The sequence below is a fragment of the Macrobrachium rosenbergii genome, chromosome 53, assembly GCF_040412425.1.
Source record: "Macrobrachium rosenbergii isolate ZJJX-2024 chromosome 53, ASM4041242v1, whole genome shotgun sequence".
Classification (NCBI taxonomy): Eukaryota; Metazoa; Arthropoda; class Malacostraca; order Decapoda; family Palaemonidae; genus Macrobrachium; species Macrobrachium rosenbergii.
Window position 1 is genome coordinate 47,513,595 of NC_089793.1, and position 72,089 is coordinate 47,585,683.

Here is a 72,089-nt window from a genome sequence, read left to right on the forward strand (position 1 = left end):
ATGTTAGTAATTTATTTTTGTAGATATTTGTGTGAGACTTACATCATAGAAGAGTCAAACAATTTCATGACTTATTATTAGACCTCAACCAGCAGACACTTTTTCGGTGGAGAGTGGGGCCACGCCTCGGTTCTATGTGCACAAGCTGAGCCGTATCATATTAGTGACGTCATTTACACACTTCGGCAGCACTGGGACTCTTTCTCTCTCTCAGAATTAATTATTTATTATTTAATTAACTTTGAATTTTATACCTCATGAGTATAAACTTGACTGTTCTACTATGAGGTTTTAATCTACTGATTTATTTATTTATTTATCTGACCACATCGCTGTTGCACACCATTGATATAATTATTTCGCTATGATTCTGTTTTTACCGATTTCCAAGATATTGCTTTGCAATGTGAAGAACTCCTCCCTTCCTTCCTTCCTTCCTTCCTTGCACACCAGGTATAATAAGATCCCCCAGACTGAATATCAACAATTTTATTGGAAGCAGAATCTTTCCATTGAAAAAATGAATGGTCTTCCGTTTTCATACAACGAACAGTTAAGGGTTATACACATTCAGTACTCAGGATTATTTAATATATGTTTGATGGGATACACTATTTTGACTTTGCCTCTCTCTCTCTCTCTCTCTCTCTCTCTCTCTCTCTCTCTCTCTCTCTCTAGGCCTACCCCCATGTTAAGGATAAGACTTCTTGGAAAAAATATATTATAAAAGTGAGGATTCACTCGTGGAGGTCCTCCAGGGCATGGCAGGTAAGTTACAGTGGCCGGTAATAAAGTCGCGGGAAAAATTCGCAATATTTCTCGGGTGTCATTATTATCTCTCTTGTGATATTTGCAACCCTTTATTTGTATTTCCGGCCATTCCCAACGGGGGTCATGTAGTAAACATGCCGCAAAGGCACGATAAGAACACCTGCCTAGGCCAAACCTTAGGCGTCACACTCTCTGAGGAGATGAAAGGGGAAAATCCTTCGGAAATTAGCAAATGATTTATAAAAATGACAACTGATTCAACTGTTTTGTAATCAAGTGGTTTGCTCAGATGTCTTTGCTTTCTCTAATCCTGTCCTGAGAGCTTTTCGGTGCTGTAGCCCTGCCTGCCGTGTTCGACCCTTTGCTTTTGTGATGTCAATTTATGCTTATGCTCTCTCTCTCTCTCTCTCTCTCTCTCTCTCTCTCTCTCTCACCCTGAGACAAGGTTTTCACTGAGTGAATGACGATGCCTTAATCTTCGATTCTTGTGAATGCTTCGTTTTTTATTTTAATTACTTTTATTGCTTTGAGGTTTACACACACACACACACAGAGAGAGAGAGAGAGAGAGAGAGAGAGAGAGAGAGAGAGAGAGAGAGAGAGAGAGAGAGAGTGTTTGGGGGCAGGGAGGTCTCTTCTCATCTAGAGTCTAGAGGAAATGGCGCGCAGATATCACCTCAGTGTTCGTGTGCAAAACCTCGATCCAGACTTCAGCTTCATTCAGTATTTGATCGCTGCAATCGTTGTCGGTAGATTGAAGTCGCTTCTGCTCAATTGGAATATGAAAGCCTCTGATAATAATAAACGAAGGAAGCCCCTGTGCTGCATTTCGTGGACGGCAGCTGAGGGCGAAGTTGCAGCCGATCAAGCAATGTGAACGGGAGAAGCGGAAACGTCATGACAGCGTCTGAACGAAAACAGAAGCAGAGAAAGGAAGGACACAACGAACCTTTAAAGACGTGGCTCAGAAACAAGCAACAGCCTCAATACACGAATCATATCCTTGCTAACATCATAATTATATGCACAAGCGAACAGTGAAGGGACGACCAAGGGAAGTGGTGGGAGTACTGTGTGGGTTTGGTTTGGGACCTTCATTCCTTTATTGATTGGTCAAGAAAGCAATTTCCCATTTCAGGATACCTAATTCCGGCGTTCAGTACATATATATAGTACATGTATATATGTATATATATATATATATATATATATATATATATATATATATATATATATATATATATATATATGTATATATATATATGTATATATATATATATATATATATATGTATATATATATGTATATATATATGTATATATATATATGTATATATATATATATATATATGTATATATATATATATATATATATATATATATATATATATATATATATATATATATATATATATATGTATATATATATATATGTATATATATATATATGTATATAAATATATATGTATATAAATATATATGTATATAAATATATATATATATATATATATATATATATATATATATATATATATATATATATATATATATATATATATATATATATATATATATATATATATATATATATATATATATATATATATATATATATATATATATATATATATATATATATATATATATATATATATATATATATTAATGGGGAAAATGATATGGTAATACAAGCCAAGCGAGAGTAAAGCGTCGTCTCCAAATAAGTAGAATGTAAATTTAAAAAGAAATTGCTCAAACTTTTGCCAGCACATGACATAGGTACGTTTCAAAGACATAATTCAAGCCCTTCCAATATATGCAATGCAAAATATGAAAAATATGAGGCAAAACTGCCTAAAAGATCAGGAATTGAAACCATCTCGACATGCATTATCTAGAGAGAGAATGGCGAGGTACAGACGAGGCACTGACTCTACATATTCTCAATGCCAGTAGGACCTTCACACAACTGAATGGGCAGGCTCTGTAGCATAAGTCCCAAGCACCGTGATATCAAGACAAAAGGAGGAAGGGTCTTGAGGAGTGGAAGGACGGAAAGTTAAATATCAGAAACAGTCACTCTTGAGAAAGAAATGAAAAGGAAAGATCGCGTTTGTGGAGTACCTAGACGATTGTCGTTGCAGACGTGAGGTGCCAATGAGCTTATAATAACTAATAACGTACAAAACAGCATCTAAGGAACATGACGAAGACAGACCTACGAGTGAAAACAGCAGAGTGCACCCGCTGAGGGAAACCTACAACGAAGGTGAACAAACGGTAAAAGATGAAATGTATTGTAAGATCACAAATATCAACATCGTGAATATGCAGATCAAGTGAATCAACGTCATATTTTCAGTACATAAACACAAACGCATATCTGAGAATTTCTCAGTATGTGCATAAGCAGGCAATGTGACCGTGGGAAACCACAAACCTAAGGGTCAAATAGGGTCAAACCTTCTGACCTGATTATCTCCTATGAATAAACTTCACCAATCATTCAATCGACCTGAGAGTGCCAAGAGGAAGGAAGGCGCCAGAGGGGTACTACCAGCGAGACTGGCCCCCGGGAAGGAATAATGTTGGGCAAAAACGAGACACTAATTTCTCTCTCAAAATCAGGGCGCCAGACTTCATGCAAAATAGGACGAAGGTTTGATGTTATGCTCATTTTTATTTAATTTTATTCGTAATCTTTTATTTTATTCCTATTTTCTTATTCCTAATATTATCTTTTTTTTATTTTTATTTATTTATTTATCTACTTTATTTCTACACCCATTAAGTTCTATTTTTAAAAGTGCTGACTTCCATACAACATCTGTGTGTGTGTGAGAGAGAGAGAGAGAGAGAGAGAGAGAGAGAGAGAGAGAGAGAGAGAGAGAGAGGATCACAGTTATAAGGACCTCCTCATTTCCCTTATGATATGACTGTGTTCACTTTACCGGATTACTGATCAGTTATCTCTCTCTCTCTCTATCGGCCCCAGTTGCGATCCAGTCAAGTGTGCTAATAATCAGTTCAATAATCCACGGCTGAGATCAACAAACGTATGCCAGATTTTCTTCATAGAAGAAGCCCGTGACCTTAAAGGTTCTCCTCGCCCCGGGCCCATTCGCTTACGAGATGTGCCCCCCACGTCCCCTTGCACGATGAGGCCACAGAAATGGTGGGAGGCAAAGCTCCCCCCCCCCCACCCCAGTTTACACGTCGCAACAGTGACACTGCAAGAGAATGAATCTCCCGTTACCTCAGAATAAGAATTGATTACAAAATAAGTCTTCACGACTGTCAGGACCCTTCTCTAAGGGCTATCATACATATACAAGACTTTGCAGAAGAACAATAAATTCCAACAGGTGTTCTCCAAAGTTAAAGTCACGATAGGTGAGATAACAATCAGTGTGCAAATATTAACAGAGAGGGATACAAATACCAAAAGTAAAAATATTATAATATATTTACAAGCACGATACAGATAGAAATGATTGCCGGAACCACTACAAATACATCAAAATATGAAAAAGATTCACCCAATTACTATGTATACAATAATAATTTCAGCAAAACACCCACACTATTAATTAGAGAAACCAAAAACACACATTCTCAAAATAAGGGGGTCCTGAAAGAAAGGAGAAAATAACGGCCAGAATGAAGCCTAACAATTTACAAAACTAAGTTGCCCTAACAAAAACAAAGTGGCTACTAAGAGTTTTAAGCTCCACAAAAATCCTTATATGAGGAACTGCAGGTTGATGCAAGGAGACGTAACAGAGTAAGGCAAAGCGAGAAGGGGTTCCCCACAACACTCCAATGGCTGAACGTTACTCAAAGAGGTGGGAAGGTATTCCCCACTATTCTTTAAAGGTCTGCAGACCAACAGAACGATCTCCACACGGAAGGTCCACGTCTCTCTTACGAAAATCAGGAAAAACTTATACCTGCTTACAGCGAGGTTCCCCAGACAGATACTGGCCCAAGGCTACAGCAAGATGAGGCAGCAGCAGGATATCACTGCGATGAAAGAGCGAATATATACGCAGAATACAGGTGTGAAATTGCTGTAATCCAAATGTACAAACACGGTGGCCAGAACTAGACTGCTCTACTAGGGCTCAGGGACTTCCGATTACACCTCGGCAGTCCAAGGAAACCAAAAACAGGACTCTGAGAAAAAACAGGCCAAGGATCAAAACAGGAATAGAAACTCAAAATCATGTGGAGGAAGAAAATTCAAAACCCTGATAGGTTTCCTTTGGGAAACTAAAATAAACAGCAAAATAGGGTAAACTAAAGCTAAACAAAAATAACAAAGTTCTAACAATGACTGAGTGGGGGTGTTGGTCCCTGACACCAGAAGACCCAAGTGTCTGTCTTTCAGAGAGAGAGAGAGAGAGAGAGAGAGAGAGAGAGAGAGAGAGAGAGAGAGAGAGAGATCTCAAAACCTAGAAATTTCCTCTTGCCTGCGGATGCAGGAACCGTCATGCGGGGCCTGAGGCTAGACAAAAGAATGAGGAGGAGGAGGATGAGGTGAGGACAAGTGTTGATGCTTCTGACTGGGAAGAGACAATCTCCGAAACTCGCAGCAACCGACATGAAGAATCTGGTGCAAGCAGCACCGGGTCACGAGAGGTCTAGATCCAGCAGTGAAATAGTCACAGTGAATAGAAAGAAGAGAGTCCATGAACGTTCCACCCAGACTCTCGAGAGGACACTTCAAGTGGAGCTTGGGACACAGAGTGCCGCCTACACTTATTTGTCACGAAGCGCTAAGGGACTTCAGCCACAAGTCTTAAAAGCTCGATATTAGTATTCACGAGTTTTTTTGTTATCCTGCAGTCCTACATGTAATAGAGCTCATTGCCATGCATTCGTCCTGAGTAGGATAGAAGGCTGCGAAATTGGAGGGTCAAGAATAAGGTCACAAAGGCCGAGGTTAGAGATCAGATCGTCCGTCGGGAGGGGAAGAAGAAGGGGGCGCCCTTTGCAAAGAAGATCGCGTGCCAGATATCGATAGCAACCGACTCTCGAAGTGTTTGTGATATTTCAGTATTACTATTCCTCATTTTTCCGCCCTCAGGGCGAAGATGAAAAGAAATCAGAATAATTTGTCCATAAGCATCGCTCTTCCGTGAATGAGTTGCCTGTGAAGTGTGGCTCTTATTGTTCCACACCAACCTTTGCATTGTTGCAAAAGGTTGTGCCCTAATTATGACTGAATTCCCACAACATTGATGACATCTATTTCCGCTCTCTTCTCTTCTCTTCTCTTCTCTTCTCTTCTCTTCTCTTCTCTTCTCTTCTCCCATTCCTAGCTTCTGGACTTCGATCGATCTTTCTAACCATAAAATCCCCATTATTCTCCCCTCGACATCTCCAACACCTTCATCACTATCATCATCATCGTCACTATCACCACAGGCCCTTCATCGCCACAAACAGCATCTTCTGTCATCCACTGACTTCCTCCTCTCCTCTCTCTCTCTCTCTCTCTCTCTCTCTCTCTCTCTCTCTCCTCCCGATGCTGAATTAATATACACCTTCCTTCCTTCCTTCCTGCTCGGACTTGTCCAAGGAACCTTCGAAGTCATTTACCCGACCGTGACCAATGTGCCATCGTTCCCCTGTGAGCCATGTCAGGGGAATGACATCGTTTCAAATCGAATGCTGTCCTCTTCTCGTTAACTCATCTTTCGGAAAGACAACAATTAGTCTCAACTTCTGTAAGTGATTCGTTCTTAAACTGACACCAATTAATCTTCAATATCCCTCGGAAGAAGAGGAAAAGGGCTCCATCTCTCCATGTTCCCTCCCCGACCACATTCAGCTCATCTACCTTTGGCGGTGGTCTGATCAGTCTTGCAAGAAAATAATCTCTTCTTATCCTTCCTAAACTCTCTCTCTCTCTCTCTCTCTCTCTCTCTCTCTCTCTCTCTCTCTCCACCTGCTACTCTTACCCACCTGCCACTCTTAATGTTTAAAATTTCATCACAGGCTGCAATATGCCGTTTTGTACCCATAATCTCGCAGCGTCCAAAATATGATTACAAGATTCTCTCTCTCTCTCTCTCTCTCTCTCTCTCTCTCTCTCTCTCTCTCTCTCTCTCTCTCTCTCTCACAGTCAGTCTTCCAGAACACCAGTTTATACAGTCCCCAAGGTGTATCTTTTTCTACACTCTCTTCACAACGTAGCTGATTCATACAGCGACACAGAAAGCTCATCAGCAGCACGTCCGATCCTTACGCAAATTGTGCCATTTCCATCTCTCTTTCATCTCTCCTGTGCTTCTTCTTTCATCCCATCTACACAAAAGTCTAGCCCCACTGAACATATATATATATATATATATATATATATATATATATATATATATATATATATATATATATATATATATATATATATATATATATATATATATATATATATATATATATATATATACATATATATATATGTATATATATGTATGTATATATATATATATATATATATATATATATAATGTCCACTTCCATTCAAGAAACCTAGTGGCTACTCACCCTATTTCGGGGGCAAATCCTCGGAAAGCAGCCATTGTTTCCATACCAACATAACGAGAAACATGAAGAAAAACGCCCCAGAGTTTCCTAACCAGTGGGGTTGGGGTTAGGGATAGGGTGTAAAGGCCAAGGGATGTTGGGGGGCGGGGGGTTGGATGGGGGGAGAGGAGACGCGGAGAGAATAACCAGACTCACGAAAATGAAATCCTCCCTCCAATCAACCGCCACCCCTCCGGCCCCCGACCCCGTGGATTCCGATTCAGTCTCAGCAGTGATGAACTGAGGGGAGGGCTTCATACCGGTCTTGTTCCAGGATCCTGAAATGTTCCTTGGATTGTTAGCAATGTGTCTGCGCGTGTGTGTGTGTATGAGAGAGAGAGAGAGAGAGAGAGAGAGAGAGAGAGAGAGAGAGAGAGAGAGAAGAGAGAGAGAGAGAGAATAGTTGCTGTTGGGACCCAGAGCATTATTGTCTTCATAATTAATCTTCACAAGACACAGAAAATTGTGTGGGTCATTTCTTGAATTAAACGACTCCAAACTCAATCATTAAAACAACAGTCAACATAAAAATATACTGTGGAATATATTGCTGCTCAACATAAACATTTAGATCACTTTAAAAACTCTAATTTTTTTGGCGGGGAGGGGGGCCGGGCTTAAGGGGGGGGGTAATTTCTTTTTCACATCGAAGCGTATCCTCTCTTGGGTCATTAGTGAACACGCAATGACGAGTATTATGAACTCATTCTGCCAGTCTTTGAGAGCAACCATGACGCAGCAACGCAAGGGAAATAGAATAAGTTTTCCGAAAAATCCCGAAAATGAGTTTTCCTCTGCTGAAAGGACACAGGCTCCTCAGGAAGACTTATTCTGCCTTTTAGGGATGTCCTTCGATTTTTACGTCATGTTTTTTTTCTGGTCACCACTCCACAATTTATCGTCCTAAATAACCATGAGATTGGAATTCCAGTTTACAATAATAATAATAATAATAATAATAATAATAATAATAATAATAATAATAATAATAATAATAATAATAATAATAAGAAAATCTCTACTTCATTTAGTCTATAAATACCAAGCAAAATTTGTTACATACACATGACAGAAAAACGCGACTGGAGAGAGCCACAGCATTCACTTGTGGTTTGGATTTCTGTACAAAACCTGGCATTCAGTGACTACATGTTCATCGTCAACAAAATTCATTCATCACCTAATGTACTATATGCCTCAAAAGGTATTTTGCTCCTGACCAAAAAATAAAATAAATAAATAAAATTGTCTTTGGAATCAGTGACGTGGAGGGTGGGTTCTGCGTGGGCTGCGGTGATGGGCATCGTGGACAGATTGGTGGTATCGATGAGGCACCTGTTGGCAACGTCCATCAGCAGTTGGTGGTGTGCCAAGAAATCTGCCCCGATGAGAGGTGCTGAGACGTCTGCGACGATAAACCTCCGTGGTACTTTCTGTTGTCGAGGTTAAGGGCAAGATGCTTCTGACCGAAGGTAAGGATGGGATAGCCGTTGGCAGCTGTGAGTTGGTCTTTGGATGGCTGTGGGCATTTGGTTGGTGGACTGGATACAGGCAGAAGGGAATGACAAGCCCCTGTGTTGATAAAAAAATGAGTACCTGTGGCAGAATCAAGGATAAAAAAGACATAAGTGCTAATAGCACACGTCGGATTGGATAAATCAGAATTATGGTCAGATTTGTGTACAATTAGTATGGCCCTGCTATGGCTACCATGAGTGGTGGTAAAAGCTTCACACATTTTTTGGCCATGGCACCCCGGGAGGCAGTTCTTGGCGGCAGGGCCGAGTGTTCTGTGGTATCAGCAAAGCTGAAACGGCGGAGATTGCTGCTGTGTATGGTCGGCGCCCTTGAGTTTCTGAAGGCCAAATGGGCGGCAGGGGTTTGTCCTGAAAGTTTGTGAAGGTTTGAAGACCATGGAGGCCTCTGTGGCATTAAGAAGGTTGTCTGTCGCTGAAGGGTTGGATGTTCCTTGAAGTGTGGCGAAGGCCTGGGTGTGGCGGGAGTTTGCAGCAGTGTGGGTATCCATCAGATTGTCTGCTAGGGTGTGTCTTCTGTGTCAGTCAGTGCGGCCCTTAATGATGGCGGCAGGCACTGCAGCCAGAGTGCCTTGAGGATGTTAATGAATCTGGGAGAACCATCTGTTGCAGGAGGAAGATGGGCGAGGGCTCTCATCTCGAGAAAGGTAGTGGATGGGCATTGATCATCCAAGGGTTGCTGTGCCGCGTCGAAGATCTGTTGTACACGAACAGCTGGGGATGGTATGAATCTGTCTGGTAGGACCTTCTTCAGGTCTTTGTACTGCAAAACATCGGTGCCCCTAGCATCCAGCCACTCCATCAGTTGGGGAAAGAGGTGGTCCGGCAGGGAGGCGAGGATGTAATCTGCCTTGGACGACAAGAATCGTACGCCCTTAATTTGAAGTGTGACTTCAGCCCAATGGAACCAAGTGTAGTGCTAGTCAGTGTGAAAGTCGGAAGCTTGACTTGGTCAATGGTGTTGGAGGGAGTGGCTTAAGGGGAGGGCAATGTGTCTTTGCCGGACATTTTTTTCTCGGTGTTGGTGCAAAAGGGTCACCACCTTAGCCGGAATGATTAAGATGAGAGATCTCAGGGTAATGATTTATTAACAAACGATAGTGGTATTTATATGGATTGCTGACCAATCAGCGGCCAGGATATTTACATAGTAACTAACAGACCAATAGTGCACATGCATTTGATTTTAGACTTTATGTATTCTGAATATATGAAACGAGGCGTGTCGTGGAAGTGTTGCTATCCTGCTGGCTCGACTTGTTGCTAAGGAGCTAGACGTGGGAAATTGCGGTCCACGAGCAGGTGCGCTGCAGGTGGGGACAGAATGTCGGCAAGGCGTGGTAAACTTCCATGGAACATATATATTCTTGTCTTTTATGACCAGCAAAACACAAGTTTCCTTTAAACCTATTTCTGGAGTGTTATCATATTCCAAACACTGGTTCATTCAGACGTTTTTATCAGTTCCTGCAAACATTTTCTGGCCTATTGCTCTTAATATATCCTCACGTTTTATCCAGTTTCCCCTATTGACTTGTGTTATTTTATCCATGCTCCATTCTTCCTCTCCGTATGAAGGGGTCTCCAGTAATACTTCTGGTTCCCTCTAAATTCAGCTCTTATTTTTATGTAACAAGACCCAGACAGCCAAGAGAAGAAGGCAAAAAGAAAAGATAAACAAATGAAATTGTTAATATCACTGAAAACGTTATTGGACCCTTACTCTAAATTGAGTAATCCTATGTAAAACGAAGTATTAATGAACCCCAGAAAAATAGATATGCCTCAAATAGGAATAAAAAAAAAAAAAACCAGCAGTATGATTTCCATAAACTGGAAGTCATACAAATTCGCGAGCCTCATAAAAAAATGAAACGTCGCAAAAGAAAAACTGACTCCTAAGCCCTCTAATAACGAAAGTGATGGCGCTGGGACTATTAAACTACCACTGGGAAAATTGACATTGGGAAAATTGTCACTTGGAAAATTGCCCATTTAGGAATTTTGCCACCATTGACATACTTAAAAAAACACATCAATTGTGATTGCATTTAATTAATAATCGTTAACAAAAATATGGGCGACAAAAGAAAACAAATAAGAAAACAAAAGCTTATTTCAAAATAAACATGTTAAAAATGGCACTGCAAAGAGCACAGTTACTAGCTACAAGCAATAGATTTTGAAAAATTAGAATGGGACTTGTTCATTAAAAAAAAATATGCATACTATAAGCAATAGAACGTAAATACTTCATTTTATCACAATAGGTACTATAGTTTAGGACAATATTTTCTAGCTTGGCATTCAAATTGAATTCGCTTAACTGTTACTAGGCATTCCTCATCTTTGAGTGTCAATTAATCTCCAGATGTTGGGATTGGAGTTACAGATTTATTTGACATTATGAAATGCTTCCATGTTGTTGTTAGTGCGGGCTGGAGAATTTACAACGCGTCTACAGGCGTTCCAAAAACTGAGTGGAGACGTGGGTGCAGCTCTTCGTCTGTTATAATAATAATAATAATAATAATAATAATAATAATAATAATAATAATAATAATAATAATAATAATAATCTTTATTGCATCTCAGGGCCATATACATGGAATATGCAAATACAATACACACAATCTAGATACATACGGTAACATGACAAAAATAATTATCGGCAGTATCCACATAGTTGCTGAGGAAGTAGAAAAAATAGAATTCATAATAATGGTAATGACAGTAATTATATGGGGAATAACAGAAAAAAAATGATAACAATAAAAAATATAGATTGCAGACGATTAATTTCCATCTGGGGTCCTTAGGTGGTTACAGAGGTCAGGTCCAGAGGGCTAAATACGAATATTGAAAATTGCAAAACTCTACAATGACATTAAACACAGTGATAACAGGAAGTAAGAATATCAAAAACAACAAGGAACGTAGAAATATTATTATAATAATAATAATAATAATAATAATAATAATAATAATAATAATAATAATAATAATAATAATAATAATAATAAAGACAGATTCTGGAGATGACACTTCATAATTGCAAAAAACAGAGAATAAGGCATTTAAGGAACAAACGCCTCATTATTCCATCTTTCCCACAATTTAGATCTTCTTGCCTCACTGCTTAGGATGCTTTGTATGAGTGAACTGCTGCTGTTTCTCAGTCGGGTGATGAGACTGGACATTGTTTGCCTCACAATGATTTTCAAATTATCCAGGCGGTTTTCTATGAACATCTGCGTGGCTGAGTGATAACGAGGAGTGTTTGTGAGTCGTCTCAGAATGTCATTGTGAACAACAGTGATATGTCTCATGGTCTCTCAGGTATAGTTCGTCCAAAGGGAACACTCATATATACAGTAGCAGTAAGAGCAGAAGAGCAGCAGTTTCGTTTCTCAGTGACAGAAGGCAAACCTCCTTGCAATCATGTTGCCAGTTGCACATGGTTTATGATGCCTCTGTTCTATGTCTGTCGTATCTTTTAGGTCGTTCGTGATAATGTGTCCCAAATGCGGAAATTCAGGCACGAATTCCAGATGATGATTTCCGAGGAAAATTAGTGGTTCTGCAATATGCTTAAGTGATCTCGGGAGCAGCGACATACACTGGGTCTTGGTTTCATTGTATAGGATATCAAATTCCTCTGCATATGAAGGCAGGTGTCGATGAGTCGCTGGAGACCTTGCATTGATGGGGAAATCAGAACCATATCATCAGCGTAACAGAGGTTGTTTATTGTTGTTTCGTTGATAGTTTCGTTGATAGTGCATCCGACTGGGAGTGGGTTCAGTTTGACATTCAGGGCATCTGTGTACGTGTTAAACAGGTATGGAGAGAGAATTTCCCCTTGCCGGAGCCCGTTTAGGGAGCCAAAGGTGTATGACAGTACATTACCCCATTTGACACAGAATTGCTGTGTGGAGAACCAACAACATAAATTGCCAATTAAATATAGAAGTGTGCCTCGTTTGTGCAGCTTCAGGAAGAGCTTCAGGTAGTTTACTCTGTCAAATGCTTTTCCCACATCTACAAAACATAGGAAAACAGGAGAAGCTGATGATAGGTAATAGTTCAGCAATTCTTTCAGGATGTAGATGCAGGTGTCAGTTGAGTGGTTTGCTTTAAAGCCGAACTGGTTGTCAGTAGTGTGTAGGAAGGGGAGAAGTCTCACTAGAAGAACAGACTCAAGTATCTTCAACGCAATTGAAGTAATTGCAATTGGGCAATAATTGCCAGGGTCAGCTGCATCCTTTAGCTTGCTTTTTATTAATGGTATTAAGTGAACTAAGAGTAGGGAGTCTGGGAGAAACTGGTGAATTATGCACACACTGAACAGAGCAGCTAGCAAAATGTAAATTATCGGATGGCAGAATTTGAAAGCGTCAGCACGCAGACCATCTCAGCCGGGCGATTTATTATTAGGTAGGTTGTTTATGGCCTCGCTGATGTTACCTGCCATAATACAATCGGCAAAATGAAACTGAATATTATCAGTAAGGACGTTATTTACATCCCTTCAGAAGTCTTGATCGTTTATGTAATTCAGGATAGTGCTGAAGTGATCGCCCCACATTCTTGCGATAGCCTCGTCACCAACGGCTTTTCCTACTCTCTGTGATAGCCTTTTAGTTTTGGGATTTAGGGACTGAATGTCCTTCCAAAGACAGGGATAATCACCAGATTCTAATTTTATAGACATTACATCAGCTCTTAGTTGCTTTTCATTCAGTCTGCAATGCTTAAGGGCATGTTTGAACTGTGCTCTCGCCTGCCTCATTAGCAGTGCAAAGTATCTTTCCCTTGGGCTACCATTTTGCCTCCACAGTAAAAACATTTCTTGTGAATGTGTATAAAGATCTTTAACCAATTCATTCCATCCAGGCACATTACGAGAGTTGCCTTAATGAAAACTAGAGGTATCCGTGCCGAAGGTGAGCATAGCAGAAATTATATTCGAATAGAATTCTTTTAGACTTCTCCTATGAAGATCGTTTTTACATTCTGGGTTGGTGCACAGTAAGGTGTCTGCCGGTTGGGCTATTGACTGCAGCCTGGTTTCCGTGGTTTCCCTAAAGGATCTGGATTTCTGTCGGTTTTTAAAATCCCAGTTAACAGCAGGTGGGTGATCAGTTAGGGGGTTTAAGGTAGGGAGGGATGGGGTAATGAATGACACCTGTAAGGGGGTGTGATCATAGCCCATTGCAAGGTTGTAGCAAATGTTGCAGGTCACAATAGAATCAGGAAGTTGAGGGGAGGTGATGCAGTGGTCCAGCCAGGAGGTTGTAACTGTGTCCGTTCTGTTCTATACATAAGTATAGGAGGAGGGAGGGAGGAGCATCACATCGCTAATTCGGAGAGCGTGATTTTGACAGAAGCAAGTAAGTTCATTATAAAATTGTTTTGTGGGGTGAGAATTAAGGTCCCCAACTACACAAATATGATCAGCAGTAGAGTCGTGAATAATGCTGAGTAACTCACCTAGGGTCATGCATTACTGATCAAAATTATCATTCCTTTCCCAGGGCATATAAACATCAATTATTAGTATTTTAGAGTCCCCTACTGTCACTTGAAGCTCCAGAAATCTATCACTCCTTTAGGTCAGCACATTCACCTTATTGTCTAGCGATTTGTGCCACAGGAAAGAAAGGTCCCCCATCGGGCGACTGGCTATGATGTGATCTGTAACTTGCATCTATGAGGTCGAGAAAGTGTTTCTTGCAATGCAATGATACCTTTGAAGTTTTTGCTTGAGGCCAAAAATATTCCAAGAGATTATACTTAGTGTACCCATGGCAGCTCACAAAGATGGGAAATGAATGAGTTGATCATTTGGGTGGATGGGGGATTGACCATCGAGGATGGGAGGTTGGTCCCAGATTAGGTTGTATCTTGAGACTTTTATGTTAGGACTGAAATTCTCACCTTTAAGAGCATCGAGGTGGTGAAATAGGCAAGTAATCCTGTAGGCCATTTTATGTTTAATTTTGTATGGGAGTTCGTGTGAGATAAGAGGTTCAGAGCCTGTGAGAAACTTGACTCTCTACTATGGCGTCTAGCTTCACTGATGACCATAAATTGTGAATCACAATGTGACATTTCCTTTTGGGTTTCGGGCGAGGTGATTCACGAAAGCTGGGCTTCGGTTCAGCGGATAGTTGAGATGTTCTTTTCTTTTTTCTACTTGTTTGTGTCTGCCAGCCCGCAGTCCCGTCATGATCAATCACACCTTCACCCATGACGGGGGTTGGGGGGGAGAGATAGGGTCGGAAGACTCATAAGGGCTGGTGATTAACGCTGAAGATCTATCTTCCACCGGAGGCACTGGGGAGGGAGGGGGCCTTACCTTACCTTACAGACCTTACAGTTCGTTAGAGTTGCCCCAGGTCCCTCAGTGTGAGGCACCTCTGATGTCTACCAGAGAATTGCTAATGCATCTTCCGGTATATTTTGCATCTTCCAATCTTGGATGGTCTGGGACGCATCTTAAATATTTGTCGAGTTTATTCTTAAACACATCTACGCTCACTCCTGATATGTTTCTCAGATGAGCTGGTAGCGTATTGAATAGATGCTGCATTATCGATGCTGGTGCGTGGTGGATTAATGTCCTGTGTGCTTTCCTTAGTTTTCCTGGTATAGTTTTGAGCACTATTAATCTACCTCTGCTTGCTCTTTCTGATATATTTAGCTCCATGATGTTTTCGGTAATTCCTTCTATTTGTTTCCATGCCTGGATTGTCATGTAGCATTCTCTTCTCCTTTCAAGATTATATAAATTTAAGAATTGTAGTCTTTCCTAGTAGTCAAGGTCCTTAACTTCTTCTATTCAAACTGTAAAGGACCTTTGTACACTCTCTATTTGTGCAATATCCTTTTGGTAGTGTGGGTACCATATTATATTGCAATATTCAAGTGGACTACATATGTACGTTTTATAAAGCATAATCATGTGTTCGGCTTTTCTTGTTTTGAAGTGCCGGAACAACATTCCCATTTTTGCTTTGCATTTTGCCAATAGTATTGCTATTTGATCATTGCATAACATATTCCTATTCAGCATCACACCAAAGTCTTTAACTGCTTCCTTATTTGTGATTGTCTCATTATTAGGTCCTTTATATGCATATAGCATTCCTTCTTTATCACCATAGTTTATTGATTCAAATTTATCAGAGTTAACTACCATCCTATTTACCTCTGCCCATTTATATATTTTGTTTAGGTCTCTTTGTAGCAAGTTCCTATCTTCATCACAAGTAATTTCTCTACTTATTCTTGCGTCATTGGCAAAACTTCTCACTACCGAGTCCTTAACATTACTGTCTATGTCTGCAATCATAATCACAAACAGCAATGCAGCTAACACCGTACCTTGTGGCACACTGGATATTACCGTAGCTTCATCCGATTTCTCGTCGTTTGCAATCACTATCTGTTTTCTGTTTTGCAAAAATTCTTTTATCCACCTTCCTACTTTGTCCACAATGTTATGTTTTCTCATTTTTTTCGCTAATATATTATGGTCTACCTTGTCAAAAGCTTTTGCAAAGTCTAGGTAAACCACATCTATATCTCTTTCGTTTATCATATTTTTATATATGCTTTCATAGTGGACTAACAGTTGGGTTTGTGTACTTTTTCTGAGTACAAAACCATGTTGTCCAATATTAAACAAACTATTTTTTGTTAAATGTTTCATATATATTTTTTCATTACCCTTTCATAAACTTTCATAATATGAGATGTCAGACTCACAGGCCTATAATTACTTGCCTCTAGTCTTGATCCACCTTTGAAAGTAGGGGTAATATACGCTAATTTATGCTCATCATAAATCTTGCCTGTGTCTATACTTTGTCTTAATAATATTGTGAGTGGCTTTGCAATTGAATGAACCACTTTCTTTAACAAAATGGCAGGTACGCTATCTGGTCCTGCTGCTGATCCATTTTTAATCTCATTAATAGCCTGAACAATATCGGCTTCAGTGATATCTATGTCCGATAAATATTCAATATTTTCATCTCTTATTTCTGTATCATTATCTTCATTATCAATTCTAGGTGTAAATTCACTCTTATATCTTTCTGCTAATATGTTACATATTTCCGTTTTTTCATTCGTTAATCACCCTTCAATTCTTAGAGGGCCTACTTCTACTCTTATTTTATTCATCTTTTCGCATATGAGTAAAAATTTTGGGGTTTTGCTTGATATTTTGTAGGGTCCTTTCTTCTAGGTCCTGTTTTTCATTTTCTTTTGACTGTATAATCTTTGGTTCTGCATTTTCTATCTTACTTTTTAGTTCCATCACTTTCCATGCATTCTTTTCTTTTGCAAGACCTTTTTTCCACTTTCTGATTTTCTGGAACAAGATCCTTCTGTCTCTTGGTATGCATGACTGATGTTTACTTTTCTTCTTCAGTATATATTTTTCCACTATTTCCTCTAATATTTTATATAATATATCCATATTTACCTGTATATTATCACTTATGAATATGTTTTCCCAGTTTTTGTTTAATTCTTCATTTATTTTTGACCAATTTATATTTTTATAGAAATTATATTTTTCATATCCTTCCCATTTTTTCTTCTCTTGCTTATCTCTTTTTTCATGTGCTTTGGAACGGACTGTTAATTCTATGACATTATGGTCCGAAATACTTGTATTATACACTATTATTTCTTTAACATAGTTCACCTCATTCACAAATACTAGGTCTACAATATTATCCTTTCTTGTTGGCAGGTGATTTATTTGCTGAATGTTATGTTCTAGTAGCATATCTAATACCTTTTCAAATTGCCTCTTAGCTTCTGCGCTACTATTACTCTCCTTTTTACATGTATAAATACAACCACAGTCTCCTATTCGTTCTTTCCATTCTACGAAAGGAAAGTTAAAGTCTCCGGATAGGAGTATAGTCCAGTCTTTGTGATTTCTACATATATCATCCAATTTGTCAATTATTATGTCAAACTCTTTAGTATTATATTACAATGTTTACTAATTTTTCAGATTCAAATTCCATTGCTATTAATTCACATTCTGTGTTACTATATTTCTCACTGATTTTTCCTTGACTTACGTCTCTTCCATATATCGCGGTTCCCCCTTGATTCCTATTTTTTCTGTCTGATCTATAAATTTGGAAACCCTTTATCTGATCATCATTACCAGTCTCTTGTGAGTACCAGGTTTCACTTATATTCATTATATCTATTTTTTCAGTTTGGGTTAGTTCTTCTAAGAACTCTATTTTTCTTTTTGAGCTATTCGAAACTAAACCCTGTGCATTCATCACTATGATGGTTTGCATTTTACCCCCATTATCTAATATGGGTAATAATAAGGATTTTCCCATGTCTCTTTTCTGCTCTGATATGTTGTTCTTTTCTTCATTTCCATAACTGCAGACTTTAAAAATCCACCTTTTCCAAAATAGTTGATCTTCCATCTTCATAACTATTCATTTTGTGTTTGTATCTGCATTTATCTCCATATCTGCACCATCCATTTGCATCGTAGATACATTGCTTTGTTGCACCGTACCTGGGTGCTGATGCCTCATATCGTGGTGCTAACATTTCATAACGTGGTGCCGGCTTGCTTTTTTTCTTCATCTCATACTCTTTATTCCTTTCTTTATTTGTTTCATTTTTACTTTGATTTTTGATATGTATTTGCTTTTGATTTTCGTTCTTCATGGCTACAGGATGCATATACCTGCACTTTTTGTTGAATTTGCAACCTTTTCCTTCTTTCAGGTTTCTACATATTTTTGGATGTAGATCGCTGCATTCAACCTCATAGATGTCTAGATATGCACATTTGCCATAAATCTCATAGTTGTGACATATCTTGGGATGTTTGTAGTGACATCTTTCACCAAATCTGCAGTTTCCTCTTTTCAAAAGAGTGCAGACTACGTCTTTCTTTTCTTTTTTTTCTTGCTCTTTCCCTTCAATATGTACATCAGGGTACAACCTCTTTGGGATTTTTTTTTGTGTTGCCATTTCATGGTTTCTTTCTTCGTATGTATGCTGTTGTATTGCCTCATATGTAGAATCTATGAGTTTCTCTGCATCCATACTCTTATCCTGTTCTTTATTTTCATTATTGTTTTCTATCTCTTCGGTCGTATTTTCTTCTATTTCGTTTTCCTCTTCTTCGTCATCCTCAGTTTCATCATCCTCGACTATCTGTACATTAAGTCTTGACTTAATAACATTGTCTATCCATATTATACATGTTGAGCAAAATACTTTTGTGTCCCCTTTTTTTTTTTTTGCTGTACTTCTGCGCATGTAGGATGAGTTAGTACGTGGCATGCACAGCATTTCCTTATCAGGTTTTGTGGATTAACAATGCTATACCACACATTACATAGATTGCATGCTTTAGGCATTAATTTTCCTATTGCATCAAACAGTATATTCACCAACCTCACCTTATTCATTTTCTTTGTTGGGATGTGTTGATTGATGTAGATTTTCTTTATAAGTCCCTTGATCACTTGGACTTTCTTTGGTATTCCTTCAATTATTTTAATTATGTTTCCTGATGACTTGTTCCGGCTTGAAGGATCATATCCTTTCACTATGTCTGTGTATGTTTTTGCATCTTTTTGGTTGGAGTTGTTATTGATCTCAATGATAAGAAACCCCAGCTCCCTGCTTGCCAATTCATCATATTGGAAGTCAGCTAGGCAAGCTAAATTTCTCCATTGTCTGCCGCTGTTGTTGCCAGACACTTTTCCGCTGTTGTTGCTAGACGCTTGTATGATGCTTAATTTTTAAATAATTCACTCGAAAAAACACCTTTAGTCGACGCTTTATCGTGCTATTCCGACTTTAATCTAATCACCGACAGTTCACGAACACTTCTAGCTATAGTTCACTCGCTAGTCGTATGTTATATGCGTGAAATCGGGTTGATGGGGGTTTGTCGGTCCTTTCTGATAGGTCTACAGGTGGTGTGGGCGCTTCATCCGAGGGGGAGAGAGAGAGGGCAGTTCCCTCATGGGAGGGTATGGCCATCTCGACTTTGCGCTGCACCCTCACTTCTCTTATGTTGTTGGGAGGTGAGGAAATAATAGATGCCTCATTCAAAGGAGTCTGGTGGTTTGCTGTGCGATTGTCTAGTGATTCCTACACTCCTATGATTGCATCCCAGATCTGTGAAAGATTGTTATTTGTTTCCACAGTTTTAAGACTGTCGAATGATTACTGCAATCCTTTGATCATATCCCAGATCTGTGAAAATTTGTCTTGTGCTTCCTCTATTTTTTCTGAGGTTTTGTCAATTTTTTGAGAGTGAATTTGCTTTTAGGAAGGCATTTTCTGCCGTATGGTACAGTGCAGGTAGGCTTAGATCAGTAGGCCCCTTTGGAGACAGATTGTAAGGGTCATGGCGTAGAGTTTCCACCGAGCAGGTCCTTAGCCACTTAGTGATGTATGATACTTTCTTGTGAGAGGCTAGGCTTTTCGTGGATTGCTCCTGGAGAATGGTATCTGGTATCAGGTCTTTGGATTTTGTAAATGCAGAGTTAATTTCCTCGTCAGATAAGGCTGCACTGACAGATTGTATAGTTGACTCGACATCTGCACGGTTCGATTGGTGTTGGATAAAGTAAAGACAACTGTTCGCGAGTACAGAACTTGTGTGTGGGGCACAGGTATCGTTAGGTGCCAGGGTCACTGGCAAGACGGTTGGAGGTTGGTCAGATGACATTTCTGTGGTAAAGGGAGATCGAAGCACTAACACATACACAGCACTCTATTACCCATTTCCCAGGGCCAACAGGCTTCGAGAAGTTGAAACTTGAAAAGTTCCGAAGACACTGATTGGGGCAGAACGTAGATTAATATATCTGCAATTGCACAACACTAACTGGCTTCTGCGCTGGGTATTACGTAGAGACACTATTAGTACATTGCCTTCTATGAGAGGTATAATCACCAAGCGCCAAAAACCCCTCTTTTGGGTAAAAAACGCGAGAGAGACCTCCAACACGTCCAATGTATGTAGATTCGAAATAAGCTAAAAATTCCTGCGGTATCATATCATCATCTGAGAGTTCTTCAAAAACCTCAGTAACACCCTGGCTTGGCACAAAGGCAATGGCAGAAAAATGGTGCGTTTTCAGAGAAAATTCGCTGTTGTTGTGGTATTCCTGTCTAAACCCAAGGTCAATCATTTTCCTATATAATGATTGTAAAAAACGAAACACCCATTAAGGGAAAGGTTTGGAGAACAACCATTATTCCATTGATAGAAGCCTGTTCAAAATCAGTTGCTATATTTTCAGGTCCTTCTTCACTTACAAGTTCACTAATTCTGTCATAAAATCTTCAGTATGTTAATTCAGTCTTATTTGGTAAAAGAGCAAAGACACGGGGGATGCTCAGTTTATCTTTTTGCACATGAGTGGTAAAAAGCTGATACAAAATTTCTGGAACCACTTCAAAAGTACCATCAATTGCCCAATTTCTGAACCGTTTCAAATCTTGTATACCAGCTTCAGATGCAAATACCAAAATGCGATCTTCATCGTTAATACCCGAATCGTATTGAAGAAAAGCTTTCCCAGAACAATTGGCCGTAAATTCTGGCGGTATTACATGTCCCGTCATTCCAGATGGCACGGATGGAAAACCTGAAATCTTTTGTCTCCACTTCCTAATATTCCTGCTTATGTCACTGGTCCTAGGCATTTGAGAGAGAGCAGCTTCATCGAGAGATGAAGTAGGTTGAGATGCTGTTACCAGGATGTGACTTCATTGTTGAGACGTTTTCACTTTGAATTTTAAAGATTACTTGGCAACTTCTTCATCTACTTGATTTTTCGTTGATGAATGGATATGTTCGTCCACATGTTCCATAGCTTCAAAGTCATCCGTTGACGTTATTGTATGAAGTCTCGCTTTGCAGCTTATTCTTTTCCGTTGACTACACATCCAATATGTCACTGTACCAACCTTATTTGCACCATGTTTATGATCCGTATACTGTAGCTCGTCAACGAGCGTGTCGTTCCCCCATTCACCCTTGATTATAGAAATTATTATGGGCTGAAGTCAGCAGAATTACAATTTTTAAAAATATTTAAAGTTGTTATTAACTCAGTTAAATGAGAGGTGATAGAATAGCAGTTTGTAGATATAAAGAGTTGGTATAACACTCACTAAATGGGAAATTAGCAATTTCATTAATAACAGTGGTTTTAAAAACGCTTTAGCAATTTGTAAAGATAAACAGTTATTATAACAGTCATTAACATAAGAAAATCTGGAGCAATAAACGAATTGGTAAAAGTCAGGAACATGAGGGAATTCATTTTCCTTATGGCAATATTCCGGTGGCAATATTCGTAGGAGAGCAATTTTCCCAGTGGCAATTTTCCCAATGGCAATTTTCCCAGTGGCAATTTTCCCAGTGGCAATTTTTCCAGTGGCAAGTGTCCGCGCACGGTAAGTGATATGGGAATTAGTATGAATGAAAACCTGAGCTGATTACATTCACCTTCCTGCTTCTTAGAACAAGAAGATCAAGCTAAAGCAGCAGAGGGTAAGAAATGGGGAAATAGCACTTCAGCTGGTAAAAGAGAAACGTAAACATTATAAATTAGAAACTCTCGTTTTTTTTCAGCTTCAACAGCAATTTACATAAATACGTGTTTTCAAATGACTGCGGTTCCTTGACGGTAAGGATCTTTATCGTAACAAGTTACTTAGACTGAAGGACGATCCTAATGAATGTAAAAGCCTCCTTAAAGCGATCTACCCAAACAATCCTCCTTAATTATTATTGCAAACGTTTTAGAAAACTGTCATAAAATAACAAAGCACAGAAATATCAAGACCCGCTCATATTGTAATCTTATTATACTAGCATCTAATTATTACGGATGGCTTTCTTGTCATTTTGGAGAAAAAAGAATTTTTCACTTGAAGTCGGGGCAGCCAATGTTCAACTTTTCCTTGTACAACGTGAAGTTTGAAAAAAATAAACAAAAAGAAATTTAATGTGTATAGTTTCACCACACCAGCAAAAGTAACGAGAAAGTTTGATGTTACTAATTACGAAAGTTAATATTAATTTGGTGTAAAATCATGACACCGAGTTATAAAAGCGCACGAAATGCTAACATTACAATGAGCAAAATATAAGGAATACGCATAGTTGACGGACAAACTGGTGCCCTAACTGAGAAATAGAAACGCTTTCACGGTGTAAGATATTTGTAACTTTTTGAAGTTAATCCTAAGTCAATATCGTCAAATTCCGTCAAACTGCCAGAAGAATGCTGGGGACTTGCCTGGTATAAAACCGATATTTGTTTAGGAAGGTAAAAGGAAACTTCACTCCATAACTATTCTATAGCAGCCCAAGGAAAACGGAAGAGTAAAAGATATTCTGTTACAATAAAAATCGCTTAATTTTTTTATTCAGAAATTGTTAAGGTGAGTGAATGTTTGTGAGTACCTGGACACTTATGCCTTAGAAAATATTCGGGGCTCCTTAATTAGAATTACGATTGACATCACGATAGCCTTTATCAATTATTGTCATCATAACACATATCATAGCCTTACTGTTAGCAGCTGGATATATTAGTCGGTTGGTAATTACAATCACTTTATACGTAAAACTCGACAAAAAATGCATCCCTTCAGATTAATAAATGCCCTTTATTTTACCTGTAACATAATGCAGTTAACGAACCATCTATCGAAAACGCTGAATTACCTTTCATTAAAATATCAAATTTAACAAAGGTAACTCATTACTAATTACATACATATCTTACGTATATACATATTCTTTTGGTTACTGGTTACAGATATCTCATGTAAATATTCTTAAGTGGCTAATGATAACATAAATGTCAGGTAAATAAATGGTCTTAAGTAGTTAATGACTACACATCTCTCAATTCAAGTTTTAAATGGTCATATTTTAGAAAAGATCTCATACAATCCAAAACAGTGATGAGATTTTCATTTAAATTGCAGAGGAATATTTTTGCTGTTATATACTCGTCCAAGTGCTTGAATTATATTTTAAAGAAAGACTTGAAGAGTAGAATGTGCTTTACGAGCTTAGACCTCAGATTAATGGATTTCGCCAATTCAATATTTGTAACGAGAAACCATATTTTTTCACACTTCTCACTCATAATAGTTTATTCACGGGGTGTTGGGGGAAAGGCCTAGCGGTTCGTATCCGACCTCTTGTTCCCTTTAAAACTTTGCCACCCTTGCCTAAGGCCGGCTTGCATCTAGACCAGCCACTAACCAAATGGTCTCACAGGTTGCTACCTCTGCCGACTAGTGTTAATCGCAAGAGAATTAAAACCAGAGCTGGCAGGCACGATCTTGCAGATCCCTCTGTACATTTTCTGATCCGACTTCGTTCATAGCATGGTGACCTCGCTCAACCCGGTCGGTGTTCGGCGAGTCGACTCTGTTTTCTTCTTCTTCTTCTTCTTTTCTTTTTTCGAAACTTCGGCACTGCTTCCTCACACTTGAGCCATATTCACTTTCAATAGTTACAACAAGTATCTAAACTCGAAAGAAGCTTTATTCAACAGATATGTAAGCCAGGTGTAGGCATGCGGAAATCATATAAGCGTTAAATGAAAAGCAATTTTGTTTTCGAAAAATACAAATATATCAGTACTGTAGAAAAAGGACGATTGATCCATTTTGCTATATAGATACGAAACAAGGACGATTAATAAGGCAACGAACAATAGATTAGAAGAGGCAGAAATGTGGAAAGGAAGAGGACTTTACGCTGATGAAGAAAAGATTTATGTTATTATTCAAAGCGCACAGACGTTCAGTTTGCAATAAGCGTAAAAGCAAATAACTGGCAGAACTTCCTTAGTATAACCATGATGCTTGTGTGTAAACTACAAAACAGAGCGAGGGGAATAACAAATAAACGAAGAGTAGGAGAAATCAACAGATTAATTTATGCAAACGTACATCACAGGGTATATAAGCAATGAAAAACAAGCAATGTCGAATGGTGCGTTAAGGATTTCTCAAGGACACGACACATCAAAAACTATACCTTTTCATAGCCCCTCCCTCAACCAAAGACATCTTTATTCTCAATTTGTAGTTCTAAGACACCGCAATTAATAGCAACATAACACGAACACCAGACACATACACACACACATACATATATATATATATATATATATATATATATATATATATATATATATATATATATATATATATATATATATATATATATGTTATACCCCTTACAGATTCAACACTTCTTTTGAAGTGTTACGTAACGGACCTTGCAGTCTATCCTAGAGACGTGGTACCCTCAGCTCTCACTCACTCCCCTCTCCCTATCACTCTACCCACAGATCCCCTCTCTCGGACTCCGCTCGCATATTTCCCCTCTCAGCATATCTCTCTCTCTCTCGAACATCATCCTCAAAAAGAATGGATATTCTAAGGAAACACAATCTTTCCTACATAAATAGATTTATTAACAAACAAAACCCAACAAGTAATGAATTAACAAAGAAAAGATTAAAATGCATAATAAATGAATTATCAAGTCAAAATAGTCTAACTCGAGATTTATCCTTACTCTGACCAAAAAGTCTTACTCTGACTAAAAGTCTTACTATGGCTAAAGCCTTTACACCCCAACACTCCCCACACACTCCATCTTAGACATTATACATTTAGTCTTAAAGTCAACCACATGAGAAATAACCACATTGCAAAGATTGCAGTGTCCTTCTCTATAACCACAGCAATTCCACAGACATCTGTCGAAGAATTAAGCAAAATCGTAATCTCCCACAAATATACAAGTGCAAAACATAATAATGAAAAGTTTAAAATGCATGGTTAATAAACGTTAAACAAAACACAATAAAATAGAATATTAAAGTGACATCAATGGTTATGTTCAACTCTCCACACAAATTCATAAGTGTCTTGAAACATGGTAAAATTCACAAGTTCACAGTTCACACAGAAAAACGAAAAGTCTGAGCTTTACCTTATCTGCCAGTTTCTAAGAGATTGGAACACTCAAAGCTACGTCTGGACGATATTGCTCTTGCTTCGCTAATAATCGATCAGACTTACTTTTGGGCAGAATTAGATACACAATCTATATTTTCTAACGCACAAACTTACGTACTCGCATACTAGCTCGGTCGGCTGTTTCACATACCAGAGCCAATATTGTGTGTTCATCAAGCCAAACAGCTGAAGTAACCAAACTATTTACTGAATGCAATGATTTTGCGACTGAGCTCTCGACCTAATTCCATCTTGAAGCGATCTTTCTTTCATCACACCTTATAACATGGTATTTCTAAATTAGACGTATTTCCTTATTTAGTGCTCGGCCACCCCATAAGAGCGTCTCGCTCTCTTAATGGCAAACTAAAGTAAAAGCATACGTATAAAACATAACAAATAGAGCTATGCTTAATTAGCAATGTCTACTGAACTGCAGTTTTAAGTACTGCTCTCATGAAGTACTTGCAAAGTCACTGGGGTCGTTTTCTTAGAGCCCTTGCATTACAAGCACAAATAAGCTTTACTACCCCCACAATAAGAATTATCAGTAAAATAGCCACTAAGATTATCAATATAGACGGCAAGACGTATTTCTGATACTCGATCATCAACGGATCATCTTCTTCTAACGGTGGAATAGTTATTGGTACTACTGTTGTAGGCACTGGAACTACATCATGATTGTTACGCATATGACGCATAAATATGTTCTCGGAACTGTTGAACACAGCACGGCTAATTACGAGGAAGTCTGTTGATACCACATGGCATTAAGCATCAAACAGCTTAGATCCTTGAAGAATGAATGACGTCGACTTGTTACCCTGGCACATCGTCGTAACAGGTCATTCTTTGCAGTATACGGCAGTAAGAGTTCTGGTGGAGATTATGTGGTATTCAAGTGGAAACTGTACAAAGTCACATTCTGTCGGTGTCTGTCTATGAAGTAATGATAATTCACAACCACCCACAGATACAACTCGCAACTGGAAAACATTACTGTCACACACCTAACTAAGGTACAACCTGTCTTATAGTCAACTCCCGAACCTTGATACTGATCCCCTAAAATGACCATGGTCTCTAATCCATCCCATGTCACTATTAAGTCTCCAAAAGCACTCGGAGAAGGTCTAATAACAAAACTAAGAAACGGTTTCATGGTACTGACAGGAACGTATACTATTAATCCCCGATCAGACAATTTCACCCTTAAAACATTATAATATAAATACAAATCTCCCCCCGTGAATAATACTTTCGCCCCATGTAGATAAGCTGAATTCCTTAGAACATTTTCTAGGTATCCTAAAGGTAATACATCACCATACACACGACCATCTGCTGCAGCAATAATTGCTTTTATTTGCATTTGCACTTCTATCCTTAGAGAATCAGTTTCTTTCTCAATATTAAGAAAAGTATGTTGGATCGTAAGAAGTGCTATTGTCACATCAAGATCTTCTTTCAAACCTTCTACTGTAACTGACAACTCATTCAAAGAATGTCTAATTGTTTCAAAACCACTTCTCAATTTCTCATTACTTTCTTGCAACTGATTTAACTGTTTCCCCTGAGCTATTAGGTCTCTTTGAACTTCTGCTACTTTGACTAAGCTTCCAATGGACATAGCTCCAACCGCAGCAATCACACCAACACCTAGAAGAACTAAAGGTGCTGCTCTTTTACTTCTCCTTTTTTCTACTGAAGGTGAATTTCCTGGAGTAACGTCAGGAATCCATTCTAACGTTTTATCTATCCCTTTATCAACTCTATCTAATGTTATTCTTACTTCTTTCATTAATCTAGTTAAAGAGACTGGCAAAGTTCTCTTATTCTCTACTTCATCTAGAATGAACACGAGACAAAAAAACAATAAAAAACAATAAATATCATATATATACAAATATCAACCCATTTATCCCTCTAACTATATACAAATATTCCATTGCATCCCAACTTTCTTCAACATCGAAATATGGGTCAACTTCGTCGTACCAGTATTTACATCCTTTATTACAAATCTATTCCCTTTTTTGATCTCTACAATCTCAAAAGGTCCATGGAACTTTGGACTTAATTTATAATTCGGATCATTCCGAACATTCACTTTAACAAACATTCTATCACCCATGGAAATAGCTACTCCCCGCGATTTAGCGTTACTCTTCTCTACCATTGCTTGATTTAACTATGTTCAAGTTCTTTACTGATACGCGCAAATCTTTCTCTCGCTGTATTTGTCAACGAAGTAACCGTAACATCGCCCTTAACTTGCTCTGGTAACAAATCAAAAGGTCCTTTCAACTTGTACCCATACAAAGCTTCTGCTGGAGATATCTTAATTGTGTCATTCGCCATAGTGTTGATACTATATCAAACTTCATCCAAAGATCTGTCCCAATGTGTATCGGAACCGCCCACTGTCATGCGTAAGGCTTCAATTATTTTCCGATTCGCCCTCTCACATAACCCGTTCGCTTCTGGCCTATACGGGATTATAGATACTTTCTTTATTCCCAGTAAATTGGCAAGACCCTCTAAAGTCTTATTAATAAATTCCCTACCATTGCCTGTGAGTAGACATTCAGGAACACCATATCTACAAATTATCCCCTTAAAGAACGCTATAGCTACTTCCTCAGCTGACTTGAATTTCAGCAGGAAAATCTCGACAAAACGAGTCAACTCGTCAACAACCACCAATAAATGTCTATACCCATAAGCAAATTCTGAGAAGTTACCCAGAATATCCATATGCACTCTCTGAAATGGTCTATTTGGTATGGGATATGAACCCAAACGACACGACACCGTCGTCGCCGGCTTAATTGCATTGCAAATAGCGCAATTCTTCACAAAGACCTCTACTGCGGAAAACATATTTTTCCAAAAGAACTTTGACCTGACGTTTTCATACGTCTTGTCAACACCTAAATGAGGAGAACGATAATAATCACATTCAGTCTGCCCTGATTACGTGGAATAGTAATGCCTATGATGATGTTCCAGGATGGAGGAAATACTTCATGAGAATAGTTGGCCACAACGGGAATTTCTCTAACTACGACCAGGAAATGTGGTGGCAGGCGGGTATGGAGCGCATGGAATTTTTCGATCGTACCACGTGTCTCGTGTCTCCTCCTGAAAGAGACGTTTTGCGTTAGCCCTGCTCAAACTAAGGGAAATGGAGTCTCCCGGTGTAAGATTATGGGAGACACGTTCTTAAATCCAACACAACATATCCTAGAAGGTGCTTTTGATGAAAGCACGTAAATATGATCTGAGAATCGGAGCCGCGTGCGCGCTAACAATGGACACGTAATTATACGCACCCAAAGTTAACTAACGCTTCTGCCACTTAACTTAAATAACTTAAATAGCCCTTGGATTGCAGTGGTGGAGGGATAAATGATTGTTATATCGGGATCTTTACTCGAATTCCAAGTACGTAAATGGCAAAGCAGGGAATACAGGCAAGATTTTGACAAAGGGAAGATTGTTTCGTGGAGGAAGAGGTTAAAAGTTTAAAAGAAATGGAAATTAAGGAGTTAAGGGACAGGGCTGGCAATTTGACTACTCGCAAACGTACGAACCTTTTACGATTGTTATAGGCTCCTACAATTGGATTGGCTGTCCGTCGGCGATCGCCACACCAGCGGAGCAGAGAAGTATCGCATGTCCAGGGCGGAGGAGGTCAGAAAGCAAGTCTCTCTCCTGCTTTTGAAAAGCAGGTTGCATTTGGCTGTACCTGCAAGTATGTCAAAAGGCCAGCAAAATCACAGAAAAAATGAGACCTTAGGACTAAGGCCTTACAGACTAAAATCCTACTGCATCCCCTAATCTCGATACGCCTATTGGGCTCTCTGAACACTAATTGCTACCCCATCTCAGGCGATGGGGGGGAAACGGGGGTTGGGTGTTGTTCCACATCGTACGATTGTTAAGGGGGAATCTAGGTGTGTTCTGGTAGCAGGGGTTTTTAAGAGGGAGACCCATTGTCTACCCTGTTTGGGGCATTTCCTGTAGGCCCGGGAAGCGTGCGTTCTCTGTCTCTATGAGTGAAAACAACTGAGTTCCACCATATTGGCGCCAGCTATAAGCTAACTGAAACTAAACTTCTCCCTATAAGTTACCTAGATAGCAGCTAAGTAGGAGGGAGGAATGTATATCTAATAATATATATATATATATATATATATATATATATATATATATATATGTATATATATATATATATATATATTATATATATATATATATATATATATATATATATATATATATATATATATATATATATATATATATATATATATATATATATATATATATATATATATATATATATATATATATATATATATATATATATATATATATATATATATATATATATATATATATATATATATATATATATATATATATATATATATATGTGTGTGTGTGTGTGTGTGTGTGTGTGTGTGTGTGTGTTAACGACCCTATCCCCAGGTCAAATAGGGTCATATTCTATTGCTGTACCTATTTTAAGAACAGCATCAATCATCTTACTTTACTAAGATTCTCTGGTAGTGGTGGCGCATCCTGGGCCAGCAAATTCTTTCCCCTGGTCGACTTCTCTCACTGAATCTATCCTTAAACAAAGGACTACTGGAATTAAACACTGAGATACAAAATTTGACTTCATTTGCAAATTTAACGAGAGCAATTCAGCGAATGCTACTATCATGAAATGGAGTGAATTTCACCTCCAATAAATGGAAATCATCCCTAGAGGAAATTCTGATTCACAAAGATTCAGATTTATGATTCTAGACCAACCAATACTAGTGACTAACACCCTGGTCACCAAACACAGTAAAAAGCTCATTATTATTCTAGACCACAATAAATGTCATATAGTATGTAAAAGAATAAACACCACTTCCAAAATATTCATTCTCATGGGACGAACCCAGAATCCCTGTTAAAAGAAACATATCATGTATTGAAACCTGAAATTGTGTTACATGACATCAATATTCAGAACAGAAAAATGTACAATGGAGAACAAAACAGGAAAATGCATAATGGAGACACAGGAATTTCACTGCAGCACAACTGGGTATTTCCACATAATGTCTGGTAAAGATATGTGTTCATGAGTTATGGTACTCACTTTTCTATGGCTGCAGATAAGGTACTGTCACGGTGGTGGTTCTTAAACACTGCACCACAAACAAATCAGATCCAATCACAAAATGAAGTCCCCCCGTGAGTGTCTGTTCCTCTGATATTATACCATTAGAGAGTGCAACACGCATACGCACTCACTTAATTACTTCTTCTAGGAAATGTGACGACCCCGGTTCAGTGTTTGAAGATTATGCTGTCTCCACGCACTTAAATCCTGATCATGGTCAGGAAAGCACAAATGCATGCATCAGATACCTCGCTGTATCTAACCATGTAAATCTCCAACCACGACACAACTGCACCTGCAGCGGATGTATTTCTGACAAGCTAGCACATAGTTCGTCACTGACTTAACAGGAGCTCGGTCCACCTACCTCTGAGTGCTCCCGCTCAGGTACGATAACTGTCCAATCAAAAGTTCAGTAAGGGCCAGTTCCAAAATCATAGCAAACCATATGCACTAGATACGAAAATTATTTGTCTCGTATGCACGATTGTTATTCCAATACACAGTTCATTATAGAACACATCACTTCACATCTTGCATTCTTGCTGGTCTAAATATTCTGGACAGCTTGCAACTGGTGATCCAACTATGTTAAATGGCTTGCGACTGCACAAGCCCATGTTGAATGTGGCGCCTATGAACCCTTTGTGCCAAACAGATGTCTCCCAGTGATGACGGTGATTTGTAGACGTCCTGCCCGACATCTCTCCAAAAAACTCTGGATCCTCTCATGAAGGTGCAGGCGTAGAAACTTGCAGGCGTAATGTACACGGCCCCCATATCTAACTTGTATCAGATGAGGCTCATAGAAGTCATTCATAAGGCACTGCTGCAAGGGAGTGGTGTATAGCGTAAGTTGGATTATTATTATTATTATTATTATTATTATCATTATTCAGAACATAAACCCCTCTTCATAATAAACACGCCCACCAAAGGAGCCATTGACTTGAAATTCCAGAAGCTTCGTCATGTCGACAGTCAACCCAAAAGGTACAAAGTCTCACTATGCCATACTATTACTGAACCGTTAAACCGACTAGGGAAAGGTCGTATGATAAAACTGTGAAATGGTTCCAAGTGGAATTTCCACAATCAACCCCCTGTCAGGTACACTAACTTTAAGGTACTACCCATGCCAATTCTTCCCAGTAAAAACTACTTGAGAGCCATACTAATATGCTGAATTCATCAAAAGCAATTCTAAACGTCAAGGCAGTTTGACAGGACGACAAAATTACCGTAACACCTATAACCTCCCCACCATTCTATCAGCAAATTCACAATTGACAATTGATATACTAGCAATCGCTCCTATGATCATACGAACTACATTTACCAATGGCTCAGCCCTCTTGCTCCTTCTAGAAGAGAACTGAAAAATGTAAATTTTGAAGTCATATTAAAGTCTTCCCAATCCTATCCTGAACCCTAACTGATTTGTCCCAAACCCGTAACAGATCAGACAGATTCTGTCCGATATAAAAATTAACCCGACCCCCCCCAAAAAAAAAATCCTAAGTAACAGAACTTTATTCTGTAACTCTTTAATCAAAGATATTGCGTCAGATGACAGCCACACATCATAACATTCTTACACAATAACACACGGTTCTAACCTCGCCACGAAATTAGCCCATGCCGCGACTCCCAAAGTCATGTGAATACGAGACTTTAGCATAAAAACGAAAGAATCTCTAAGATACCCTATCTCGAAATGGGAAAGAAAAAAAAAAACAAACAAAAACAAAAAAACCATATATCTATAAAACCTTATGGTACTTTGCACTTTCAACTAAGTACTGCAACACACAAGAGCAAAAAAACCTGAACTCGGACAATCAAAGATTTGTATAACTCTACGGACTAACATCCTCCCCGGTTAAAAAAAACTACAAGTTACGCCCATTTAAAATCCATCAAAGCAAAACAAAGAGAGAGAGAGAAAAGAAAGAGAAAGAGAGAAAAAAATTATCATAACCACAGTACAGCCCAGGAATTAACCCATAAGACTCCCATTAACCTGTCTTTTTAATTTTAAATATATTTGTCAACAGAGACACACCCGTGTTCTCATCTAGAACAACAAATCTATTCCCCTTCTTTACTTGTACAACACGAAAAGGATCTTCAAATTTAGGACCTAGTTTATAGTTCAAATGATTCCTGACATTTATTTTCACAAATACCTTATCTCCCACAGCAACTTTAACTCTATCCTGCTTTTGCTGACTCCTATATACCATGTCCCGCATTTTCATTTCAAGATTCCTAGTAAGACGCGCATATCTCTCTTTTGCCGTTGACACGAGCACTTTAAAGGTCTCATCCCCCGATGGAATAGGCAACAAATTGAATGCACCCCACGCTGGGTAACTAAACAGCGCTTCATTGGGAGATATACCAATGGTATCACTAACCATGGAACTAATGCTATGCTGCACCTGTGGAATATATCGGTCCCAATTTACATCGTTCCCACCTAGGTTATCGGAAGAGCTTCAATGACCTTCCTGTTTACCTGTTCACACAGCCCATTAGCTTCTGGTCTGTAGGGAATAATAGTGACCTTCCAAATGCCTATTACATCCGCAAGACTCTCTAACATCTTGTTCACAAATTCCCTCCCATTATCTGTAATCAGAACCTTAGGAACCCCATAACAACAAATATACCCATTAAAGAATGCGACTTCCACCTCTTCCGCTTTTTTATGCTTCAACAGAAAAATCTCTATGAACCTAGTTAACTCGTCAACAACCACCAAAAGGTGCCTATGGCCATAACTAGATTCACAGAAATTGCTTAACAGATCCATATAGACCTTGGCCAAGGCCTGCTAGGAATCAGGAATGAGCTCAATTTACAAGAAACGACCCTCGATGGCTTAAACATATTACAAACTGAACAACCCCTTACAAAGTCTTCCACTGACATGAGCATATTCTTCCAAAAGAATTGTCCCCGTATGTTCTGATACGTTTTCTCAACACCCAAATGTGGACTGCTAGACCTGCAGTGAACAATATTCAGAACCATAGGTACTAAACTTCTAGGAACAACTATCTGCTTCGTATCGCCCTTATCCTTACTATTCCTTATTCTGCATTTAATCTTCCTAACTAACAAATTACCCTCTAATTCAAGAATTGCAAAAGGCAGCTTATACCCCTTCCTAACTAATTCTTCTCTAGGAAATGCTTTTGCATCTGCCCAAATCTCATCCTCATCTTGCTAAACCAATATCCCAGCCTATGCAATCTCCCGATACATAAAATACATGAGTACCATCTGCATCAGAAAAACTTCTACTAAGGGTGTCCGCTACAACATTATTCCTACCTTCTATATACCTAAGCTTAACATCAAAATCCCTGATTGTCCGATACCACCTAGCTCTTTTTGGGGAAAGATCTGGCTTATTTAAGAGACCCAACAATGGCTTATGATCTGTCAGAACCTCTACTTGATTGCCCAAAAGCAACATTTTAAAATATACTAAACTAGACACTACGGCAAAGGCCTCTTTGACCACTACTGACCATAACCGTTCATTACTGTCCCGTGTCTTAAACTTCCTACGGTAAAATGCAATTGGATGGAGTCTTCCATCAAACTTCTGCATAAGACATGCCCCTATACCATCATAACTAGCCCCCGTTACCAACGTGCAAGGACATTCCAAATCCGGAAACTTCAACACTGGGGGATTTACCAAGGCATCCTTAATTTTCTGACAAGCTACTTGCTGTCCATCTCCCCATACAACTGCACATCATCCCTCAGGACATCTGTCAAAGGAGGTGCTAGAACAGAAAAACCTTCACAATCCTACGGAAAAATCCTACCATGCCTAAGAATGACCAAATCTGCTTCTTATTCTTGGGAGTACTAAAATCCACAATTCCCCTAACTTTATTATCATTCACTTTAACACCCTCTTTAGAGATGACATGACCCAAATATACTATCTACCTCTTCGAAAAATTACACTTAGCTAACTTTGTCTTCAACCCCGCTAACCTAAACCTCCTAAAAACCTCCCTAAGAACATCTAAATGTTTCTCTACTGAATCATTGGCAACTAATATGTCATCCATATGCAGGAAGACGTGTTTCCCCAACAAGCCATGCAAAACTGTGTTCATTAGCCTAGTAAATGTCATCAGACTGCCTGATAGACCAAACGGCGTCCACATGAACTCATAATGCCCCTTCGGCAAAGAGAAAGCCGTGTACTCTGGACTCTCCTCGCTAAGCGGTACTTGCAAATACCCTTGCATCAGATCAATTGAAGAATAAATATTCTTGCCCCCAATCTCAACAAATAAATCCGGCAAACACACCACAGGGTAGCGATCAGGAATGGTTTTCTCGTTCAACTTCCTAAAGTCCACACAACCTCGGACTGAACCATCCTTCTTAGGCACTGCCAACAAAGGGAAATTAAAAGGCCAGGAACTGGGCCTAAAAGTGCCTTCTTCCTTCTACTTATTAACCTCTTGCTCTACCTGATCTCTAATCTTAAAAGGAATCCGATATGAAGGAACAAAAATAGGCTTAGTTTTGTCCTTCAACTGAATGTTGTGTTCTAACACATTTGTTAACCATAACTTTTCCCCTCTGAGTGTGACTATGTCCGCAAACTCAGCCAGAACACCCCCAGCATATTCTTTATAATCAGCATTGGCTAAGTGATCCCTAAAAACCTGCCTCCTAGCCTGTAACTCTGCTTCTGAAAAACTACAAAAATCCCCGACAATAGCCACTGAATTATCTTCATCGACCCGGTCAACAAAGTCGATTGCAGGAGTACCCTTCTGGTAATTCCGAACTGAATCATTACAGTTCAGCAATTCCACCCAAGTATCCCTGGAACTCGATACCTTGTTTATAGAACCCGTTCACACTACACCGCTCAGCTTTTCGCTACACTCATCCACACACAAATGCCTGGATTTATGCACTCCTTTCACTCGAACTTTCACCATAGCAACCATACCAGAACCAAGAACCACATCATTCGACGAAACCCCCTTATAACACTTCTTACCCACTGACACATGTTCAGCAGCCACCGGCAGATTCTCATGTACATCCGATCCATTACCCTCATCCATCACACTCACATCCGTCCCCTCATAAGGCACAAACACACCAGGTACTCCCACAGTTATACCACATACCCCTGTATGAACCAAGATTTTTTTGTCTCCGACATGCTGGATGACCCAGTAACAAAGTATTCCCCAAAGCAGCCCCTCGTATAACCAAAAACAGTTCTGTAAAAGTTCTACCCCAAGAGATAAATCTACATCTACGTATCCCAAAACCCATAACCTATTTGCTTGAACATCACATTCAGTCTCTTTAGCAGGTCTCAAAGCACGATCGGAAAACATTGATCGGAACAAATCATCATTCATCAAATTAATAGAGGCACCTGTATCTATAAAAATCCTTACATTTATCTCATGCAAAGACCTATTTGCCACTGCTTTGACCCTTAGGGTTCCCCCAGAACTCCCATATTCCAAGAAACACCCATCCAGTTTTCCCTTGCAATTGATCGGTCTTTAACCAATGCCCGCCGATCATAAGATCCCCTCGAAAAATCCGCGTGAGGAACTTTCTTACCTGAGCTACCAAAATTCTGAAATGCAGGCCAACCATTATACTGTCTCCGAGATGGACAACACTGCCAAGGATGACCATAACTCTTACAAGTACCTCAATATTTAACATGGCAAAATCTCTTAATGTGTCCCTGCATATTACAATTAAAACAACGAAGCCGTGAGGCCCGTGAACTCAAGCCAACCATCGACCTTTGGCTGTTCCGAATTTCAACAAAACCCTTCTAACCGCGGACTGAATCTCTGCACCCCCACAACCATAGGCTGACCTAAGGAACCTCTGATCACTATTTCCTCTCCTCATTTTTGCAACTTTCCTCTTCATGATTAAATCCGTTAACTTATTCTTGGCTGATCACAAATGCAAAATTTCCCAAGTCCTGCAAAAGGACACCCCTTAAAGAAAAAACACAAGAAAAAACAATTTCCCCTGAAAGAATTCCCACACAGTAAGAGACCCAGAATATTAAGTCCCGTTACTCTAACAATTAATTCCCAAAAATCAAAAGAAAGAACTAATTAAACCCACAATTAAATCCAAAGTTAATTAAACCTGCAATTAAATCCCATGGGAAAAAATGGGCGGGCTGAGTGCACAGCTGACTGCAAAGTAGGTCAAGATGAACTTCACATCTTCAAGGGCAAACGAATAAAGACACTCAGTCTCCCCTCAAGTAAAGAGAATGGGAGTCAACCCCCTCATATGTACATAAAGCAAACGGGACTCGAGCAAACAGATGCGACAGAGAGAGAGAGAGAGAGAGAGAGAGAGAGAGAGAGAGAGAGAGAGAGAAAGGAAAAGAATTCGTTCCCTTTCCCCTCAGTGCAGTACATCACCCCCTATCACCCCATCCAAGATCTGCCGAACCACACTGAAAAAATGCTGAGCGCAAAACTTCGGAGACACGTCTGCCTCTCCTGTCGTCAAGGCAAAAAATTGCTGAGTAAGTTTACAGCTTCCCTCTTCACATACACACATGTATGCACCCAAAATATAACATGTACATGTGTAATTATAAAAAAAAGGTTTTAAAAATCTAAGAAATGTATACACACTTGTGTAAGAAATGTTTACTCACAGTAACTCAACAAATGTCAAATACATTATTACCCAATTATCACAGTCTCCAGAGATAATACAATAATAAAATGCTCCCTTTATTAAACCCTAAATGCCGATGCAAACTGCCAATTGCTATATATAAAAAACACAAAACATATAAGGCACACCCAAAATTCAAGTGCGCTGCCTACAGGATGGCGCAAAATGCGAGATGCTCCGCCCAAGCTAATGACCTCACTGACATGTCACTGACAACCACCTCCCGAAAATTAGTTGTGGTGCCATCAAAAAAACCTGTACTCAATCTCATACCAAAATTAACAATAAAAAAATTATAACACTTATGTACACCTCTGCTTGACAGTGCGAGAATCTTCTCACCAAAGAAAGAGAGAGAGAGAGAGAGAGAGAGAGAGAGAGAGAGAGAGAGAGAGAGAGAGAGAGAGAAAGGAACAATTGCCCACTTTCACGTGTTTTACCACACACAAGTGGTCAAAATACTGCAATTACACACACTGTGCACGCTGTACATACCTAAACATTCCCCAATATGAACTAAAGCCCAGAAATTCCTATCAACACACTAAAACCTTGCGCCCCGTGACGCATCATTAAACATACACAGAGACTCGCGCTCGAGAAACACTGACTCGAGTGCGTCCCACAACAACTTCCTAAGCTGAATAGCTGAAGCATCAAAGTCCTATTCTGAGATGCCAGTACCAGTATTAATAAGTTATGTCTCTTCGGAAGCATAACCTAACCCTAACAATTCATCTACTCAACTATCTATTCATGTCTAACACTGTTGCCACCACCGTTAATGACCCTATCCCCAGGTCAAATAGTGTCATATTCTATTGCTGTACCTATTTTAAGAACAGCATCAATCAGATTCTCTGGTATCGGTTACCCATCCTGGGTCAGCAAATTCCTTCTCCCTCGTCGACTTCTCTCACTGAATCTATCCTTAAACAAAGGACTACTGGAGTTAAACACTGAGGTACAAAACTAGACTTTATTTGCAAATTTAACTAAAGTAATTCAGCAAAAGCTACGACCATGAAATGGAGTGAATTCCACCCCCTATAAATAGAAATCATCACTAGAGGAAATTCCGATTCACAAACATTCAGATTAATGATTCTAGACCAACCAATACTAGTGACTAACACCCTGGTCACCAAACACAGTAAAAAGGTCATAATTATCCTAGCCTAGACTACAATAAATGTCATATAGTGTGTAAAAGAATAAACACCACTTCCAAAATATTCATCTTCACGGGACAAACCCAGAATTCCTGTTAAAAGAAGCATATCACATATTGAAACCTGAAATGGTTTTACATGACATCAATATTCAAAACAGAAAATGTACAGTGAAGAACAGAACAGGAAAATGCATAATGGAGACACAGAGGAATTTCACTGCATCACAATTGGGTATTTCCACATAATGTTTGGAAAAGATTAAAGTGTTCATGAGTTATGGTACTCACTTTTCTATGGCTGCAGATAAGGTATCGTCACGGTGGTGGTTCTTAAACACTGCACCACAAACAAATCAGACCCAGTCACAAAATGAAGTCCTCCCGTGAGTGTCTGTTCCTCCGATAATATACCATTAGAGAGTGCAACACACATACACACTCACTTAATTACTTCTTCTAGGAAATGTGAGGACCCTGGTTCAATGTTTGAAGATTATGCTGTCTCCACGCACTTAAATCCTGATCATGGTCAGGAAAGCACAAATGCATGCGTCAGATACCTCGCTGTATCTAACCATGTAAACCTCCAACTTCGACACAACTGCACCTGAAGTGGATGTTTTTAAAAAGACAAGTACAGAGTGAGGACAATTTAACTGTCTTTGAATCTATAGTGATTACACTATTTGTTCCTACATTAACAACTAATCTTCCAGCACAGTTGTTCAATGCCTACAGTTTACTTCTTTCTCGCCTTTATTTACCTCTGCTCTTAGTCAAACTTTTACCTCCAATATGGGTAGTGTTGTGTTTTAGCGGTGTCATTTGTTGTTTTTATATATTTTTTAAAATTGTACATTTTTCATCTTATTTGTGACAACATATATATGATTACATATCAATTTACCCAGTATATGCAAATGTTGTCAAACAGTTTTTAGAATTGCAAAACCTAGTTGTATATATGAAAATAGTTGTATATATATACATACTATACACACACACACACACACACACACACACACATATATATATATATATATATATATATATATATATATATATATATATATATATATATATATATATATATATATATATACATATACACACACACACACACACACACACACATATATATATATATATATATATATATATATATATATATATATATATATATATATATATATATATATATATATATATATCACTAAACAGCACATGCCAGTATATTCAGCTAAGGTCACAGGAAAAATAAAAGGAGTACCAGGCAATTTCGGTTTATTCAACACATTTTCGAGGTACAAACACACGCACACATATATATTATAAGTTACAAGAAGCCACTGCACAGCTGACCCTTAGTTTTGCCCTTAGTTTATCGAAAGTAGAATCTTTGCTGCATAGCCGATCCCAGTTGACCTAAATATCAACACACTAAAAGTTATCAACATTTCGATCTGTCCCCTTCCTTTACCTGAAACAGAGATTTAGATGGCATGGTCAAAAAGGGCAAAGATAAGAGTCTGAGTGTCACTCCCTTGAGCAGTTTAGCCCAACTAAGCTGCTTAAAACAACCATTCTAAAGGCAGATTGAGTTGGCTGAATTGTTTTTCCACAGGACACCTGGGAAGATTCAAGCAGATGGTCAAGGCACCTGGAAGATGACACATCTTGGGCAACGATCACTTTACGGGCCCAACATCGGGGCCCCTACCCTCGGCAGATGCCTTAAAAGGGGCCAGGACAGGGAGATCTTGGCAGTCGGCAGTCAGCAATGGGAGTTAGCAGTTAGCCAGAGCAATCGTACGTGCGCGAGAGGTGCTGAGAGGCCCCTTCCCCTCTTTCCCCTCTGTCCACACCTGACTCCAGACTCGTTACCATCTCTACAGTCATCCTCGAGTGGATCGTCCAAGTGATAGTGTGCCGTGCCATACGTGTGATTGTCCCTCGTCATTCTTCGCCAGAGACCCGCTTCCCCTAAGGTAAAGTACGAGTGAAGACTTTTCAGTCACGATAGTTTGCCAATAGAAGTGTTTATTGAGTGCCAGTATTCTACCTTTATCCTTGTGCCATTTTATCCAGTGCCATTGCCAATGTTCTGTGTTCCAGTGCAAAGTGTTCATTCATTCCTCGAGTCCTTGGCACCATCAGTGCAGCCTCGAGTCATATTCCGTGTTATATTTTCCTTTTACTGGCGTGTAATGTTTACCTCTCTATTGCAGAGGGCCTTTGCAGTGGACTCATTTTGGACTGTGCCTTGCCACCAGTCAAGACTTCAGTAGAAAGGTCTTCAGGAGTTGCAAGCCTCCTAATAATTCATTTAACCATTTTCCTTTTGATTCCTTTTGTAAATATAATTACTTAATTCAACCAAAGTGTTTACATAACATTCCCATATGAAGTAGAGCCCTAAGCTGATTAAATCACCCCCATTTTTCTTTTCTTTTTATGATTTTCCTTAACGTAAAGTCAGATCTCCAAGGTCAACTTGAAGAAAAATCCGTTGCTGGCCTGTAAACCATTCTATGAATCTAGAAATCCAGGGATATATATATATATATATATATATATATATATATATATATATATATATATACATATATATATATATATACATACATATATATATATATATATATATATATATATATATATATATATATATATATATATATATATATATATATATATATATATATATATATATATATATACATATATATATATATATATATATATATATATATATATATATATATATATATATATATATATATATATATATATATATATATATATATATATATATATATATATATATATATATATTTAAACATTATACCATGTTTTATATATATATCTATACATATAGTGAACACACAGTGCCCGAAATATATGGTTTATATATATATATATATATATATATATATATATATATATATATATATATATATATATATATATATATATATATATATACATATATATATATATATATATATATATATATATATATATATATATATATATATATATATATATATATATATATATATATATATATATATATATATTATATATATATATATATATATATATATATATATATAAATAATATATATATAAATATATATATATATATATATATATATATATATATATATATATATATACATAAATACATATATATATATATATATATATATATATATATATATATATATATATATATATATATATATATATATATATATATATATATATATATATATATATATATATGAGTGTGTGTGTATAACTAAATCACTAAAATATGGAACATGATGAATATATAAATAAAGACAAAATCCACGAAGGAAAGAGAAACACTGGAGTGCTGAGAGGCCTTTCGACAGTCGTCCTTTACTTAGCAGATTGAGGAAATATAAAAGTAAGTTTACAAAGAAAGCTCGTATAAATTACAGGTGGGGATTACAAAAGAAAAATATGTGCCTGAAGTCCACCACAATTGAAGAATTAGTAGAACTGCCAAAACAGGGTTAAATATTTAAGAGGTTTTACAAAGGATTAGGATCAACCATTCAGAAGCAGGGACAGGACAATTAAAAGATCATATAAGGAGGTGACTAACAACCAAAAAATGTTAGTGCAACAAAATAATTCTCTTTTTTTGTAAACAATAAGAATTTTTGCAAGATGAACATTTTTACAATATAAAATATATATTAAATATATGAATACATAGAAAATATATATAAGTTAACTAATTTGTAATTAAGTCAGTGATTTTATCTTTTAGGTCATTCTTGAACATTTTTCTAATACAGGGGTCCATATAATACATGTCAGAGCTAAGGTTAAAATTACTACTGGAAGTAAGCTGTATAATAGCAAACTCCAAAAGGTTTCTTGAAGAGAAATCTTTCGATCTGGCAATCACTGAACTTTCAGTCCAGTTCATGCTGTGAGAGTTTTCACTTAAATGAATGAATATAGCATTCGATGTTTGTCCAGTTTTGACTGAATACTTATGTTGCTTAATATGTACACTCAGCAAGGAAAATGAGGATACAGTTTTCATTAGATTTCACTCATCGAATTTTTATTTTTTTCAAAACACATAATCTCGGTAAATTTACTCTAGAATATGAAAATACAATGCAAATTATATCATATATGTTAAATCTGCAAAACAAAAATGTTCAGATACTTAAAAACACCATGCATGTCAGAAGTAATCAGAATTTTTCAGATCACTTCGTTCATGGAGATCTAAAAGATAGTGTGTGGATATCTTAGTGTAGTACTGTTTATCAGAACAGCAATATTTACTCGTTTTCCGTTAAGAACAGGCTTATTATTGCATCATCATACAAGGTAATGATAATTTCTTTAATTTTTACACATTCATATCTGTATTTCACGGTGTTAAAAGTCAGCTGGAATTAATGGCAGTGAATGTTGTGACACCTAGGGTAGGTTGACCAAATCTATTTAAATCTGCAAGAGATTTCTCTATGATGTGAGGAGTAGCGCGAGAAAACACAAGTAATTGGATGTTGCTTGACGTTGCCATAGTTTCTCTCTCTCTCTCTCTCTCTCTCTCTCTCTCTCCATTGCTAAAACATAACATACTATACAAATATGGCATCGCTCAATCTCTAAAAGAAAAAAAAATAATGAAATGATTAGCTCTACATATAGGCCTAGGCTTACACAACAGCAGACTCTCTCTCTCTCTCTCTCTCTCTCTCTCTCTCTCTCTCTCTCTCTCTCTCTCTCTCTAACTCTCTGTAACATTGCATTCGTTCCTTTATTGTTCCCCACGTTTTTCGTTGGACATTGCTCAAATTTAACTCTTGATTTCATTATGGAAGATCGCATTTCCGATTATGCAAGCGTTCTGTTCATTGTGGTCATAAATTCATTTGTGTAAGGTTACTTAGTAAGTTATGTAGAAAAATGTTTATTTTGCTCAGAACTGTCACTGCAAATTACAACTTGAACGAACACTGTAAAGCTTACTACTGCATTTAAGTGTCAATGATTTCAGAATCGTAGACTATGATTGAAGGTTATAGGAGGTCAAGCAAAAAATAATAACAATGAGACGGAAGCTCCTCCCCTTTCTAAAGTTGCCAGATGTCGCATTATTGAGCAATATATGTCCGAAGATTTCAGAAAAACTGTATCCTAACTTTCCTTGCCTAGTGTACATCTAAATCTCTGCTAGATTGGGCAGTGTAAAAAGAGGGGCAGTACAAACATGGAATTTTATGTATTATGTTGCTGTTTTCTTTAGGGCTGCTTTTTTTTATAAACATTCCTTTTAGTGTATTATTATAGGAAAAAACGAGGCTGACATTGAAAGATTTTAACAATGATTTTATGTTTTCAAAACCACTAAAATAAGGCAAGCTAAGAATGTTCTTAGGGGTTTCTTTGGCCATGCTATTTTCACTTTAAAACTTTTTGTGGGCTTTATTATAACAAATATCTAGTATATGTGAAGGATAACATATATCTGTCCCTATTTTTCTTATGTATTAAATTTTATTATTCAAATACTGGGGACTGACAATGAGCAATGCTCATAAAAACATAGAAGAAAAAATTGATATTTTGATATTAAGGTGATGGCCTGGATAAAATTGGACATAAGTTAAGTTGGTGGTTGGTTTCCTGTAAATACTAAATTTGCATTGAAATGGTTTTGTATGTATTAAAACATCTAACCAAGGGAGTTAATTTCTTTTTGTAATTCTATTGTAAACTTAATGGATGGTACCTGGTTATTCATATTAGAGAGTAAATATTTACATTAATACAACAGGCAAACAGCTAAAGTATCGTCATCATCTCTATACCACTGGAGTATAAATGATATTAGGTAAATATCGTTTTTCAAAGAGTTCCATACACAAGTTTGAGAGGAGTGGGAATAAAGGGTTGCCCATTGGCATACCATATATTTGTTGGTAAAATTCACCACTGAATATAAACTTACAATCACCAATACACATCCTAGTGAGTGAAACAATATGGCTTACAGGTAGAGGTAATTCACGATGGATTAGTTCATTACTAACATACTCTAAGATAGAATCTATAGGGACTTTAGTAAAAAGAGAACAAACATCAAAATTAACGAATCTATCAGCGGGGCAAAAAGTGATTTTGTTTAATTTATCACCTGTATCTAGACAATTATATACGTGAGAATCGGAGATAGTTCCAAGTAATGGGGACAAGAGCTTGGTAATACATTTCGAAAGTTTATATGATATTGAGCCAACAGTACGATAATAGGCCGCATAGGATTATTTTCTTTGTGTGTTTTTACTAATCCGTACAAGTAAGGTAACGAGGGAAATTTTACTGACAACTGACCTATTACTTCTTTTTTTAACTTTAAGGATTTTTTTCACTGTGTTATTGAATTTTTTTTTTTATGACTTGATCAAGGGGATTTTTTGTTAGTTTTTGTAAGTCGTATCATCATCCAGCAGGGCTTATACGTGATATGAAGTCAGCTTTATCTAAAATTACAATACTATTCGACTTATCAGCTTTGGTGGTGTGGATTTTTAAGATCGGTCCAACTTTTCTTATAGCGAGCAGGAAATTACTTTCATGCCTAAAATTGGCAGCTCCATAAACAATACCTGGATTTTGTCTTTCTTTCTTTATATATATATATATATATATATATATATATATATATATATATATATATATATATATATATATATATATATATATATATATATATATATATATATATATATATATATATATATATATATATATATATATATATATATATATATATATATATATATATATGCATATTCATTTATATATATTGGCTGCCTTTCTGTGTGTGCATGTGTGTCCTTTCCCATTCCTCCTACCTTTGCCTCCCCTCCCACATCCCCTCCAACCTCCCCCTCCTTCCCCTTCCACATCCCTCTCCCTTCCCTTCCCCTCCCTCTTCCCCACCCCCTTCCCCTCCCCTCTCCATCCCATCCCCTCCCTCTCCCCCTTTTATTCCCTTCCCATCTCCTTCCCTTGACCCTTCCCCTCCCATCCCCTGCCTCCATCCCTCCCACAGTCCCCTCACACTCCCCTCTCCATCCCCATCCCTTCAATTCCCCTCCCTCCCCTTCCCCCTTACCCCTCCCTATCCCCTTGCAGTATATGAGGAGAAAAATGTTGATTTAGAGATTAAAGTATGAAAGTAAAAGAAAGCAGTTGCTATTTAGTTTTCCTGTACCCAAATCCAGTTGGAGAAAAAAATTTCATATGCATACACACACACACACACACACACACACATACACACATATATATATATATATATATATATATATATATATATATATATATATATATATATATATTGTATATGTATACACATGTATGTGTTTGTATAAATAATGCATGCATACATATATATATATATATATATATATATATATATATATATATATATATATATATATATATATATTATCAAGTTATCAAGTACCTGGTTATGACACAAATGACAAGACCAAAACGTTACCTCACTTCAGCCACACACTTGAAACCTCATAACAAATATATTAAGATTGAATACTCTAAGGGTACAGTGATCCCATAAAACTTGCTTATCACTTTGAAAAATCAATCTAACTTTATTAGGTTATGGGTGAGGTAACAACTAATAAGCTATAAACAGACTTGTGGAAAATGGGTATCACTTCATCAAACACTATAACAGTTTCCCTGGTTCATTTCACTTTGATAAAGGAGAACTAGACAGATATATCACTTACCTTGTACACATTCATTAATTTCTCTGATCACTGGTATTCAAAATGAAACACTGAGCTTCTAAAACTTTAAACAGACAAATTTATTTCTATCTTCAAAAGTTATAGCAGAGTTCACAATCTCAAAAAGATTTACTATTACGTGACAAGATTAATTCACAAAACTTTAATTTATCAAGAAAGCAATTTGGTTAAGTAAAATTCAAAACATCAACTTTTACTCAAGCTTTAAACATATACCTGATTAATTAAACCCAACACAAGTGTTCACTAAAACATCAATAAATGGGAGTCAATACAGGTATTCACTGAAATCTCAATAATAAGTATGCAATGACAAAATGCTAAGGAATCACCAACACAAAAGTTTGGAAAACACTAATTATAAAATTAGAGTAATATGATAACCCAGACATATAAGAATGAAATATGAAAAAATGGAAATATATCAACAGCAATTTCACTAAGAGAAAAATATGTTTAAAGATTATATCAATCTTTCAAAAGATTACCTTCACTTTTGAAAAAAAGGCTAAACTCACGTCTTTCTAAGACTTTCTCAAAGACAACACTGCTAAGTCACAGTTATATGCATAGTAAAATATACTTAGCAGCAAGACACATTAGAACTCACTATAAGAGATTGTACCCACCTCTTATCAAAATAATAATTCATCTTTTACCTAGAACATCACTTTAACTCTTAACATAATATAAAACCAGTAAATATCATATTACCTTTTACAAGTGGTACACCATTATACACTTTTCACAATGCTTGTATAATACCAACACCTTCAGTAACTCACAAAATTATTAACATTAATGGGAGAATGACCAAAATTTACACCCCATTATGAGCAGAGAGAGAGAGAGAGAGAGAGAGAGAGAGAGAGAGAGAGAGAGAATCTTATGCCAGCAGCCCCTTTTGCCTAACTAACTGTTTTTCATTCAGTACTCCTCTTTTATCTTCAAGCCCTCCCAGAATACTCAAAGAATACACATAAGGAATACACAGAACACATTATTCTACAAAACAGAATACTGAATACACACAGTATTCCAAGGCTCAGAAGAAACATACCAGGGCTCTTATCTGTATGATGGACATCATTCGCTCACTCAAAACACCTGGGTAAACAGAAAAAGTATTTTGGACCAACTCCTGGGCCGGCTGTCAATGTGTCAACTTCATCTCTCTCACTTCCTCATCCTTTTCCACTCAGATTATAGAAACATAATAGGCATAGACAAAGTTGATAACTTCAGAATAGGCACACAGAACAAATGTGTAACAAGCATTTGGCCGATAACTGTCATCTCATCAAGATAAGCAAAGTGGCCTCTTTGAATACGACTTCCCTTTGGTCAAAAACAGATGGGTACACAGGAAACGGTTAAGTGATAAGAATCTAACCTTTCTCTCCACTCGGCATGTTACAAATTCAGTTTCATAACACTCAGTATTCATTTTAATATACTGCACAATATATTAAACAAATGGAAAAAAAAAACATATCAAAACTTATTTCAGAAACCATGATACACAATTTATCTGTAAGAAAAAGACATTTTACGATCATATTATCATATCTCACAACAAATGACGAATCTGCAAGCAAAACATCAAAATTTTTACAGAGACACATTTCATATTTGTAGAATGGTTTTATATATTATAACACATTATAATATATATATATATATATATATATATATATATATATATATATATATATATATATATATATATATATATATATATATATATATATATATTTTTATTTATTTGCATTGCATATATGCAGTATACAATACAAGTAAAATATTGTAAATAATAATATATAAACAATTCAATAGAGCTTTTTATCAGAAATTGTTCAAGTTTATTTGTCACAGATTTGCAATCTGGTCATTTTAGTGGAATCTCAATATATAAGTACATCATTGAAGCAAGATACATGACAGCAGCATAAAATTTACAGTATGCTACTTAGGCTTGGGTACCTTTATAGACTTGCTAGATTCTGCAAAAAAAAAAAAACTCTTGAATCGAAATTCAAATGACAAGTACTGATTAGTTCAGGGTAGGAACGATATGGTAGTATTATTAGCTGTGGGATATATTGAACGTTCAGGTGTGGGCTATGCCACAGGTTTTGTCACTTTTCAGAGTTTGTTGTTTATCAAAAGTCCTCAACCCCAAAGCATGTGATAGAATGAGGGGCTTCTATACTGTTTTTAGGCTCATATAAGTGCTATAACATTGAGAATATATCCGAGAGTGACACCTTGACCTTGGATGGTCAAACTTGATAAGTTACATTATTAGGGAACTACTGCTATAACTGACATGAAAACAAAAAAATCCCTCAAATGTATAGCAGGTTATAATGCATTTAAACAATCTAAAATCTTTGACCCTGACCTTTAACCATCAAACTGCCGAACGTAATAGACCAAATTACTAGTCCATAACCCTTACCATTTAACAGCATTGAAGATACCACAGCAAGCAGGTAGCTGTGAAACAGTGAAACCACCAAATATATGTGAAATGTAAAGGTATAATTAAGCAATATGAAAACTAGACAAAATATGTGTCTATTAATGGTGCCTTTACCACCATCTGTGAAACAGATCAGCGCCTGCCCTATGAGCCTACAAAGGCCCAGGAGGAGTTTAACTTTAACTTTACTTTTTCTGACTACTTATGATAGTTTGCTTTGATTTTTAATGTTTTTTTAGAGATAAATGTTTATGCTCATGTATGGTGGAAGTATAATCAACAGCAGAAAATTTTATAAACTTAACAGTTTTAACACTTTTGTTGAATCTAGGTGATTCTAGAAAGCATTTCTGCTCAAGGCAAGTTGAGGATGGTGGCTACCTTCAACTCAGGGTTGCAAAGCAGACTTTTTTTCGTCCATTTATCGAGGAGGCTCATTATCTTCACATTTGTCGTATGCAAGCTTTAAGTATGATCTATACTTTTATAATTATCAAGCACTTAATTGACCATTATTTAATTAAAGTTCTATCTTTCAAAATTTTATTTTCACTTGAATATATGAACTGTTTCTAACTACTTGTTGAGAAAATTATCGAAACAAAAAACCTAAGTTTATAAACTGAGTCAGAATTCAGATATAAGAACTGAAGCAGCAGTTTCAGAAGCCGTGTTCACCCCTGATATTTGCGGGAAAAAATTACATACACATTTTGATTGTTCAGCTCAAGAGTCAAAGCTCAAAAATTTGTATTTAAACCCAAAGAAAAAATTGTCTCTGGATCGAGATTGAGTGAAGGTCCTTAGATCTCTTCCTATCCAATAAGCATTTTTACTTTATTTTTTAATTCCTGGGTTATTTATGCTTTGGCATTCCAACTCTCTTAACGTAAAGACGGTCAGGGTTTTATATGTACCTGTCGATTATCAATATATTGTCTAATTTATTCATTCAACCTCAAATGAAATGAAAAACATTCAAGAATTACCACCTCTTCCAAAATAGAGGCAAGTGGAAGATGGTAATAAAGTTAGCATATGTGTATTAATAAGATAATCTGCTAAGGTGGTGTTATAACTAAATATACTGAAGAAAATGAGAAATCTTTGATAACTGTTTAATTGTAAAATTTACTTTTATCAAATAGAAACTTGGGGAATATTGTTCATTACAACAAATGCCTTTTGAATTCTTATTGTATAGGACAATAAGCATTGTCCTCCACAAATTGAGTAATAATAGAAGCAATATTAGGATCAATAGTACCGTCTTCATGTCTACTCTGTAGAAAAATAGAACTAATGAAGGTAAGGGAAGAAAGCTCTGGTAACGGTCATTTTTAGCAAAAGGCAAGATCTTGGCTGTTTCTTTCTTCTTCATCTAATTTTCTTGTTGTTACTACGATGACTGCTCATAATACAAATATCTGAAGCAGTGAGGCAAGTAAAAAGTTGTGATGTTCCCCAACAATACTTTTGTTCTTCTGAGTGATTTTAAATTTTAATTCTAGGTGTCCTATGCATATTTAATTTTTTGAATGTCAAATGTACATGCTTTATTCATATTACTGCACGTAGTATGCATTAAGAATCATCTCTGAATACGTTATTCATCAATGTTATAATATTATGCACTAAACGTTGGTAAGCATCTTTGAGCACCTGTACATATGAGTAATAAATTACACCACACGCAACAGCATCGTATGGCAGGCTAATTTTGTTCTCAAGAGGTGGAGTGTTGCATGACTTTTATTGGCACACAACCTTCCAGAAATTCCGGTTGCTGTTTGAAGGTAAGCTGTTTCCAGTTTGTTCTTGTGTTTTTATTTTCAAGAAGCATAAATCTGTTGAAGGAAAGTAAAAAAAAAAAAAAACACTCATAAGAGAAATATGAAACAAGTTAAAAGCTGCAAGTGAAGGTTAATCATTTTGTACTTAGATTAATTAAACGCGAAAAAAATATTGTTTACCAAAGTATTAATGCTTTCAAACAAATATATAATAAACCACGCATTTCTATTTTAAGATATGTTACTTAAGGTTAACATTAAGTCGAATAAATAATTATCAACTATTTCATTATAACGATCCCATATTAGACAATAATAATTTAACCGGGACTTACTGTAGGCTCCATCGCAAACCAACCCCACACAGTCGTTGATGAGGCAGTGTCTAAATGCTTCATGATAAGGGCTGGTGATTCCAGAGTAGTTAGGAGCATCATATCCGTTGAAATCCTTTTGATTGTACAAAACCATATGGCAGCCTAAAGAAAAAAAATCTTGCTGATGAACTACATAGTAATTACAGATTCAAGATTTAAGAACTGTTATGTTACGAAACGGAATGAGCTAATTAGCTTGCATGGAGTACAATTGGAAAACTCCTTATAACATTTGTAAAGAAAAATATGGGTTATCTGATTTCCATGAAATGAGAGATAGTCCTAATTAAATTAGCTCTATCCAGGATAACAATTATAGGAGATGAGGTGTTGATATCAAGAATTACCTATAAGTGCAATTGCACAAAGTGCGCTGTTTAACATATTCTTTTCTCATAACTGCCGCTTGTAGTAACATAACTATTTGTTACTGTGGCAATGTTGGTTGAATGAAAGAACAATCAGGAAGGCCTCTTCCTGCCCTCCTACATTAAAATGATATATAGATACCTGTCTTTCCCATCTGAAGCTGTTGCAGAATCCAGGCGTTTGCAGTACAGGTATATCCCTCCACAGTCGGTCCTTGTTGATTTTGGGGAATGTCATAAGTTACTGGAACGCTGCCCTGAGGACACTGAGATAGCAAGTAAATCATGTTTAGATATCCCCTCTGTCTTCTGATAACTGATGATTCTAGAATGATATCTTTCAGGCTTTCATTCACAGGATTTCTTAAACCTTTTGATTATTTTTATGCTAAAAACGAATTAAGGGTTATGCAACACTGCTGGAGCAGCAGCAAACACTGTACTAGTCGCCAAAAGCCCTCGATGATCTTCGGTGTAAAGCTACCCAGAAGTTCTCCCTGTTCCAAGAGACAAATAGTTCAGGCAAGTTCTAACCATCAACCATTTCTTATTGACAAGTTTTAGGTAGCTATGAAAATGCTAGTTTTAGTCTGTCCGTCCGCACTTATTGTGTCTGCCCTCAGATCTTAAAAACTACTGAGGCTATAGGGCTGCAAATTCATATGTTGATCAACCACCCTGCAGTCATCAAACATACAAAATTTCAGCCCTATAGCCTCAGTAGTTTTTTTTTTTTTATTTAAGGTTAAAGTTAGCCACCATCGCGTGTCTGGCACTGCTATAGGAACCAACAACACAGGCAACCACCGGTCCGTGGCTGAAAGTTTTATGGGGCGCGGCTGAGAGTTTCATGGACCATGGCTGAGAGTTTCATGCAGTATTATACAATATACGAAAAACTCGATTGCTCCGAAGTTTCTTCGGCATATTTTTTACTTGTTTTATAATGTAACCATAGATTTGAGTTATAAAGCAAATTATGTGTTGCTTGTAGGCAGATTATTATGCTTTTCTACACTGAATTATTTTGAATTTGAGCACAATGTATGTTAAGCACACTCTAGATCTCAACAAAACTTCTATTTGTATATCAGTTCATAGATGAAAAACTAATGACCAGGAATAAAACGCCTGTCTTTTTTTATGTTTAAGACCAGAACTAAAAAAAAAAAAAGGTAAGTAAAGCAAACTCAACTTAATATTACATAATGAGGAAAAAAGTATTACAGCCTAATAATTATCCGTTAAACAAGAGCAAACCTACGGCTATAAAGTATTACGAAAGATCGAATGGTTTCAGTCAAATTGTTATCTTTAGACATTTCATAAGTACTTCTTGAATGATTCACTATATTGTTGAGTATGCGCGTGACTGAAGACTAAGCCAGGTAATACTGGCACTGGTCTTGCTGTTTGGGCATCTCGTAGCGGTCTTGTTGAAAACATTTTACACAGAGTCAACCACACTTCACAATAATGAGTTATGTACGCCGCAGAGCCTCTTGCCTATTCAGTGACTGGAACAGCTCACTTGAGAATAACTCAGAATGCATTTTGCCATCATAACCTGGAAATAGACCACTAAAAATTTTCCTGGCCGTTACCCCATTACCCCCAAAACAAGCTCCAGTCAGTTGCTCTCACTGAATATTAGGTCAATGTAACTTTGATTATTGTTTATCTCCACACTACTGAACATCAAGAATAAGGAAGCCCACGATAGTATAAATTTTCTAGACCATGTACCTTATTCAGTTGAAAATCACTTAACACTCAGTACTTTCTTTCATTAAAAGCATTCCATGCTCTTAATACAAAAACAGCTAGGTCAGTGCAGGATTAAACAACAATTTCCTACGAGACGGCTTATCTGCCTCCAGCCATTTGATCCCACAAAAGGGAGACTGTACATTTGACAGAATTGTCCAAATTTCGGATTATCTGAGATTTTATCATAAATAATTTTCATTTCTTTTAACCGGAAATAAAAATGTTTATTTATTTGAGGCATGAAAGAAGCCTATTTCTGCCGAGAAACGAAAGTTATGCAGTTCCAAATCAATTAAAGTTAACATCACGTATTTTGGTTATAACCACCAATCTAAAGAATGCGGCTGCTGTCTTCGTCATCGTAAAACTTTTCGAGTATACTTCAGATTCACGATCCATACACAAAGCTTACAAAAATAAATGATTCCAGTTTTTTCCATAACCAATATGTTAATTGGTTAGTAAATCGAAAATTAAATATGATAAGATCAGGAGAGAGAATAATACTGACCTTTTTTGGCTTTGTATAAGTGAAAATGTCCCAGTCAGTCTGGCTGGCGGCAGATAAAAGACCTGACGTAATGGGTGTTGTGCTGAGCAACTCGCATGTACGAGAGGAACCTGAAAAGGGAAGAATTATACCTTTAACGTACAATGTGTTCAGAGCGGAGAGGTTTCAATTTCCATCTATCAATCCACCAAGGGTCCCTGAATAAGAGTCAAATCCTGAATATAGGCAAAGATATATATTACAATGATCCCAACGGATGTGTTGAAAAACTGGCCGCATCACCAATGTGTTGATAGGGCAAACCGATATCAAAAGCCTGTTCAGTGATGCATGGGCAGTCGGAGCGGTAGGATATTCCGCTCAGCTCCAGCGCCGATGGCTCGATTACCACTACCGAGCCAAACCCCTTGAATGGACAGGACCAACAACACTGTTGTATTTTCCAGCTTTAAATTGAGTGTTTGGTGGCTGGGATGATTGGAAAGATATATATATATATATATATATATATATATATATATATATATATATATATATATATATATATATATATATATATACATATATATATATATATATATATATATATATATATATATATATATATATATCTGATAAACTTATAGGTCCAAGTATTTTGGATTACAATACCCAGTAGGAGTTTGAATAATAAGTGTGGCTAGGCATTTTGAAGAATGACAGGAAGGGCAAAAGGAATATTTGCCCCTATAATCTTAATTTTTTATATATTTTCTCTTCTCGAACAACTGTCAAATCTGGCCGGACAACAAGTGAGCAGTGTTGCAGTACAGTTTGGCCGCTAGTAATTCTATTCAGCACCACTACTGAATCATGGCTGATATATGATGCATAGTGTGTACGGGGCTTAAATATGTATTCTTTGAAGTAGATGGACAACCAGGCTGGTGGAGGATGAAGGACAAAGCAGTGAAGACAGATTTGCCATAAAAATTACAAGCTAAGTAATTTCTAAATTTTTTTATATATTAATCTAAGAAGCAAGCATGTCATATCTGGAAAATCACCTCCGAAATTGAAGGACAAGCACTCCGGAATCATGGCGCATCTCCCAGAACAAAGGGCAACAGTCCCATGGTCGAATGTAAACAGGGTTGCAGTGCTTGCAATGATGCGCTTCCCTGGACCTGGAAATACCTAAATAAAGCTTTCATCACAAAAGATGTATCGAATTGTTGGGACCTTTCTACTTTTTTTTTTTAGATGGTAATCAGGCTGGTCAATAATTCAGAATGTTATTGAAAAAAAGTTTGCAATTAACAATACAAGCTTAATATGTTTAATGCAACAGTACGTTAATACATTACATCTAAAAATATGACACTTTTTCTTGGAAAAGATTTTCAGACTGAAAATCTGAAGGACAAATTAACTCCAAGAAACTCCTGTGCTTCATGGCGATTTTTCCTCTTAGTGACGTCAGAAAAATAGTTACAAAACAATACGTCCCTTCATCATCATTAACAGCTACTTACAAGCAGCAGTAACACGTGGTTTTCTTTACATGCACATTACCTTTAATAAACAAATTGTAAAAAATCCTTGGTTTCATCTAGACTCGGATGAATAGCAAATGTATTTAAAGGGACATTTCTAGCTTCAATGCTTTAAGATGTGATGAAAGAATTTTGGAGCAAGATGGAATTAATTAAAAGTAGACTTGATGTAAAATCTTTGTATTCACAAATAGTTTGATTCCTCAGCTATTAATACATTCAGCAATATTGCTAAAAATCTCCGAAGTGTTATTTTCTGAGTACGTGCGTTTTAGATTATGAAAATCTAAAAGTGAGTTTGAATTAAGTCATAAGCTTTGAGAGGATCAGGCTTTGAAAATCGGCAGAAAGGTAGAGTTTCAAGTCTCTGTTTTATGGGAGAAATTTATGTGATTTTTACCATGACTTTTCATCATCATTGAACTTTTGAACTGGTGTACAAGATTTAACATGCTTTATATTAACAATCTTGGTGCATTTACACTTTCCATTATTGTGTTTTGCAAATATATTTTGGGACATTTTTTCATGTTTAATTCTTCAGATGTCTGTGGACATGTTGGAATAAATGTGGACTTGGGAGTTTGAGAAGATGGACATGCAAGTCATTTGATGTAAAATCTCTTTATTCAGTAACTGTTTTTTTTTCCAGACTTTATTTCTGCGTATGTGTGATTTTGGGGCAGGCTATTAGCCATAATGAGACTTCTTTAATCAGAAGTGTTTTGCAGTTTAGAGTTTAGTTATCTGACTCGGTAATTCATTTATTATGCATTTTAATCTTTGCTTTGTTTGCCAAATTTCTTGCCCTAAAAGTGAGTTTGATTGTTCATTAACGTGACAGAACTGCAATTGTCCAGTCATAAGCTTTGGAGAGGATCCAGGCTTTGAAAATCGGCAGATAAGGTAGAGTTTCAAGTCTCTGTTTTTATGGGAGGAAATTGAACTTGTGATTTTTACCATGACTTTCTGATCATTGTGAACTTTTGAACTGGTGTGGGAGATTTAATATGAATATTCATACCTCTTTTATATTATTATTTTGTTATGTTACGTTTGCCATATCTTGGCTATGCATTTTACACTTTCCATTATTGTGTTTTGCATTTCATATATTTTTGGGAGTTTTTTTCATGTTTAATTCTTTCGACAGATGTCTGTGGACATGTTGGAATAACATGTGGACTTGGGAGTTTGAGAAAAAGGACATGCAAGTCATTTGCAATGTCAATCTCTTTATGTGGTAGACTGTTTTTTTTTTTCCATGACTTTTATTTATTGATTTGTGAGTATGTGTGATTTTGGGGATTTCCAGGCTATTAGCCATAATGAGACTTCTTTAATCAGAAGTGTTTTGCAGTTTAGAGTTTAGTTATCTGACTCGGTAATTCATTTATTATGCATTTTAATCTTTGCTTTGTTTTATTCATTTCTTGTTGGGTTGTTTGAATAATAAACCTATTTTAGTAGAAACGATTGTGTTTCTTTAAATAGTCCATTTAATTGCTTTGAGAGAATGAGTGAGGTTAGGGTGGGTGAGCTTTGGTAAACGAAGAGAGAGAGAGAGAGAGAGAGTCGATACACGGAGAGAGAGAGAGTTGAGAGAGAGGGAAAAAAAATGTGGGTGTTATCATGGGTCGAATCTTTATACGTCTTTTTCCTGAAGAAAGATCGCTAGGATTACGCTACGTACACTTTCAAAAAAGTGTTGAATCTGTTCCTGTAACAAATGCTTTCAATTGCAAAATAGAAATATTCCGCTGATTAGTTTTCACATAATCCTGCTAACAGACAGACAGACGTAAAGATGAAGGCGACTCGTCGAATCCGGAACAATCTCTTGATAGTTTCTTACTTTTCTGTTTATGCTCCATACTCTCACTCATCAACGAAAGAGTCCAAGTTTCTGGCTAGACTGATCTTCTTTCACCCAGGAGTTACTTTCCAGAGCACTGCTCTCTACGAAATATCTTGCAATAACAGTCTTCATGTTACTGCGGACTGATCTCCCTTTAGAGTGATGATTTACATCAGACTAATCAACGGAAAATATTTTTCAAGCGTGACGAGTTATTAGGAAATTGTCTAACGTCACCGCTGACAGTCTTTGCCGTCTCTTTTGAGCTGAGATGAAGTGTTTACTCAAAAAAGACATCTCAAATACAACACTCTACGCTGACAGTAACTGAAAAGGCACAACAGCTTAATTTTTGTGTGCCATGGTTCGCAAGGTCTTTTTCAGCAAGGGACTCATTTATGATGAGTGCGTCAAGGCATATCATTTCCACTGAAATTAGACACAGAGGGACGGCAGAGAGGAAACAGGCAAACTGGAAAAAAATACATAAAACAGGTTTTTACTTTGATGTCTCATGAAAAAGGCAATCCTTGAGGGTGCGCTAAATCTTACTTATAGAAACAGAAATTTCTGAGAGAGAGAGAGAGAGAGAGAGAGAGAGAGAGAGAGAGAGAGAGAGAGAGAGAGAGAGAGAGAGACCTACCTGTCTTTTTCCAAGAAAAATCTTGGATTGTCGCATCTATTTGGGTCAGGAAGTGATGAAGGAGGAATAATGTGTATCCTCGGATGTTATTTAATCTCATACTTAGTCGTTAACTGCCTTTTGGGCCTCGACGTATGGGAAAACCTGCAATGAAAAGAACAAATTATTCGTTGAAGAAATATGAACATTTTTTATTCAATGGAAGCACAAGTTCCTAAAATACGCTTTCCTATCCCCTTTGGCAACCATACCAAGTAAAAATAATCGATATCCAGCATACATGTCAGTAATGACTTACTTTTGTACCTACTTCCATTTACGAGGCCAGCCTTGCTTTGTTCTTTCACTGCTTCTACCTAACTAATCTTGATCAGTCACCAGTGAACGACTGACTTTCCAGCGGTGTCTTTATCCGGGTTTACTGATAATCAGAGCCTTCACAGGCCTGTTCAGAAAAAAAAAAAATTTTTCAAACACTATAGCCCCTAAATTATGATCCCATTAATGCTGACTTCAGTAAAGGGTCGTCACCAGACACTTAGTAGGAAAGCTGAGGAAGGAAATGTAGGAGAAAGAAAGGCAAATATAGGTAAAGATAGGCAAATATAGGTAAAGAAAGATAAATATAGGTATGTCATATCTTTGGGTGCAGTTGGTAATTAGATCGTGGCACTCAGCCATTCAGTGCTGCTTTGTTTAGTGATTTAATTGTATGATTGATTAGATGGTTAACAATATTGTAAATGAGTCAGTCTAGACAGCATATAAGGCGTGGGAAACAGTTCTCATGTGAACTGCTTTGTATCTACATGAGAGAGCAAAAACTGCTAAAAAAAAAAAAAAAAAAATTCCTCCTGTTCTGAAGAATCACATAAACTCAGCAATGGAAACGATTCTGCTTGAATGAGCTGCCATGGGTCGTATAAGACTTTCTCCTCAGTTATTCAGCAGATGATACTAGATTAAATAAAAAAAAAAAATAACAGCAGAAATAGACACAATAAAGTCAACAGAAATGACAAGGCTAGTGGAAAAGGATAGAAGCTAAATAATGATTGTCAATAAAATTTCTTACATCCCGAAAATAGTCTTGCAATTCTATTTTCTTGACAACATATCTAATGATTGCAATAATTTTGCAGTAATTTATTCAAGAAAGGTGACAACGAAAGTAAGCAAGAGCGAAGGTGACTCAATTCATTTACGTGCATTTTTAATATTAATTTTAATTTTAAGTTTCAGTTGTTGGTTCCACTGTTTTTAGAATAAATGAAATTCGTAATTATGAAGTACCATATGTATACGTATTGCTATTAGAGTCCGTTTTCCTTTCTAATATCCAATAGACAGACAGAACCAGACACATTCAGACGAGCAGGATGATAATCCTCTCCAGTTCCCAGTGTTGGTACATCTGAGTCTGTTCCAAGAATAAGAATTGCTTCTGGAAAGAGAGACTGATAAATGTTTAAAATATTTGGAACTTGATTTTTTCAATAGGAGCTGTCAGTCACAATCTGGAGCATCCTTAATCATCTTAACGAGAGGCTCCAGAAAAAGGTGTTGGAAGATGCCACCGCTTCATCCCCTTGATATTCACTGGTAATCAAAACATGACATTTATCACAATGGATAATCTTGTAAACACTATGTAAAAGGTTGCCTGTATTCCAAAGAATTAGACAAATTTCAAATCAGCACGGTAAACTACTAAAGAATTCATGGTCAATTGCACTGGGTGATGAAAATTAAACTAAGAATTAGTTAAGTGCCAAAACCACGTAAATATTGATTGATCCTGGATGAACATACTGTTTACTTGTGTGTAAAGCAATTATTTTCTTTATATTTCGTTTGCCTTTTATTTTGCTTAAGAATGACTTTCTTAAGACGAACTTTCAACAGTGCGCATAAAATAAAGTACGGAATGGACTTTTTTTTTTTTTTTTTTTTTTGCACACAGCCTAGAGATGAAAAGCCTTTCCAATTGTGAAATTCCACTTACAGCCTCGTGTCCTGTATTTATTCATCTTAACCAATCTGCTTAACATGTTTTAGCGTTGCAGTTTCTTTTTCATTGCACGGTACATAAGTTCTACCTCTCATAAAAAAGGGGCAAATATTTTCACTACTCGAGCAAATGTTATGAAACATCTTTTTATAATTTTTTTTATAAAGTTTTGCCATCTTCGTCACGTGCCTTGAAAATTAATTTCTTTTTTTATACTAAAAACCTTTAAAAAATTCTTTGGATATTTTGTCAGTGAGAATTAAATTCTAGGATATTTGTAATATTCTTAGCGACAAATGAGTTGGTAAAAATGGATGATCAAAAATTCAAGAAAAAAAATTACATTTCCAGTTGACGTGTCATTTCCTTCTGTGCGGTGTTAATGGCTTCAGAATACCTTTGCACGTTCATCTACAGTATGTTGTTCCCTTTGCTTTAAGGTTTGGCCTGATCATAAATATCGTGAAGAGTAGAATTACCTCCAGAAAAGTGGGTGACAAATGGCTGCTTTGACTTACCACGACCATTCAAGGTGATAAGGAATGAGCGTTTCCGGAATCAAAACCACTCAGCCATGACCAAAAGGCTTTTGTTCAGGTAAAGAATCAATGCACACAGTGCAGTTCATTTCAGCACTGGAATACACACTCTCACGCACAGGTTGAATCTTAAGAAATAATGGTTGTGATGTGCTGAGCGTGATCCTAGAGACCTAGAACATGACCCCAACTTTGCTTCGTTGTACAAGTAGTTCGTGAGACGGTCCAACATATATTTTGTGTAATTTGTGTGCGTAATGATCCATTTCCTTGTCATCATTTACTTCTAGGTGATCATTCTATGTTCAACCTCCATATATGCACAAGTATACTTTTGTGTAATTATAAATGTCACCATGCAAAAGAAGCACATTCACTTTCATCTATATCCAATAAATTGACGATATCTTGGTTATGCCTTATTTGTGAATTATACATACACAAACACACACATACCTACAGAAACACACGCACACACACAAACATATATGTATATATATATACACATACATATATACAGATATTTATATAAATGTACATATATACATATATATATATATAAATATATATATATATATATATATATATATATATATATATATATAAAAATATATATATATATATATATATATATATATATATATATATATATATATATATATATATATATAAATATATATATATATATATATATATATATATATATATATATATATATATATATATATATATATATATATATATATATATATATATATATATATATATATATATATATATATATATATATATATATATATATATATATTTCCAATACATTGTGTAGATCCTGACCGGTTTTGACTTTATTTCCAAGCCATTGGCGAAGGACTGATGCATAGTGCTAGAAGTCACAAATATATATAACTACAGGAACAGTACTGACGAACATACACAACTGTAGAGACTACATATCCAGCCACAGGCCGGTGTCAAGGTAGGAGTGGCCTTCAAAACTCATTTGGATAAAAATCACAATATGCTCTCAGGGGACAATACTGATAAACATACCGACCATAGGCGACCTCAGATCCACACCTGACAGGTGTCAGGGAGGCGGAGTTTGGAAACTCTTTTGCACTACTGCCCCCGCACTGTGTTTACAAATATGATAATCCTATTTTCATACATCTCTACTGCCTACCTTAAAATTTAAACAATTAATAAATTTCTTTTGATATTAAAGGATCAAGTTTATACATCCCTTGACTGATATTCATATTATGGTTGTAACTTTCTTTTATAAAGCTAGATTCAATGATATTCCTGTCTAGCGCATTATTAGAACATACAATCCTTTTTGCCCCTTCCCAGTTGATAGCATGATTGTTCTCACTAACATGTACAAAAATACTACTGTTCCCCTTTGCATATCTCACACATTTCTTATGCTGTTCAATTCTTTTTTCCAGTGCTTTCCCCGTTTGCCCAATATAAAAGTTGTCACAAGAACTTACATGGAATTTTATATACACACCCTTTAGTATTGTCAGGGGAGTTCTTGATAAGTACATTTTTCATTGTTTTATTATTCTTAAATGCGACATTAGCACCACAATTCTTAAGAAGATGGGGGATATCTTTCATATTATTATTATAAGGCAGTACAAGCAAATTTTTTGTGTTGTAAGGTTCTATTTGGTTTTGATACTTAGTCTTTTCTACCGCTTCAAATGCACTGTTTAATACACTATCAGGATATTTCAATTTCTTGCCTGCTTTCCTAATCTTACTATTTCATTATCAATATATTCAGGGCTACATACCCGTAATGCTCTTAAAAACATAGATGAAAACACTGACTTTTTAACCTTATTGCTTTGTCCGGAATAGAAATGCACATAAGAAGAAATATTAGTGGGTTTTCTATACATACTATATTTAAACCCACTACTATTTCTTAGTATGAGGACATCCAAAAAGGGTAAGCACCCATCATTTTCCATTTCCATAGTGAATTTAATTGATGGTACTAATTGATTTAACTTGACAAAAAAGTTATTTACATCTTGGTTCCCTGTCCATACACAATTTATGTCGTCACCGTACCTAAACCATGTTACATTACGTGGGATTATGTTGTTTAATATTTTCTTTTCAAAAAATTCCATATATAAATTACTTAACACTGGGGATAGAGGATTTCCCATTGCCATACCAAAATTTTGTGAGTAAAATTGTCCATTAAATTCAAATTTACATTCTTTCACACATAATTTAATCAGTTCAATTAAAGTACTTTTAGAAAATGGAATATCCAGCTGTGTGTTTTCTAATAATTCGGATAAAAACTCCATCAGATCATCAATTGGCACCGTTGTGAATAGTGATACTACATCAAAACTTACAAGCCTGGATTCCATATTAATCTGTACACTATTTAGTTTGTTTGTCAGGTCCACGTTATTCGTAATATTAGCATCTGAAATGGTACCTACTAATGGGATGAGAATATTCACTAGGTATTTCGCTAGCTTGTAGATGCGGAACCAACTGAACTGATAACAGGCCTGGCAGGAAAGTTTGTTTTGTGAGTTTTTATTGTACCATACATGTATGGTAGCGATGGAGAGGTCACACACAAGCTCTTTAGAAGGCTTTTTCACTTTCCTATTGAAACCACTATTCACAGTGTCTAACGGGTTCTTATTTAATTCTTTATATGCGCTGTCATCAACCAAAAGATTTTCCATTTTTTCTATATATATTCACTTTTATTTAAAATTATAAGAGCGCCTGATTTATCTGCTTTTGTCTTGTGTATATTTTTATCTTTTTTCAGTTCATTGATAGCAAGCATAAATCTTTTGGGGACGGTTGTGGGGTCTGATTTTTTCATACTTCCATAAATCACTCCCTTAACTATGTTCACTTCTTCATTCGTTAAATCACTATATTTTTCCAAATTACACAGTTCTTTAGTAATTTTCACACTGTTCCTTCCGCCAGGAGATAAAGCAAAGTTTAACCCGTAGCCTAAGGCGCTAGTTACATTTCAATCCAGATGTTTCTTTGATAAGTTGACGACACATTCATGATTGGCGTTGTTGGCGCAAGGGCTTCTTTCAATCAAATTTCATTTTATTGTCGTGTTTACGTTTCAGTTTCCGATACACTTGACTGCTCATCTTTACATGGCAATATTCATGTAGGGAATCTCTCCAATTTGGTGGTATTGAGGCTTCAAATGTCTTCTTTTTCCCGTGAGATCTTCAAAATTCTTTTTGGTTTCCAATATCTTGATGGTGATATGTTTTTCCAATATAGCTCGTTGTATTTCACCGAACGGTTGGTCTTCTAATTTCAGCGGGGAATTAATTATAGTCGATCTTGGTATCACTTGTTCATCCCGACATTCACGTAAAAATCCCAGGTGTTCCTTGTTGGTATGAGCTTGAGTGAGGGCGTCTGCAAATTCTCTGACGGCATATTCCAAGATGGGGAAAAGAACACAGAAAGATCGAAAGGAGCGCGTGGTATCCATTGATGATTATCATCAGTTCAGTTGATTCCGCATCTTACAAGCTAGCGAAAAACCTAGTGGATATTCTCAACCCATTAGTAGGTGCCATTTCAGATGCTAATATCACGAATAACGTGGACCTGATAAACAAACTAAATAGTGTACAGATTAATAGTGAATCCAGGCTTGTAAGTTTTGATGTAGTATCACTATTCACAACGAGCCAATTGATGATCTGATGGAGTTTTTATCCGAATTATTAGAAAACACACAGCTGGATATTCCATTTTCTAAAAGTACTTTAATTGAACTGATTAAATTATGTGTGAAAGAATGTAAATTTGAATTTAATGGTCAATTTTACTCACAAAATTTTGGTATGGCAATGGGAAATCCTCTACCCCCAGTGTTAAGTAATTTATATATGGAATTTTTTGAAAAGAAAATATTAAACAACATAATTCCAGACAATATAACGTGGTTTAGTATGTTGACGACATAATTTGTGTATGGCCAGGGAACCAAGATGTGAATAACTTTTTTGTCAATTTAAATCAATTAGTACCATCAATTAAATTTATTATGGAAATGGAAAATGATGGGTGCTTACCCTTTTTGGGTGTCCTCATACGAAGAATTAGTAGTGGGTTTAAATGTAGTGTGTATACAAAACCCACTAATATTTCTTCTTATGTGCACTTCTATTCCGGACAAAACAATAAGGTTAAAAAATCAGTGTTTTCATCTGTTTTTAAGAGCATTATGGGCACGTAGCCCTGAATATATTGATGAGGAAATAGATAAGATTAGGAATACAGGCAAGAAATTGAAATATCCTGACAGTGTAATAAACAGTGCATTTGAAGCGGCAAAAAAGACTATGTATCAAAACCAAATAGAACCTTACAACACAAAAAAATTGCTTGTACTGCCATATAATAATATGAAAGATATCCCCCATCTTCTTAAGAATTTTGGTGTTAATGTCGCATTTAAGAATAATAAAACAATGAAAAATGTACTTATCAAGAACTCCCGTGACAATACTGAAGGTTGTGTATAAAAAATTCCATGTAATTCTTGTGACAACTTTTATATTGGGCAAACGGGGAAAGCAGTGGAAAAAAGAATTGAACAGCATAAGAAATGTGTGAGATATGCAGGGGGGAACAGTGGTATTTTTGTACATGTTAGTGCGAACAATTATGCTATCCACTGGGAAGGGGCAAAAAGGACTGTATATTCTAATAATGTACTAGAAAGGGATATCATTGAATCTAGCTTTATAAAAGAAAGTTACAACCATAATATGAATATCAGTCAAGGGATGTATAAACTTGATCCTTTAATATCAAAAGAAATTTGTAAATTGTTTAAATTTTAAGGTAGGCAGTAGATATGCATGAAAATAGGATTATCATGTTTGTAAACAGTGCGGGGGCAGTGGTGCAAAAGAGTTTCCAAACTCCGCCTCCCTAACACCCGTCAGGTGTGGATCTGAGGTCTCCTATGGTCGGTATGTTTATCATTATTGTCCCCTGAGAGTATATTGTGATTTTTAGCCAAATGAGTTTTGAAGGCCACTCCTACCTTGACACCGGCCTGTGGCTGGATATGTAGCCTCTAACGATTGTGTATGTTCGTCAGTACTGTTCCTGTAGTATATTTATTTGTGAATTCCAATACTATGCATCAGTCCTTCGCCACTGGCTTGGAAATAAAGTCGAAACAGGTCAGTAGTAATGTGTAATAAATGAATCACGTACAAATGTTATAATAATAACACATATATATATATATATATATATATATATATATATATATATATATATATATATATATATATATATATATATATATATATACACATATATTTCATTGGACAAATAGATAATTTACGGACTTGCAGTGCAGGCAGAAATGGAAAGCGCTTTACATATCACAAACAATTTTGTAAGAAAGAAAACAAGTGAGAAAAATTAGCCAATTAGTAATAAATGTCAGAAAAATAGAGAAATTTCGATTATAAATCCGTATGGGGTCGTATCGTATAGTCTGTTGGTTCACTTGCCTCAGAAAGGTAAGGTATAGCAGGCCATAAGGTGAAATATTCAAACAATTTCCACAAAGTTACAAGTAATTAAATAACCCTCCATATTTTAATCTTGAAACCATTTTGCTATGGCACTGAATGGCCTCTCAGTTTGTAGTTGCTTTTCCCTTTGTTTTATTACTGGGGATGGAAATAACCAATTAAATCAACTGCGAAATCATAATATCTACCTTATTTCCGAGTCCGAGACAAATAAATGGAACCGTCTATCTGTTATTTTCATTATTAGAGATGTAGCCGATTTCACGCGTTACTATAATAATTTTACAAAATATCCAGCACAAACGAAATGTTTTATGAATGGCATCATTCTGTATAAGACAAGGGTTAAAGAAAACGTATAAGAAAACTCGGAGAAATAAAAAAATTATCTCTGTTATCTATATGACGTCCATCTCTGTAATCTACATTACAAAAACTGATTGACTGAAGGATTCATGAAAGTTTGGTCTGAAGACCTGGCACTTGAGCGGTTAAGTTACTCGAAAAGTGGTTTCAAGATAATTGAAATTTTATTCATATCCTTTCAATTAGTCATTGCTTCTTTGGCTTCCTTAAGAGATAAATTGCTAGAAAGGGCGCCCAAGGCACTCAGATAATTTTTTCAAGTCACTCTGATCTTAATCCTTTCTGTTCATTCATATTACTTCAAGCTGTTGTATAATTTACCAGAATTATAAGTCAAGTCTAAATTGTCACATCGAAGTAACTTTTTCTAATATTCCATTTTCATCATCCGAGGAAACGACCGTTTTCATAGTGAAATTACCGTGTGAAATTGTTACCTATCCCAGGTGGTGCTCAGTGGGTCTAGCGGGAGAGTGGGGGCCCCGGTTTGGGTATTTTCCATAAAAAGGGTAAAAGATAAAAAAAAAAACTAAATAAGCGTCTTACAATCAGAAAAGATACCGCTGGTCTTTCATATTCATTCCTCCACCAATGACACCTGTCCAGTCCTTACCCTACAACGAAGGGTAGATCAGGTGCAGACCAAATGTGCTTGATGGGACCGAGAGAATTATACGAATGCAATCATCTCAACACTAATCTTATTTTACAAAGTGGAGATTATGCCAAGAGTCCTATCCCCAGAAACGAGCCCACCCTTGGAATCCATGGGCTAGTTCCAAAAGTCAGTCCCACCCTGAGATATCGATATGAATAGCATATCAATTTCTCTTGGGTCCAAACACTATTGGCTGGTTGGCAATACCACCACAGCTCTTACTAGTGGCTTTCAAAATGAACTCCAGCCAGAGCAATACTATCTGATTTTTATATCAAGAAAGTGAAGAGAAAGAATGTTTGGACAGAAAGGTGCAAGAAGGCTTATAAATAAGAAAAAGGTTCAAGTATTAATCAGAAAGAGAAAGAATACGGAGAGGCATTTATATTTGAACCAGGGGAAGGAAGACTTCATGGCTCGAGATTCCTCTTGCTCGTTGCAAAGCTTCAGCATGGAATAAAAACATCCCATTTTGAGCCTGTGTGACTTCAACAAGGTATTCTCTAATTGAGAAGGACATTAGCATTTGAACGAGCGTGTGCCCAGCAGGGTAATCGTAGAACATGGTGGAAAGTAAGGCGAGGCCATAAAGTTTCCGTAACATTTAACTAATACAAAAATTTAAAAAATTAGCTACTGGAATAAACAGTGAAATATCTGACAAATGAAATAAAAACCAGAATTCACTTTGACAGTGCATTCTTCAGCTAGATTAAGAAAAACTTCTGAGTGCAAATATTTAATTACCAAAGGTATATCCCCCAAGGTGATAATATAAATGTGATTAGTCAAGAAGCAGAACATAGTGAACCTATAAGCAAGGTATTCACCATGCACTATAGAGAAGAGCTTTCCATGCAAAGCTTCATAAGTGAACAAAAAAGGGACGAAGATTTGAAGGAAATATACCAATTTATGAAAAATTAAGGGAAATTTTAACATAAGAACAAATAGAATTAAGTAAGAGAACTGGACGTCCCGTTGATGCGTTGAACATAATAGGCAACGTACTAATTGGGATGTGTCACGAACTTGACCCATTTAAACGATTTCAAGGCGTGACCTATAAAAAGCTTGTCCCTAAGGAGCTAAGAAGCAACGTTACTGAATCAATGCATGACGATCCCATAAGAACTCACCCAGGAAGAGATGAGACAGTTAGACTAGTAAAAAGATACTTCTATTGTAAAGGAATTTACAAGGATGTTACCAATCATGTGAAAAGTTGCAACAGTTACAAAGGGAGAACAGATAAGGAAGCACCTTTACGGAAATGCCCCAATCCACAAACTCCATTTGAAAGAATAGCCATAGATCGATCTCATCACTAACTTTGACACAATGAGTAAGGGGAATAGAAATTTACAGAGCTAATACCGATACCAATAACAGGTAAAGGAACTAAAGAAAGTGCAGTTGCTCTCTGTAATATAATAAAATATTTTGTAGATATTCTGCCCCACAACTTATAATATCTAATAATGGCACAGAGTTCAATAACTCACTAGTTCAAGAAATCTGTGATGCATTCAAAGCTGAAAAGGCAACAATACAACCATATCATCCAGCTAGTAATGGCTTAGTAGAAAGGAATAACAGAAAGGTTCTGGACGCATTAAAGCACGCAGTAGGACAAGATCCCGAATGGGATGTCAGTTACCTTTATTCCAAATATCATTAAATGCTAGGTATCATACCAGTGCACAAGCAACACCCATAAAAGGGATATGAACCAAGATTACAATATGCATGGCTGAATCAGCCAATACAGCCTAATTACTCTGAAGACAATATGAAGGTATGGATTGGCAATTTCAAGATAATCCCTAAACAATTACGCAAGAATCTGGAAGAAACCCAGAAGATCATGATAGATAAGTATCAAGAAGGACTAAAGCAGTAGATTATAATATCTGAGAAGAAGTATACATCAGGAAGGAGGCCAGAAGCGGCATCAACTATAAATTAACAACCAAATTCACAGGACCATTCAGGATCATAGAAGTGAAAGAGACAAAAGTGAAATTGAAAAAAAAATGAACGAATTAGTGCCTTCCACGTATGCTGCATCATTAGAAGAATCAGGATTTTAGGTAAATAAAGACAAGGTTAAAAGAAGTAAGGGAATTAAGGAAACGGAAATAACTAAAGAAATAGATGCTTCAGAAGGAAAAACTGGATATAATCTAAGGAACAGAAAAGTCACATTTCATTCAATGTAATTGGAACAAATCTATCAATTATCCTATTATTCTCTATTTGATTTCTCTATTGCTAAGTTTACCTTCATAGTTTGAGTGAGTGTTAAACTTTTTTGTGTTGTTACAGTTCTTACTTTAACTAGTTGGTTTTCTTTAACTAAGGGGGAATAGTTAGGGAACAATGTAAAGTAAAATTTCTGAAACATAATGTATTAAAATCAGAAGGTCTATCAGTCATTTTTTGGAATTTCTAACAAAAATTATCTAATTTCTCTTAAAGGGAGTATTTCGTAATTAAAAGAATAAGGAAGAAGATTAAGACAGATATTAAATGAATTAATGAGAAATTTGCTTCCAAACCATGAATTTAAATTTCATCGTAATACACTAAAATTAGAAGTAAAGGGAATGAGAGACAAGCTGCAGAATTGTGTAAATGGTTTAGCGACAGCTTCTCAAGGGAAAGCCTTTGCAAACCTATTACCATTGAAAGAATTGCATGAATTAATAACTAACGTAAAAATTAGATATAGCAAATACCTCATTTTCCTATTGAACTAACATGCTTACGCTAACCATTTCTTAGAGATACTTTAACTAGTGAAGGCTTACTAATAACTGTTCCAGTAAATACGAAAATACTCATAAGTATTGCTTTTTTACTATTTTCCTTACTCAAGTTGCCAGTCATACTTTAGTGTTGGACACTGAACATACAGAAGCTCTTTAAACAGAAAGACATTCACATTCAATTGAAGAAGTCAAGAAAAACTTACACGAATATGGTACACATTTCAACTACACAATTTGAGATGCAAACCATTCAATATAATTTCACATACCTATAACATTTTGCTGATGCGCACAAATACAAAACCAGGATATTCATTCATGCTACTGAACTAACGTCGGCAACCGAGGAAGAAGTCTCCCAGTCAGGATGTCGATGAAGGTAGAGGAAAGATGCAAGCAAGACGTTCAGTCCCACAGTAATCATCAAAGCATTTGTTATTCGTCGGAAAAGTAGAACAAAGAAACGAAAATTAGCTATTTAGTGGGATAGAAAAAAAATGAATTCCACCTATCAGATAGGACCTGAGGACTAAGTAAGTTGATACAACTTGGAAAAAGAATCATGGTTAAACTGTTTGACAACTATGATTGAGATCAAGTAGCTTGTAAAATGTTGAGACGTTTAAAAATTGCTTACAGCATTGTATTTATGTTTACTTCTTGGCAAGTTCTATTTCGACTGTTCTAAATTTATGTTTGCACATATGATTGCTTAACACGTCAGGTCAATTTTGTGAAATGAGTTTATCATTCGCAACTTACATATTGTTAAGAGTCCTTGTAGTTCATACTTTAAGAGGTGCTAAATAATGAGCAGGAGAAAAGTTACTGCTACTTTATTCAGGACGCAGGCCGTTTATATAGCGGCGGACTGATGTCACACAGAGGAATACAATAGAATCTTGGTGACCTGAGGTCAATTACTCTCGACAATAATTATAATGGATAAATACAATTTGAGTTAAAAGAAAATGGACAATGGCTGATCTAACAATATTCTAATACATGTGAAAAAGAAACATATACAAATAAAGGTAACAGGTACAAATTTACATAGACAAGCGTGGTTGATTCAGTATGGCAGATCCTGCTTGACCCACTCCTGTAGGAGCAGTATAGAAAATGGGTTGTCCATCATAGAAGACCAGCATAGCGGGGACTTTACAAATACTCTCCCCCCTCAAGACCTGGGTAACGTTTGGTTAGTTCATGTATCTGCTGGGACGTTGGAGAGTGCTGCAGACCCGCGAAGTGAGCTGGGGGTTACGGTGTGAGTCGGGGCGGCTGGCTGTGGGTGTGGCTGGTTGCTTTCGGGGGCGGCCCCATGTCCGTCTTTTGAGGTGGCCCAGCTGTGGAGGCGACGGCTCATGAGGAGGGCGCTGCATGGTGCCGTCTGCTGTTTCCTCCAGGAGGGCAGGCTTGAGGTGGTCGATCGACACCCAGTCGTCCTTCCCGTGCAGGGCAAGTGGAAGTCTTTGTTGTTCCTCTCAAGCATGCGGAAGGGCCCCCTGTAGGGCCTGGTTAGTGGGGGACGGATGGCGTCGTCCCTGACGAAGACATGGGCGGCGGAGGACAAGCCAGGAGGCATGAAGGTGGTAGCCCTGTCGGTGTACGTCCGCTGGCAGGCAGTGAACTTCCCGACTATGTCGCGGAGCCTCTGAACTGATGGGTTGTGCCGATCTTCCGTGACAAGTTTGCCTGGGACTATGAGGGACTCCCCATAGATTTTCTCCACTGTGGATGGGTTGCCGTTGGCTCTGGGGGCGGTTCTCAGCCCGAGGAGGACCCAAGGCAGCTAGTACTTCCAACCCTCGGTGGTGCAGCGGGCCATGAGGGACGCCTTCAGGGACCTGTGGAATCT